Source organism: Syzygium oleosum, unplaced genomic scaffold, assembly GCF_021117445.2.
Source record: "Syzygium oleosum isolate NSW1041296 unplaced genomic scaffold, Sole_v2.1 Sole_v2.04, whole genome shotgun sequence".
NCBI classification, from domain to species: Eukaryota; Viridiplantae; Streptophyta; class Magnoliopsida; order Myrtales; family Myrtaceae; genus Syzygium; species Syzygium oleosum.
Window position 1 is genome coordinate 8,892,079 of NW_026607488.1, and position 63,018 is coordinate 8,955,096.

Here is a 63,018-nt window from a genome sequence, read left to right on the forward strand (position 1 = left end):
GCCCGGTTATGCCGGAAGACCGCCAACCTGATACGAATATCGCGGGTTGTGTCGTGCCCTGAGTGGCCATAGTAATCGGAATACGCATGATAGAGTGTGGTAGCATTGCGCTTGATTATGGGATGAAACCGTGAGGCACGGTATGGGACGGGCCAAAGCTGTTTCACCTTATAATCGGGATTTGTGTGGATGCATTGTGCATAGGAAAGCTGCTGCATATTCTGATTGCATTATATGCTTATTATTTGATGATTATATATGGGGATTGATAATGTGCAGGGCGTGTGCCATGGCAATGTAAGATTACCTACGATTGTGTGATGGCATGTTGTGTACGTCGGGCTAAATTGTATGTTTTAGGTGCATTCGAGATGAGTTGACCTCCTAATCGAGGCTTAGGATGTTAACTCGCTAAGTTTATCTCATCGTTGTTTGTTAACTGTTTTTCAGACCCTCGACTATGAACCACCCTCCGATGCGTTTTGGTGTGCCCATGGATATGAGTACGATATTTGTAGAGTTTCCGGTGAGACCGGGTAGGGTTTATGAGAAGCATATGTCAACCGTCTGGGTTGACGAGGGGCTTGATCTGTGGCAGTCGCATGAATTCGTAGCATGGTTCATTAGGGAAGGGGGTAGGTGATTTGGCCCGATAAGGGGCTTTGATGGACCCCTAGATGGTGGCACTGGAGATGAGATTTGGGATCCCTTGGATCTCGATCCTCCTGACGGAACTGTTACCGATTCGGATACTGGTCTGGATGACATGAAGTCCGAAGTGGACAAAGTGGAGTCCGACCCGGGGCCTCCTCCCGGATATCACCGGGTTTGATGATGGGTTTGGATATTCCATCGTTTTGATCGCCCCCTTTTGATAGCGAAGCTAGGTTAACCCGACCATCTACATCCCTTTTTGCATGTTTGGTCTTGGAGGAAAACGTCTTTGTAATAGGCCTGTATATTGTATCTTCTTTGGGTTAACATTGTATTTATAAAATGGCTTCACTGTTTTCTTAATCAAAGTATTTTCCTTACTATCCCGTTTTATTGATTGTTGTTGGGGTTTTCAAGTTCGCTTCCGCATGCGTTTAATCGTAAGTTAGATCGATTGGGTCGGCGACGCATCCTAGGACGTTGCCATTTCATGACCTTTGGCGGGATGTTAGCGCACCTGTGGGTTCGGGGCGTGACAACGTCCGGGTCATGAACGAGTCTCGCTTGGCTCGGATTGGTATCGAGGCATGTCGGAACGAACCTTACTTAAAGGGTCGGTATTAAGGTGTACCGATCCAAGCCTTACTTGGTGTAGATCGGTGCCATGACCGGTTGGTTCGAACCATGAACTTGGTTTCGAGCCTAGCATGACATAAGATTTTAGAGGTTATATTGCATAGCACATACTTCATGTGAAGTACTCATGTTGGTATGATGCTTGTTGGCATGGTCACACGAGGAAATATAGCCATCGCCCTTGATTGGGGACGTTGCCCGATTAAGTTCGGATGAATAGCCGTCGCCCTTGATTAAGGGACGTTGCCTGGAGAATTTCCGTAAAAACCGTACCAATGGTTGAGATAATGAATCTCTTATGTGCATACTCTTGGTTAAAGTGTTGTTGCTTGAATCGAAAGGCAAATTGAGATCGTCTTATGTACAAGAACAAGTGTGTTTGAAGCATCTTTGCTATTGATCTGCCATCAATTGATGTGGCTATGCCATGTGCTTTATTTGATGGCGAGGTGTCCTCTTATCCAGAGTTTAGTGAGTTTTACTTACTAAGTTGTGACTTACTTCTTAATTTTCATAGATTTGTAGGTATGGTGATGCCGTCTCCCGTTCGACATGGACTTTCCGTAGAGATGCATGTGTCTATCATAGATATAGTAGATGTAGAAGATGATACCCCCTACCGTAAGTTTACCACCCCCATTTAGGTGCAAGAGGATGTTGAGAACATGGTTCCCCACCGTTACGAAGCCTGGTTTATATGGCTCGATGGGGACTTGGTCAGTCCTCTCCAAGGGTTCGACGGATTGCCGGGATTCTCGTCCGATGGAACTGTGGTGAATCCTTAGAGTACTAGCTTGACTAATAAGGGAACTATTTTTGATAGTATAGCTCACTAGAGGAGCTAAGGTTACCCCAACTTTTGATAAATATAAGAAAAAGCAGCCCGTAGAAAAAAGGGCATGTAAAATATGAAGTAGTGACGTATGAAAATAGTAGTGCGTTTGTGAATTGATTGTTCTTCCTGGCTGCTCATTGTTGTTATTGTTTGGTTGTTGTTTGAATGTACGCTTTCGCATGCTATTAAAGAAAAATTAAAAGATTAGGATGTCGCGAAAATAATAACCCCCGAGGGCCGGAGTCAGGCCCTAACAACATTGTTAGAGGAACCCTAGATGCTATTGGATTAAAGGATCGTCAACAAAGGTTAATGGAAGGCCAGTACCTAGAATTGGTTAATGGAAGCCCATTAAAGGGATAATAAAAGCCCACCCCTTTCGGGCCTCTCTCTTTTCTTGTCCGTGTACGGCCTTTTTGCCTCTTCACTCGCCACCTAAGAAGTCTTGGTAAGTGAGCATAGAGTGCGCACGTTAGACTGAGGATCCGCCAAGGGATAATAAAACCTAAACTTATTGTACGGCAGTCAATTCAGTCCTAAATATTTTAATTTGGTCAATTTATTCCTAAATCTTTTGACGATCCTTCAATATAGTCTTCCCGTTCAATTTTGGCTGGAAATTACTGACGTAGATGCTGGCCGTCATAAGTGGCACGGCCGGCACTGACGTGGATAATTTTTGCAAATTTTTTATTAATTTTTTGAAATTTTTATAGATTTTTTCATTTGTTTTCTTTTCCTTTTTTTTTGTACCGTGGGTTGGCGAGCGTTGCCGCCATGTTCTAATTGAGTTGTCGAATCTTAGCATTGTCATGCACCTACCTCTGCATCTTACAGCTAATAGACCTCTCTTAACTGGCAACTTCAAATAAACTTCAAGTTAGTTAGGTACATGAAATCCATCCATGATGCATTAGATTCTTTTTAAATGAACTTCATTCCTGAAAAAGACTTCACAATATCTGCTGGCAACCAAAATTCACATTCGATGTAGTAAATTTAATGAGTTAAAGGGGAAGAAGGATATTAAAAGTGTCAAAAGTTGTGTACGGCGCTCACCTTAGTGTCAAAAGTTTTCGCCGGATCACTTAAGTGCCATTTAAAAAAAAAACAATTACTTAAGTGCCAACTTTGATTTGGATCGCAGAAAATCCAAAGTAGCCATATTTTATTCAATTCTCAGTCCTACGTGGCTAGTCAGCATACAACACCTAAATAACGTCATCTAAAAGTTGTAAATAATGATCATTTGAGTGCCAAATTTTCTTTAAAGTGATCACTTTAGTACTAGTCGTTGTTAAAAAGAGATCATTTTAGTGCCGATCATTGTTAAAAAGTGATTATTTCAGTGTCAAGAACACTACATGGAAATGCCACGCGGACTGGATTTTTTAAATAATATACCATAAAAGCCACTTATTAGTTTTGGTCGGAATTTCTGTCCGTTGGCACTTAAATGATTGTTTTTTCTCTGATTTGGCATTTAAGTGAATTGGCGAAAACTTTTGATACTAAAGTGAGTGCCGTACACAACTTTTGGCACTTCTAGTGTTCTTCTGCCGAGTTGAAAGTATTCTTATCGATATTAATAGCATAACTACTTACCACATTTCAAGAAAATGTATGATCTCCTTTGCTCTTAGTGAGCCTACGGTAAAGCTTTATTCCACCATGCTATTACAATATGTCCGACCTTTACAGAAGTAAGGGTCTATTCCTTTTCTTAAACTGAAAAAGGAGTTCATTTGCATTTTATAGCAAGCTGTGGTGGCTATATGAATGAAATAATCATGCTAAATTGACCGTTCATTATAATTTATGTGATCAGATTATGTTTTAATGATGCCCCCAAGAAGGCTAACGCCATTCATGGTAGTCAAATATGCAAAATCTGGCATTTAATGCTATAGTGTAATGACCATTTAATGTTTAGATTGGATATGCATTAGAGATAAGGATTATAATGCATGAAGAAAACTTATCCTAAAACCTTCTCCAGACAAGATACATCCATAAAATAAGTAATCTCTTGACTGTTGGACTGCTTATAGTATTTCTAATTACACATTGACCTATTTGACCTGTAAGATAATTGTTAAACAAATGATATTTACATTAGTTAAATTTGATTGGAATTCTCTATTTTTTGTTGTTGTAAAAGTAGAATTTTCTATTACTTTCAAATAATTATATATTGCGTAAATCAATTAACAGTCACAAAAGTGCATTTATATGCTTTTCCAATTTTCACTCGCCCCAATTCATTTGAAAACTCCTTTATGACAAATAATATACTATATTCTAGCAGTGTTAGATTCTATTTAGTTTTCATGCGAATATGACAGACTAAAATCAATTGTTGTACCGAAGTGTTTAGTGTGTTTAGCTCGCAGAACTACATGCATGAGCTAAATTGTACCAAAGTGTTCCGGTTTGAGGATGCGATTCACCATACTGTTCCTAGAAACAATCTTTAGAAGTTAGACTAGTCTGGTGTTCTCGGCTCATCAGACGCCGCACAGGCTATTCCGCCGTCCTGTGACAATAGTCTTTGTCTCTCTCTCATCTTCACTTTCACTCAAACAATTAACATACATACAACAGGGCCACCAACGAACTTTTATACTGCACATTTATAGCTCATACATGTCGCCCCACACACCCACAGGTCGCCTATACAACTTGCTCACCGCCAGCATAAGCTCACAACATACTTGACACAAACAAGAAGCACGCACACTCAATCGCAATACTCAGCCCACATTGAAATCTTTCAGCAAGCCTATTTAGCTTATATACACTTTATACGCATGCCTTGCTCGTTTACGCACATGGCAACTAGTATCAACCTGCTAGTACCCACACTTATAGCTCTCTCACCAAACTCTCACAGCAAGATTCACAAGTTGAACCAGCGAACATGCAGCAACTCGCAAGATTCTCGTCTCGTTTTGTTGTTGTTGTTGTTGTCAAATTCCCATGGAAACTCAACTGGATTGCTTACCTTGCCCTTTAATTGCCGAGCTCGTGGGTCTTGGTCAAGGAAACCAAGAAATTACTCTTTTAATGACAGTGGAAGAAGGTCCCTTTCGCCGGAAACAAACCAACCTGCAAAGGATTTGTTAGGGTGCGTTTGGTAACTATTTAATTTGTTCCCAGAAATAATTTATACTCAGAAATGATTTTAATTATTTTGTTCCCGGAAACGATTTCTGAACATTTAAAGGCGTTTGGTAACGACCTAAAATTCTTATTCCTGGAATATGAAAAGAACATAAATGCATTTGATAACTGTACAAAATTTCTTTTTATTAATAATATTTTAAATATTTTAATATTTTTTTATTCTTTTCTTTTTTTCTCTTTCTCCTTCCTTGGCCCATGGCCGAGTCGGCTGGCGATCGGCCACAAACCAGGGCTTGCGAGGGCGTCATGGCCCTCTCCCAAGCCACGAGGGTCCAGCTCTCGCCCTCGCCTGTGGCTGGCGACCGGCCACAGGCCACAGGCTAGGAAAGAAGAAGAACCGGCCACGGGCCAGGAATGAAAGAAGAAAAAGAAAAAAAAATTTCTCTTCTATTTCTGATTCTTATTTTTAAAATCAAGAATCAACTTTTTTTTTAATTTTTGATTCTATTCCAAAATTGATTCTCGGAATAAATTTGTGCCCGGGAATAAAAAATTTACCAAACGGATTTCTGTTCTTTTTTTGTTTCTAGGAACAAAAGAATAGAATCATGCACTGTTTGGCCGGTTACCAAACGGGCCCTTAGCCTTCTCCCAAAACCCACTTTCTTGCGATCTTTCTCATCTTGAGGTATTTTAGTTTACTACCCAACTCATGGTTTGTCTCAACCTTTCCCCATTTTTCCTAAAATCTCTCCCTTTCCTTTACCCACCACCAGCTGCACCCAACCCTCAGCTTTTCTTTTTACCTAGTTCATGCCCCTGTTTTTTATGTCAATTATGGGCCACATTTGACTGCCTTGTCGACCTTTGTTTGGGACATATGATCTATGGTTGGATAGCTCTTTTCTACTTTCCCTTTTAAGTTAATGGTTTTGGCTAACTTTGGCTCTAGGTTTACAAACTCCATTTTTAGATGTGGATAATTGTGGTCACTAATCTCATGTATGCCCATGCCAAGACCAAATTCTTTGATGTGGGAACGGAACCATATTTGCAAAAGTGTAACCAGTGCACGTGAGCTTCATTTCTTATCTGGCTTAAAACGTGTGAGAGAGAAAAAAGTCTCGACCAAAATCATGTTGATAAAGTTCATACCACAACACACTTGTCTAAATTGATATGCAACTATTGGGTTGATTGCATTCCTAGTATGAGGAAAGATATGAATACTATGATAAAAACTCTAGAGGATTGAGTGGACAAGTATTCCAATTGGATTTCGGAACCTTTCTCATCTTGTTGATTTCAATTTTAAAAAATTCTGATATTACAATTGTAGGTTCTAAACCGACGGAAGGCTTAACAAATATAGGGATTTTCGATGCGGCGATAACTTTTTAGTGTCCAAATCGATATTTAATGTGTCCAAATTGACATATGATGTGTCCAATGGGCTGGTCCAGATGCTTTCATCTTCTCCATTGAAAGGGCCCACAAGAAGTACATCGCCAAATATTTTCCTTTTTTCTTTCTTACTGTTTTTTTTCTTTTTTTCCTCTCTTTTTCTTTTTTCCCTTTTTCCCCACATGACTCCACCATCGCTATCTGCACACGCACACATCCTTAACTACACAATGTCCCACCCTGGAAGCTCGTGGTCTCTCTCTCTCTCTCTCTCTCTCTCTCTCTCTCTCTCTCTCTCTCTCTCTCTCTCTAACTCAAACTTGAGGCGGCTCTCTCTCTCCGCAACTTAAACTTGAGGCGGCACAGGCTCGATTTGAGGTGTGGAGTCTCAGACTTGAGTTGGCTATCTCAGATTTGATACCACGACAACCTCAGATGTGTAGCCGCGGTGGTAGTGTCCTCAAATCTAAGGCTGCGCTGTCTCAGCGGCCTAAGTCCCGGGGCCTATGGACACATAATTAGAGGGGTGTGATGTGTTAGATATATTGTATATATTAGGTTATATTATATATCTTAGGGTTGTATGTATTTACGCTTATACCATTCCTTGTATCTATATATTGGCCTTGTGCCTAATGAGAAATGCATCCATTTCAATTCTCTAAACCTAACATGGTATCAGGGCTAAGGTTTTTCTTCATTGTGGCCGTCCGACGCAATCTTCATCGCACCTACTTCGCGATCCGTCCAACGTCTTCATTGTGATCCGATCCCCTTCGACTTTGTCTTGATCGATCTGGTCTGCTTTGTCTTTCGCCTCGTTCTTGCAATCGACCTCGGGTTTTGTCATATTCACTCATATATCTTCTTGCTTCCGCTTTGATTTATCAATCTTAGAATCATGGCTGATAGTAGTGATCGCATTGATGTTAAGTTGGATGGTTCCAATTATATTATTTGGAAACCTTCTGTGATGGCTGCTCTTGTTTATCGTGATTTCTATGAGCATGTTGATGGTACTCATCCTTGTCCTACATCTTTGTCCGATACTGCTGAGCCTAGACCTAGTGCTAATCAAATTGCTCAATGTCAATCTGAAATTAAGTCTTGGCATGTTGCTGATCGGAAAGCATGGGCAATTTTATTTGGTTCTATTAGCTGTGATCTTCATCCCCAATTTTCTCAAATTGTTTGTGCAAAACATTTGTGGGATCAGATTGCGAGATGTATACATAAACATGTTTTGTCCATATTTATCAGCTTATGCAGGAATTTCGTCGTGCCACCCAGGGTACACGATCTTTTCGTGATTTTTATAATTATATGACGTCTCTTTGGTCTCAACTTGATGTGTTGGCTCATCCAGCATGTCCTACGTATGCTGGTTGCACTGCTTGTGCTGCATCTAAGCTTAAGATAAGAACAAGTATCGTCTCTACGAATTCTTGATGCAACTGTCACCGGATTTTGAGGGAGTTCGCAGTCAGATTCTCTATCGTTATCCTGCTCCGTTTCTTTCTGATGCAGTCAAGGGACTTCAGACTAAGGAAACTAGACGATGAATTCTTGGTGCTCCTCCATCTTTAGATCCCTCTGCAGTACTTGCCACCGCACAACATTTTTTCCAGTCTAGTTCCTCTCAGCGTGGTTCCCAATGTTGCTCATCTCAGCGTACCTCTTCCCAGTGAGGCTTACGTTTTTTTTTGTAACTACTGTAAACAAAATGGACATTCTAAGGATCGATGTTTTCAGAAGTTGCGTGATCTTTCTGATGGATCCTCGTGCTCAATTGCACCTGTCCTTTCTCCATCTGTGGGCCGTGCCACTTCATCCTCATCTTCGGATGATTGTCTTGCTGCTATTGAGGCTCAGCTTTCTAGTTTAGATCAGCTTTATCTTGGTTCTTCTGGTGCATCTTCCTCTATTGCTATTACAGCTGCTGCGCAATCCTCAAGTGATAATTCCTCTTAGATTCTTGACTCTGGTGCTGCTCATCACATGATTGCCTTTGCTCAGCATCTCACCTAACATGCTGCACTTAAAAATCCAGAAGGGTTCTTTACAGCTGACGGATCCTCTCTTACAGCCACAAAGCATGGCCACCTTACTATCCCTGGCAATTTTTATGTGCTTAATCTGTTGCATATACTGAATTTAGCTCTTAATCTTTTATCTGTTGGGCAACTTGCTGATATGGGTTATATTGTGACATTTATCGCTGATTCTTGTGTTGTGTAGGATCGTATGAGTGGCCGGACAATTGGCAGGGGTAGTAGACATAGAGGATTGTCTATGATGCGGCATCTTTAGCTTCCCTCACCTCAACTTGTTCTTGCATCCTCGACCTTGACTGTTGGCACTAGTGTTTGGGTCATATATCTGCATCTCATTTGTCTTTTCTGCGTCAGCAAGGTGTACTTGGGCTTGTTCCATCATTTGTTATGTGTCCTTGTACTAGTTGCCCTTTAGCTAAACAATCTACACCTCCGTTTATTGTTAGCTCTTCTGTTTCTAATGCCCGTTTTGATTTAGTACATTCGGATGTTTGGGGTCCTACCCCCCACATTTCTAGAAGTGGTTTTAAGTATTATGTATCGTTTATCAATGATTATTCTCGTTATACTTGGGTTTATTTCATGCATTCTCGTGATGAATTTCTCTCTATCTATAAAAATTTTACAATCATGATTTCTATTCAATTCTCTAAAACTATTAAAGTCTTTCGTTCTGATTCGGGTGGGGAGTATCTCTCTACAGCTTTTAGTTTTTTCTTAACTTCTGAGGGAACTCTACCTCAGTTGTCTTGTCTTGGTGTTCTTGCTCAAAATGGTCTTGCTGAGTGAATACACCGTTATATTCTGGATGCTACTTGTGCTCTTCTGTTGTCTAATTCTGTTCCCCCTGAATTTTGGGCTGAAGCACTCTCTACTGCACTCTATCTCATAAATCGACTTCCTTCTCTTGTCCTCTTTAAAGCCACCCCTCACCAACGTCTTTTCTCAAAACCACCCACTTATCACTATCTTCGTGTTTTTGGTTGTACGTGTTATGTGCTTCTTTCTTCCCATGAGCACACCAAACTCTCCGCCAAGTCAGTTCGGTGTGCTTTCTTAGGTTACATCATTGAACATAAAGGCTTCAGGTGTTATGATCCCTCTTCATGGCGTATTCTTATCTCTCGTAGTGTTCAGTTCTTTGAGTACCTACTGTTCTTTTTCGCCTTTTCTAATTCTTCACAGTCATCTTTGTCTGTTTTTATTGATTTTCCTCTTGATTCACCTCGTGATCCTTCTTTTATGTCTTCTCTGTCTGATCCATTGTCACCACATTCTCCTGTTATGCCTCCTCCTTCGTCTACTTCACCTGCCACTTCGACGCCTCTTGACGATTCTCGCCCACCGTCTCCTCAACGGATTCCTCTGCAGGATCATTGTCCTTCGGCTAAGTATGTGGCGGCTACGAGTTATTCTGACAAGTTTGGTTCTTTTATGGCTGCTGTCTTCACTTTGCAAGAACCGTCACATTATCGTATGGTAGTACGTCATGCCGAGTGGCGTGATGCTATTTCTGAGGAGTTGTCTGCTCTTGAGTGCACTGGAACATAGGACCTTGTGCCTCTTTTACCAGGGAAGTCCTTGATATCTTATTGCTGGATCTACAAAATAAAGACTTGCTCTGATGGTAATATTGACCGATATAAAGTGCGTCTCGTCGCACGTGATTTTGATCAGGAGTATGGGATTGATAATGAGGAGACCTTTGCTCCTATTGCCAAAATGACTTCCGTTTGCACTCTTCTTGCAGTAGCCTCTGTTCGTAATTGGTCTCTATTTCAGCTTGATGTGAAGAATGCTTTTCTTCATGGGGCCATTCAGGAGGAACTTTATATGCAGCCACCTCCTGGTCTTACTCATTCTCTTGGTCAAGTTTGCCGTCTTCGTCGGGCCCTTTATGGTCTCAAACAGGCTCCTCGAGCTTAGTTTGGGCATTTTGCAAATGTTGTTCGGTCAGCTGGTTTTATTCAGAGTGAAAATGATCATGCTATGTTTGCTCACACTTCTCCTGCTGGTTGTACTATTCTGCTTATCGATGTTGATGATATGATTATTACTGGAGATGACTCTACTTATATTGCTTATACTAAGCAACATCTTCACCATCAGTTCGCTATAAAGGATCTAGGTTTCTTACACTATTTCCTCGGTATTGAGGTTGCTCGTAGTCGACATGATATTCTTCTCTCCTAGCAGAAGTATATCGCTGACATTCTCGCTTGTGCTGAGTTATCTGATAATCGTACCGCGACTACTCCTGTTGAACTTCATTTACAGCTTCGTCCGGATGATGGTGAGCCTCTGTCTGATGTCACTTGCTACCGGGCTCTTGTTGGCAATCTTGTCTATCTTACGACCACTTGTCCTGATATCGCCTATGCTATTCATCTTATTAGTAAGTTTGTAGCGACTCCTCGCACAGTTCATTATGCTACTGTACTTCGGATTCTCCGATATCTTCGTGGTACTATGACATGTTCTGTTTTTCTCCCATCGACTTCCTCACTTGCTCTTCGTGCTTACTCAGATGCTGACTAGGTGGTGGATGTTACTGATCGCAAGTCCATCACTGGATTTTGTGTTTTTCTGGGTGATTCTCTGATTTCTTGGCGTGCCAAGAAGCAGCCTATCGTGTCTCGCTCCTCTACTGAGTCTGAGTATCGTGCTATGGCCAACACTACCGTTGAGATTATTTGGTTTTGTCGTCTCCTTGCTGATCTAGGTGTTGCCTCCTCTGCTCCCATTCCTCTTCACTACGACAACAAGGGTGCTATTCACATTGCTACAAATCCGGTCTTTCATGAGCGTACCAAGCACATTGACATTGATTATCACATCACGCGTCATCAGCTTCAGACAAGTGTCATTTCTCTCCCTTTTGTAGCCTCTGCAGCTCAGCTTGCCAATTTCTTCAACAAATCTCTTACATCACAACGTTTTGCTCTTCTTCTTTCCAAACTCTCTTTGGTTGACCCACCTTGAGTTTGATGGGGCGTATTAGATATATTGTATATATTAGGTTATATTGTATATCTTAGGGTTGTATGTGTCTATGCTTATACCCTTCATTGTATCTATATATTGGCCTTGTGCCTAATGAGAAATGCATCCAATGGGAATGGATCTACGCGGGTTTGTGGAAATTCCTTAAAAAGGCATGTTTCCAAAGTTAAAACTCAGCACATAAATTGGTCAAAGGTGCGGCAAATCTAAACATGCATGAGCCATTGTAAAATTTGGGTCGAGATAATTATGGATGACTATGCCACCAAAAAACAAACTCAACTTGACCCGTTTTTAAGTTCGGATTTTGTGCAAGTGGGTTCTTGAATTAAATCACAAGAAATTATATACCTTCATCTTCTACACGGGTTGGGTATAAGTGGGAACCCAATCGAACAGGCTCGTCAACACCCTTAGACTAATTAAAGCAATGTGATAAGTGCATTGACACACTAGATATTGGATTTTACAAGTATCTAACTAGATGAATAAGATTGTTGTAGAAGATTACTTATTCAATCCCCAAAGAGAGGCTAAATTGTTAATCTCTTGATTTAGATATGACAATCGCGCATTTAAATCATAACGCCACCTATTTAAAGTAACTTCGGGGCTACACATGTCATCCAATTGATGGATCTTACCTGATATAAATGGATGGGCGATTGACACGCATTCATAGTGATTTATTTGACTAAACGGTTTACATATAACATGCTATATGTTCCTCCTAGGTAGATAATTAACAGCATGCCTACTTATTAGCATTTCAAGAAACGTATATGTCTGCCCTTGCAGAAGTAAGCGTCTGGTCCTTTTCTTGCACTGAAAAAGGAGTTATTTGCATTTTATAATAAGACGTCTTGGCTAAGTGAATGATATAATTATGCTCAATGGATAGTTCAATATGGTTAATGTAGTCAGATTGTATTTAATAATGCAAAACCCATATATGGAAGTTAAATACCCAAAATCTGGCATTTAATGATATAGTGTAATGAGAAATTAATTTATGGATTGAATTTACATAAGAGATAAGGATCAATTCATGTCCTAAAACCTCCTTACATGTGAATGGATACATCCATAGAATTCTTAGTCTATTGATTGTTATCTTGCATGTATTATTCTAATCACACATCATCCTATTTGACAAATAAGTTAAGGGATCGCGCTTTTTCCACTCCTCATTTGACTTAGACACTCTAATTTCTTGTATTTCGATCATACTATCCCTTGCGGGGTTCAACACTTTTGATATAACTGTACAAAAGTGATCCATTTTTTTTAATTATTTAGTCAATTCTCTTTATTTTGTTTCTTTTTATTTTTACTTGCGGGTCTCACTTTCCTTCTTCTTTCTTTTTTTCCACGCCTTTGATGTCACAGTTCTCCACTCTTAGAAATTGTCTTTCTATTTTCTCTCTTGCAGGCCATTCTCTTCTTTGTAAATCTCCCTCTCCTCCTCCTCCTCCTTCTTCCTCCTTAAACCCGTCATCTCTATTTTGTATCTATGATCCCAACCTCGTTGTCCTCCACACTTTCACTGGCATGGGCATTAGACTCACCGGTGATCTCCCGAGCGAGCCATTTTTCTTTGCCACTTGCAGGCGATTGAACAGTAGACCATTTTATTGTCGATTCCGATACAGCAGACCGCATTTGTTCTTAAAGCAAAATACATGCACCATGGGAGGTACAATCAAGTCCACCTCATGATTGTAGCCTAATTTCAGACTCAAGAGGCGTCCTTTAGCCTCCACTCTAGATTTAAACTCAACACCTACACCTCTAATCTTGATCAAGCGAAAGAATTTGGCCTCCATTGTCGTCAAAGAAAATAGTTCACTCATTTCCCATTGAGATCAACAACCATATTCTCTATCTCTCTCCAACTCAAACTTGAGGCGGTACAGGCTCAATATGAGGCGTGGGGCCTCGGACTTGAGTTGGCTACCTCGGATTTATTACAACGGCAAGCTCAGGTATGAAGCTGCGACGGATGCGACCTAAAATCTAGGGTTGCATTGTCATAGTGGCCTAGGACCTGGGGCCTATGGACACATATTTTGAGGGGTGTGATGGACAACGCGGCATAGTGGGAATGGATTTATGCGGGTTCGTGGAATTTCCGTAAAAAAGTCATATTTCCAAAGTTAAAACTCAGCACATAAATTGGTCCAATGTGCAGCGAAGCTAAACATGAATTAACCATACTAAAAATTTGGGTCGAGATAATTAAGGACGATTATGCCACCAAAAACCAAACTCAACTCGACCCATTTTTAAGTTCGGATTTTATGCGAGTGGGGTCTCAAATCAAATCACAAAAAATTGTGCACCTTCATGTCCTGCACGGGTTGGGTATAAGTGGGAACCCAACCGAGCACACCCGTTAACACCATTAGACTAATTAAGGCAATGTGATACATGGACCAGCACACTAGATATTGGATTTTACAAGTATCTAACTAGAAGAATAAGATTCTTGTGTAACATGTTGAAGATTATTTATTCAATCCCAAAGAGCGGCTGGATTGTTAAGCTCTTGATTTAGATATGACAAATAGCGCATTTAAATCATAACGTCACCTACTTAAAGTAACTTCCGGAGCTACATGTGTCATCCAATTGATGGAGCCTCACCTGATATACATGGACATGCGATTGGGATGCATTTGTAGTGATTTATTTGACTAAAGGGTTTACATATAACATGCTATATGTTCCTCCTAGGTAGATATTAAAAGCATGGCTACTTATTAGCATTTCAAGAAATGTATATGTCTGCCCTTGCAAAAGTAAGCATTTGGTCCTTTTTCTTGCACCGAATAAATGAATTATTTGCATTTTATAATAAGATGTCTTGGCTAAGTGAATGAAATAATCAGGCTAACCAGATAGTTCAATACGGTTAATGTAATCATATTGTATTTAATGATGCCCCAAAAGAAGCAAAATCCATTCATGGAAGTAAAACACTAAAAATCTGGAATTTAATGCTATAGTGTAATTAGTGTAATGAGCATTAAATTTTTGGATTGAATTTACATAAGAGATAATGATCAATTCATGTCCTAAAACCTGCTTACATTTGAACTGATACATCCATAAGTTTGTTAGTCTCTTGATTGTTATCCTGCTTATAATATTTCCAATCAAACATCATCCTATTTGACATATGAGTTAATTATCCACCAAAATGCTATTGGAGCTAGCTTACATTCCTTAAATTCGATTGGAATTCATTATTTTCCTTTTTTGCTATAAAAGCGGTATTCTCTACTAGTCATAGATAATTTTATAGTACGTAAATCGATTAAAAGTTTTAGTGCATCATTGCTGCATCGCAACTTGATCGCTCAATATCGTGACAATATTGAGCAAATGTACATTTATTTATTCTAGCTTTGTGACAATGGATAATGATAAGCTAAAGCATTACGTATTCAAGTTACATTTACATTAATTTTCTCTCTTTTTTTTTTTCGATTAATAGATTGTGGATACGTATTACTTTCAAACACATCTGAATTGAATTTGATTGACTTCATTATCAATAGAAAAAAGGCCCAAAAGTGCATTTATTTGTTTTCCAAATTTCACTTGCCCCAACTCATTTCCACTTTCCTTTGTAATAATCAATATGCCTAAGGTTCTTGTACTCAATGATTTTATGGGTTTTTTTTCCATTAATGGAAAAACTATATTCTAATAGTGTTAGATTCTTTTTAGCTTTTACAGATATATGGCAGGCTAATTAGCTCTTTTGGTTACCAACTTAGGTTCTTAAAATACACGAGACTTGCAATGATGCATATGTATCGGCCCAAGATAATAAATGGGCCAAATTGTTTGGCTTTATTTCACCGTGTTGTTTCAAATATCCACCATCTGTCATCTCTTTGGATACCATCTTCTCTCTTTCAATTGGTGAACCACACATCTTTTGGCTTGTAATAAGATTCAGCTCTCAAGGTGACCTTTGAAATGGCAAACCCTAAGATGCAAACTCTTCCTCCCTCTCCGAAAGAGAAAATACAGGACGGATCTTCTCAACCTGTGCTATCATCTCCTTCAACAGGTGCTGGTTCATCAAAAATGAGTGAGGTAAGTCTCGATCAACCTTCGAGCTAGGTTATTGGCCATGGATTTCATGATTCAACAACAAAGAAATGGATTTTCACTAGCATCTTTTTACAATAAAAAAAATCAAAAGTGATGAATGGTGAAAGATGAGAATTCCGATGCTCTCTAGGGTTCTTGTTTGGTTTACATTAAGGTTAAGATTTGATTTGCTACAAAAGATCCATCATTTAGATCTGTGCATTGATTCAACAAAGTTTATATAGATCCGAACATCTATCATGTTAAAATCTATTTTTCTTGTCTAAGGCGTACAGATCTAATTGTTTATACACTTAGTGAAACTAACGAATAATTGTTGGTTGAATTTTACAATGTCTGAAATATTCTCAAATCTTATGTTGACAAAAAACGAATTACAATATAGTTGTATGAATATATGTGTTTATATCTTTTTGTTTTGTCCAGATCTATTCTATGAGTATGGATATTATATATGTTTGTGTACAAAAATATGTTTTTTAAGGATGACAAAATTAAAATTGCCAATAGGTTTTTCTAATATACATTGAAAGAATAGATGATACTGTTCTAGGGTTGAAGGTTTCGATGTACTACTTTTTTCATAGATCGATGCATGAACCGTTATTCGTTGGACAATAAAACTAACGGCAGTTGTTTGAAATGGCAAAACCGCTATTAGCTTTTGTAAGTACTCAGACCGTTAATGCTATTATGGTAAACAATATCAATATATATTGAACTCATTTCCTTTAATTTGTTTTTTACTATGCAGAGTTCACTGTTATATTGTATGTTGATACGCAATAAATGTCATAGTGGAGAGCAAAGAACCGATTGAAAACTTGCACGTTCTTTAAGATCAATGATAAGAAAGTCGACCATCATTCGACGATAGAGAATAATGAGTAGCTAAAGTATAACTATTCCGAGAATGAACAACTTATGTTAATCAATCAAAAGAAGAAGGCGGTGGCCCTTTACATATAAAGTGAAATGAGTTCCCACCGTTATTTTCGATATTACATAAGCTACCAATTCATTCGCTAGGGTTTGATATTTTGAAACCGTGGCTCTCTTCAAATACTTTCCCCTTTTTTGCGTCTGTTATTCCGGAGAAGTTGTTTCTCTTCATTTTATACTATTGTTGTTATTTCATGAATGAGTTCTCTCTCTGAACTATTTTGCTTAATATTATGTCAAGATGTTATATATACTTTCTTTTGCTAATAAGTCAATGTTCTTCCTCACAAACCCTAGAGGTTTCATGGAATCATTTTGGACGAAATCTAGCTCTCCACATCATATGATTTGTTATTCTTTTTCTTTCAGAATATTGCACTATGTTTTTCTACTCATCTAGTCCTTTATCATTTTTATAGCATCTCATGAGTTTGATATCTTGAGAGGAGGAGCGGGTTCTTAAACTTTCTCGAATGCGGTTGGTTTAGTTGTTTTAATTTTACTATTGATCTTCTCAAGCATGAGTCGCTTAACATCTTGATAATAGTTTCTCAAATGTTTCATTTCTTTGATGTAATAAATATTGTTGAAGATCCCGTTTCACGGTATATATGTTTCCCCATTTTGGACCGGTAGGCAGCATCTAATGATGGATAAAATTGTATATGCTTATTTATTTTCTTTACTCATGTCTTTTCCTTCTCGATCTCTCTCATCCTTGTAGGTCAATAGGTCACTCTCTAGTCCAGACAACTCTCCTCTCTCGATGGAATTGAATAAACCATGTGGTTCGAAGAAGCTAGACATTCCCAATCAAGTAGGAGGACATGATCAATTGTATATGTCACTTAAGGCACTAGTCACTGTAAGTTAACTTTCTGTTCTATTTTTTTTAAGATATAGATAGTCAATGTGAGTTTTTTAGATTGTCCTTTGAAACTTTGTGAGGTAGTCCATGACATAAACTCTATTTTACCATTATATAGTATGGTTTACATCACTAACAATGATGGTCAATATAATGTAAATTAACTTCTTCTTAAGTGTATTTGGATACAAGTAATTGATGTAATTGTTCTGTTATAGACCATTACGTAAATGCAATTATACAAATATAGAGTCTGGTTTTTTCCAATTCACTTTTATAAGGTTCAACACTTATTTCAAATGCAGATATCTTCGTGAAAAGATTGATAGAACACATTAGATGAATGATCCACAAAATACATTGCAAGGCACTAAATATTTCTTCATCTTGATTCTTGAAACATATTCGATAAGCTTGATGTAGTTATGAAGTACATACTTAAACTTCATTTGTAAGAAGTTACAGCTACAATAGCTATGTATAAACAGAATACACATATTCCCAATCCTTTGACTTTGACAATAATTTGAAACAGTCGATGCTTTAACGATATGATATACTAGCATTGATAATTTGTGATTGCAGAAAGTTGTTTCTCAATTGAGAAAAAGTATTGCAGATCATGTGATTGACCCGGATCCAATATCATATCGATTACCTCAAAATGATGGGGGGATAAATGTCTCGACCATTAAGGTAATATTATTTTAATGTATTCTGGAAGATCTGAACAAACATTTCCTCTATTAAAGTGCATGGTGATCGATAGTCAACATTTCATCTTTTATTCATATTAATGCACAATTTATATTAGTGAGAATTTGTAACCAATGCTCACAACAAATGAGAAATGATGGAATCCTAAACACAGACAAACCCATCTTCATCAGTGGAAGTCAAAACCAGGACCAAGACCACTCTAGTAGGGGAAGAGACAGTATCCTTCTTGCTCCCCCCGGATTGTCTAATTGGCATACCTTTGGACAAGGTGGCTTCTAGATTTTTTTCTTTATGTTCTTCCGTTGAATGCATATAAATATCTCAATCTGTTTATCTAATTGTTATTATTTTTATGATGTAATTTATTGATTGCAGACCATCCAACACGAATCTTCTTTTGAAGAGAGGCTTCAAGGGTGGCATATTGCATGCAGACGACGATCAAATGGAAAATTAGATATGGTAACTGTATATTAAAAAAACTTGATTACTGCTTTCCTTAATGAATCGATGATTAAAAAGAAGTAACGTAGATTCGACTAATTTGGTTTATGTAAACATTGCAAGGAGATGAAATGGATTATCTGGTGATGTATGTTAGCCAAAAGGATTAATAAAATGTTAGTTTTACGTTATCGCCTGTTTTTTTATTTTATTATTGAGTGTACTAAAATTTTTTCACAACCTTTAATGAGTAACAGCTTTGCAAATGACTATCTTGAAATTTTCCGATGGTAATTAAGATAAGCAAAATCTATTATCTTTGCAGAGTTATCGTCATGGACACTCAAGAAGGATGTTTCGCTCAACTGTCGAGGTTGTCCAGTTTATAATGGAGGCTGTGGAGACACCAGAGAGTGATTCTCTGCAGGTGAGTTATAAAAACCCTAAATAAGTAAAATGCGAATCAAAGTTATTTTCACTTAACGCTTAGGGTGTGACTTCATTTGGGTGAGAATTCAGGAGCAAGGTCCCGCTACTGCAATGAAAGGTTCATCGAAGAAAAAGAGATCTTCCAATAAGAAAGAAAAAATTCCTCAATCCAAGTCATTGAAGATCTCTAATGCAGAGAAAGCTGCTGTTGAATGTTTTTTGAAAGAATCACGCAACAACCTCCAGAACATCTGCGGTAGCAGATGGGTGGAACCGGGTATTTCCTTTTGAAGCAAATCTTACAGCTTAAAGAGAAAACATGAGCTCCTTATTTCTACTCATTTATTTGATTGTCTTTATAGGAAGCGAAGAATGGGAGAAATATATGAATCCAAGCAGTGAGGAAGAGGATAATGCATCTAGTGATGAAGAGACTCAGTGACTGAATTGGACAATGAGCTCAAGAATCCATAGTTGAAGAGAAGAGCCAAAAATGACATCAACGGATTCTGAAATTTCTTCTCGAAGATCTGATTCGATTCTGTGTGGGAAACTGGTGAAAGCAAACTGAGTTTATTTTCAGTCATTTCGTCAAACTTTTTGGGCCATATCTGTTATTGAAACTTTTGTTGTTCGAACTATGAAACATCAAGCCCTAGTTGCGAGCCGGCACAGGAGAAAGTGGAATTGTACTCCATCCTTTATTTTCTTTCCCTTTGTTATTGGTGACGTTTAATAATTATTGAGAATAATTTATTAGGCATGGTCATCAACGCAGGATGAGGTGAGTCTAACTAAAGAGGAATTTATATGATTTAATTATAGTTTTATAGATGGATGAACAGTTGTGATTTGAGAAGACAACAGCAGAATCAAGAATGTGACAGGGCATTTATCTCCTTCTATTTGTGCTCCTTTTTTTTTTGGCAAAGTTGGATGTAAAATTATTATTTCCCCCAGTCATGGTGAATTTCTACCATGTCTATAATTATAAAAAACATTTAATTTCAAGTTATATCCAGATGTGGTGTGAACGTTATTTACCATGTAGATCATTATTCCTATACCTTTTGGTTTGTTCTAGTTATCTTATTTCAACAAACCAAATTGAGCTTGAGTAATTTTGCATGGCTTTTGACAGTTAGACAAAACGATGCTAACCTTAAACTCAAATTACAGTAAAATCCATTTTAAGAAGTGATTAAACTAGTATAGTCGATTATAGGATCCTTTGTCTTTTCACTGTTAAGTAAGTAATAATTTTTTTTGGATAAACGAGTACTTAATCATTTATAGTTCAAGACTGGTAGCCTGTGGATGAACCATTTCCGCTACGAGTTCCATCCTACCACCATTACACTAAAAAATCAGCACGTAGTCGATCAACTCAAGCAAGTCAATGCATCAACTAACTATAATGGATACAAACAACACTGAAAAGATGACATAACCGACCTTAGCCATAGCTGTAAATAATGAGAATTCATGCTTTTACAAGCTTACACCCCAAATTGAGCATAAAGTTCCAGGAACAGTTTTAACAGCCATGTTCTTCAGGATATAAGAAGCAATAAGCTTTAGTCTTTAGAGCAAACTTGATCCATTTAAAGCCAGAGGTGAGGGAGGAGCCACCATGTAATATCATGTTGTTGGCTCTTCAAGTATACTACATACACATGTTCCAAACAAGTTTCAAAAGGAACTTCCCAAGTTTAGGCACAACCTACCAAAGGTGGGCAGCCTGTAAGAATAGCTAGCCAAGTAATGATCTGGATCTAGGAATGTTTAAATTAAGCAAAATGGTTAGTGCCATATGTCAGTCAAGTTTAGGGTTGTTATGTCTGCTAATGTTCTAAGCATATGTAGCAATCATACTATTGACACCTAAATTTGGCGGCCTATTTAATCATTTATTACATAGAAAATTAGTGATTGACCCTAACCCTTAAATGAAAATATTACTAATTTGCATTTGCATATTATGAGCATTATCGTTTAGTGGTAATTTTAGTGGTAATAAGCACACATAAACTTTATTCTAATTGGACTAGAGCTGATGGGCTTAAGCAGGGAGGTTCTGAGTTTCATTTAGTTATATGGACTAAGCCTGCGGGATTTCAAAATTTGGACAAGCCCGTTAAAGACTACAGGGGCCGAAGATCGCATGTGCATTGCGCATGAGTAATTATAAAATTGGAATGATTGCATTATCTAATACATTCAGAGGAGATAAAAAAAAATATTATTTTTGGAATTTTAATAATAAGGAGAATTAAAAAGGGATATCTTAAGGTGAAGGGGTTATTGTATCTTTTTTATCCAAGTTAGGAAACTGATGATTAATCGAAACTTGAAAATTTTAAATCCCTTCCCTGTAAAAGAAACCTGTTCCCGGCCACAAGGGAGATTATCTGGGCACAAATACATGGTCAAGAGCAGAATTTAATGGAGTAAAAAAACATTCATGGTTGAATGGAAGAAAGAAAGAAACCAAAAGACACCAAGTATTTGATCACCCATAGAAGGAAAGTGAAAGTAGAGAATTCGATTCTTGTCTTGGAGTCCAATTTTCTGAACTATAAAAGGGAGACCAACGCACACAATGGGGAGGGGGCTGACCCGTCCACGAGGGAGGAACGCACGTACTATACAATTGAAAGGAAGTATCAAGAATACGAAGAGAACGAAGCTCTTTTCCTGCGGCTTTTGGCACGCTCATCAGCCACCTTGCACGGCTCGATCTTCAAGCCTCCACTCGCTGCAGCACACTGTGATCTTCAACAGCACCTGCATCGCCTTTTTTTTTTTTTGTTTGGTGTAAAATGTAAGTACCATTTGTAAGATGACGAATAGAAACTTAGGAGCATTCCTGAACATTACGAATATAACTGAGAATGTGAAAAAATGGAGTGATGGAGTATTCGGGAAAATTACCAAAAAAGTCATAAACCTTTTGCAATTGTGCCAATTCAGTCCTAAACTTTTTTTTTTGCCAATTCAGTCCTAAACCTTTTACATTTATGCCAATTCAGTCTATCCGGTCACTTTTGACCGGCCAGCACTAACGTGGACGCCGGCCGGCTGACGTGGCAATATTTCAATAAATTTTTTATTATTTTTCAATTTTTTTTATTTGTTTCTCTTTTTGTTTTTTTTGCCCTGTCTTCTTCCTCGGTCGCCGGTCCGGCGAGTTCGACCTCATCGGCCTTGGGCAAGGCTGGCCCTCGCCGGCACTGGCGAGGGCGAGCTTCGCCGTCGCCGGGGGAGGTCGACCTCACCCAACAACGGCGAGGTCTCGCCAAATCTGGGCGAGGCCTCACCGTCGCTGGGTGAGCTCGACCTCGCCTGGCCATGGCGAGGTCGACCTTGCTCGGCGACGGCGAGGCCGTCCAGATCTGGCGAGACCTTGTCGTCGCCGGGCGAGGTTGAGCCTCGCCCTGGCCATGGCGATACCTCGCCATCGCTGGGTGAGCTCGACCTTGCCCAGCCATGGCGAGGCTCGACCTCGCCAAGCGACGGCGAGGTCTCGCCAGATCTTGGCGGCCTTGTCGTCGCCGGGCGAGGCCTTGCCCAGATCTGGTGAGACCTCGCTGTCGTCGGGCAAGGTCAACTTCGCCATGGCCAGGGCGAGGTTCGACCTCGCTCGGCGACGGCGGGGTCGACCTTGCCATGGCCGGGCGAGGTCGAGCTCGCCCGGCGACAGCGAAGCTCGCCCTCGCCAGTGCCAGTGAGGGCCAGCCTCGCCCATGGCCGGCGAGGTCAAACTGACCTCGCTGGCCGCAGCCTCTTTCCGGTCACCGGTCATGATGGAGGAAGAAGATAGGAGAAAAAAAAATAGAAAGAGAAAAAATAAAAAAATTTGAAAAATAATAAAAAATTATTAAAATATTGCCATGTCAGGCGGCCGATGCCGGCCGCTGTCCACGTCAGGCGGCCGATGCCGGCCGCTGTCCACGTCAGTGCCGGCCGGCCAAAAGTGGCCGGATGGACTGAATTAGCATAAATGCAAAAGGTTTAGGACCGAATTGGCAAAAAAAATTGGTTTAGGACTGAATTGGCACAATTGCAAAAGGTTTATGACTTTTTTGGTAATGTTCCCGGGAGTATTCAAGCCAATATTACATTTTTCTGGGAAGGTCTAAAATGTTTGATGTACGAAGTTTGCTCTCTGACAAGTTTGCAAAATTTAGCCAACATTATGGGGACATCATTTGACTTATTTTGGAAACTGTCAACGGCTACGCTCCTTCCAAATGCAATATATGGTTACTATGAAAGATACCTTGAGAAGCCTTGTTACCAAGTCTTTGCCTTTGATAGCCTTGATTATCCATTGGAGTTCATAATAACCTCTTAAAGAACGTTGAATTCGGTATTATGCGAGGATATTACGCCATATGCTTCTAGTCCAAAAGCACCGAAAGAATTGATGTTCCAGGTGGACAGAAAGAATAGATGTCCTCTGCGTGCAGGTTTTGAACGAGTCTTCCCTTTTCTTTCAAGTACGAGCAAGGTCATCACGAGTAGGAGTGATGCTCATGTTAAACTTGTACTATTGGATAACAGCATCCGACAGTTCATCCTACATCTCGATTTTGTCTGTTCCGCCATCATGAACTACTATAGAGATGGTCATGTTAAACTTTTTTAGAAGGATTGGATCATGAGTGGCACGATGTCAGCACAAGGTGCCATCTTCATAAGATGGTACCTAAGATGGATCTTATGGCACCGAGAGCGGTCATACTCCTTGAGTCTGGCAACTTATATTTATCAGTTATTTTCAGTTTGGAGAAGATCCTCTCTCTCTCTCCAACTCAAACTTGAGGCGGTACGGGCTCGATCTGAGGTGTGGGGCCTCGGACTTGAGTTGGTTGTCTCAGATTTGATACGATGGCAACCCCAGACGTGAAGCCGCGGTGGTCGCGACCTCAAATCTAGGACTTTGCTGTCTTGGCGTCCTAAGACCTGGGCTCTGTGGACACATATTTAGAGGGGCGTGATGGACAACGCGGCATAATGGGAATGGATCTATGCGGGTTTGTGGAATGTCCTTAAAAAAGCCTATTTCCGAAGTTAAAGGTCGGCACATAAATTGGTTCAAGGTGCGGTGAAGCTAAACATGCATTAACCATGCTAAATTTTGGGTTGAGAAAATTAAGGACGACTATGCCACCAAAAAACAAACTCAACTCAACCCATTTTTAAGTTCGGATTTTATGCGAGTGGGGTCTCGAATCGAATCACAAAAAATTATGTCCCTTCATGTCCTGCACAGTTCGGGTATAAGTGGGAACCCAACCGATCAGATACATTAACACCCTTAGACTAATTAAGGCAATGTGATACATAGACTAGCACACTAGATATTGGATTTTACAAGTATCTAACTAGAAGAATAAGATTCTTATGTAACATGTTGAAGATTATTTTTTTCAATCTCCAAAGAGTGGCTAAAATGGTTAACCTCTTGATTTAGATATGACAAATCGCGCATTTAAATCATAACGTCACCTATTTAAAGTAACTTCGGGGCTACACATGTCATCCAATTGATGGAGCCTTACCCGATATACATGGACATGCGATTGGGATGTATTCGTAGTGATTTATTTGACTAAAGGGTTTACATATAACGTGCTATATGTTCCTCCTAGGTAGATATTAACACCATGCCTACTTCTTAGCATTTCAAGAAATGTATATGTCTGCCCTGGCAGAAGTAAGCATCTGGTCCTTTTCTTGCACCGAATAAAGCAATTATTTGCATTTTATAATAAGATATCTTGGCTAAGTGAATGAAATAATCAAGCTATAACTAGATAGTTCAATATGGTTAATTTAATCAGATTGTATTTAATGATGCCTCGAAAGAAGCAAAACCCATTCATGGAAGTAAATACTCAAAATCTGGAATTTAATGCTACAGTTTAATGAGCATTTGATTTTTGGATTGAATTTACATAAGAGATAAGGATCAATTCATGCCCTAAAACCTGCTTACATGTGAACTGATACATCCATAAAATTGTTAGTCTCTTGATTGTTTTCCTGCTTATAGTATTAATTCTAATCCCACATCATCCTTTTTGACATAAAAGTTAATTGTCCACCTAAATGCTATTGGTGCTAGCTTACGTTCCTTAAATTTGATTGGAATTCATTATTTTCCTTTTTTGCTATAAAAGCCGAATTATCAACTAGTCATAGATAATTTTATAGAGCGCAAATCAATTAAAAGTTTCAGTGCATCATTGCTGCATCGCAACTTGATCGCTCAATATCGTGACGATATTGATCAAATGTCCATTATTTATTCTGGCTTTGTTACAATGGATAATGATTAGCTAAGGCATTACGTATTCAAGTTCCATTTACATTAAATTTTCTTTTCGATTAGTAGATTGTGGATACGTATTGCTTCAAACACACCAGAATTGAATTTGATTGACTTCATTATCAATAGAAAAAAAGGCCCAAAAGTGCATTTATTTGTTTTCCAAATTTCACTTGCCCAACTCATTTCCACTTTCCTTGTAATAATCAATATACCTAAGGTTCAAGTACTCAATGATTCTATGGGTTTTTTTTTCCATTTATGGAAAAGACTATATTCTAATAGTGTTAGATTCTTTTTAGCTTTTACAAATATATGGAAGGCTAATTAGCTCTTTTGGTTGCCAACTTAGGTTCTTAAAATACACGAGACTTGCAATGATGAACATGTATTGGCCCAAGATAATAAATGGGCCAAATTGTTTGGCTTTATTTCACCGTGTTGTTTCAAATATCCACCATCTGTCATCTCTTTGGATACCATCTTCTCTCTTTCAATTGGTGAACCACACATCTTTTGACTTGTAATAAGCATCAGCTCTCAAGGTGACCTTTGAAATGGCAAACCCTAAGATGCAAACTCTTCCTCCCTCTCCGAAAGAGAAATTCCAGGATGGATCTTCTCAACCAGTTGCGTCATCTCCTTCAACAGGTGCTGGTCCATCGAAAATGAGTGAGGTAAGTCTTGATCAACCTTCGTGCTAGGTTATTTGGCCATGTTTTTTGTGATTCAACAACAAAGAAATGCATTTTCGATAGCATCTTTTTACAAAAAAAAGAAAAAATCAAAAGCGATGAAGGGCGAAAGATGAGAATTCCAACGCTCTCTAGGGTTCTTGTTTGATTTATTTTAAGGTTAAGATTTGAGTTGCTACAAAAGATCCATCATCTAGATCTGTACGTTGATTTGACAAAGTTTATATAGATTGGAACATCTATAATGTTAAAATCTATTTTTCTTATCTAAGGCGTACAGATCTAGTTGTTTATACATTTAGTGAAACTAGCAAATAATTGATGGTTGAATTTAAAATGTCGAAATATTCTTAAATCTTTTGTTGACAAAGAATGAATTACAGTATAGTTATATGAATATATATGTTTATATCTTTTTTTTTGTCCAGATCTGTTTTATGAGTATACATATTGTTTATGTATGTGTACAAGAATATGATTTTTGAGGATAACAAAATTGAAATTGCCAATAGGTTTTTCTAATATACATTGGAAGAATAGAATACCGTTCTAGGGTTGAAGGTTTGGATGTATTGCTTTTTTCATAGATTGATGCATGAATCGTTATTCGTTGGACAATAAAACTAACATAAGTTGTTTGAAATGGCAAAACCGCTATTAGCTTTTGCAAGTAATGAGACCGTTAATGCTATTATGGTAAACATTATCAACATATATTGAACTCATTTCCTTTAATTGGTATTCTTACTATGCAAAGTTCACTGTTATATTGTATGTTGATACGCAATGAATGTCATTTCCACAATTCTTTTCAATATTACGTAAGCTGCCTATTCGTTCGTGAAAATTCAATGTTTTGAAACTGTGGCTCTCTTCAAATATTTTCCCTTTTTTTGTGTCTGTTACTCTAGAGAAGTTTCTCTTCATTTTATACTACTATTGTTATTTCAGGAATGAGTTCTCTCTCTGAACTATTTTACTTAATATTATGTCTAGATGTTATATATACTTTGTTTTGCTAATAAGTCAATGTTCTTCCTCTCGAACCGTAGAGGTTCCATGGAATCATTTTGGACGAAATCATGCTCTCTACATAATATGATTTGCTATTCTTTTTCTTTCAGAATATGGCACTATGCTTTTCTACTCATCTAGTCCTTTATCATTTTTATGGCATCTCATGAGTTTGATTTCTTGAGAGGAGGAGCGGGTTCTTAAATTTTCTCGAATGTGGTTGGTTTAATTTTACTATTGATCTTCTCAAGCACGAGTTGCTTAACATCTTGATAATAGTTTCCCAAATGTTTCATTTCTTTGAGATAATGAATATTGTTGAAGATCCTGTTTCACGGCATATATGTTTCCCCGTTTTGAACCGGTTGGCAGCATATAATGATGAATATGATTGTATACGCTTATTTATTTTCTTTACTCATGTCTTGTCCTTCTCGATCGCTCTCATCCTTGTAGGTCAATAGGTCACTCTCTAGTCCAGACAACTCTCGTGTTTCGATGGAATTGGATAAATCATGTAATTCGAAGAAGCTAGACATTCCTAATCAAGTAGGAGGGCAAGATCACTTGTATACATCACTTAAGGCACTAGTCACTGTAAGTTAACTTTTTGTTATGTTTTTTTAAGATATAGATTGTTAATGTGAGTTTTTTTATATTGTCCTTTGAAACTTTGTGAGGTAGTCCATGATACAAATTCTATTTTACCATTACATAGTATGGTTTACATCAATAACAATGATGATCGATATAATGTAAATTAACTTTTTCTTGAGTGTATTTGGATACAAATAATAGATGTAATTGTTCTGTTATAGAACATGACGTAAATGCAATTTTACATTTGTAGAGTATAGTTTTTTCCAATTCACTTTTATGAGGATCAACACTTATTTGAAATGCTGATATCTTCATGAAAAGATTGATAGGACACAAGATGAATGATCCACAAAATACATTGCAAGGCAATCAAAATTTCTTCATCTTGATTCTTGAAGCATATTTGATAAGCTTGATGTAGTTATGAAGTGCAAACTTTATTTGTAAGAAGTTACAGCTACAACACCTATGTATAAACAGAATACACATATTCCCAATTTTTTGACTTTGAAAATAATTTTGAAACGTCCATGCTTTAACGATAAGATATACTAGCATTGATAATTTGTGATTGCAGAAAGTTGTCTCTCAATTGAGAAAAAGTATTGCAGATCATGTGATTGACCCGGATCCAATATCGTATCGATTACCTCAAAATAATGCGGGGATAAATGTCTCGACCATTAAGGTAATATTATTTCAATGCGTTCTGGAAGATCCGAAGAAACATTTCCTCAGTTAAAGTGCATGGTGATTGATTGTCAACATTTAATCTTTTATTCATATTAATGCACACTTTTTAATAGTTGAATTTGTAACCAATGAAAAATGCTGAAATCCTAAACACAGACAAATCCATCTTCGTCAGTGGAAGTCAAAACTAGGGCCAAGACCACACTAGTAGGGGAAGAGACAGTGTCCTTCTTACTCCCCCCAGATTGTCTGACTGGCACACATTTAGACAAGGTGCTTCTTGAATTTTTTCTTGACGTTTTTCCGTCGAATGCATATGAATATCTCAATTAGTTTACCTAATTTTCTAATGGTTTTTTTAAAGATGTGGTTATTATTTATTGATTGCAGAGCATCCAACATCAATCTTCTTTTGAAGAGAGGCTTCAAGGGTGGCATATTGCAGGCAGACGACGAGCAAATGGAAAATTAGATATGGTAATTGTATATTAAAAAAAACTTCTTTACTGCTTTCCTTAATGAATCAACGATTTCAAAGAAATAATATAGATTCGACTGATTTGGTTTATGTAAACATTGCAAGGAGATGAAATGGATTATCTAGTGATGTACGTTAGCCAAAATGATTAATAAAATGTTAGTTTTACATTATCGCCAGTTTTATTTTATTATTGAGTGTACTGAAATTTTTTCACAACCTTTGATGAGTAATAGCTTTGCAAATGACTATCTTAAAGTTTTCCGATGGTAATTAAAATAAACGAAATCTATTATCTTTGCAGAGCTATCGTCATGGACACTCAACAAGGATGTTTCGCTCAACTGTCGAGGTTGTCCAATTTATAATGGAGGCTATGGAGACACCGGAGAGTAATTCTCTACTGGTGAGTTATAAAAACCCTAAATAAGTAAAATGCGAATCAAAGTTATTTTCACTTAATGCTTTGGGTGTGGCTTCATTTGGGTGAGAATTCAGGAGCAAGGACCTGCTACTGCAATGAAGGGTTCATTGAAGAAAAAGAGATCTTCTGGTAAGAAAGAAAAAATTTCTACATCCAAGTCATTGAAGATCTCTAGTGCAGAGAAAACCGATGTTGAACGGTTTTTGGAGGAATCACACAACAACCTCCAGAATATCTGCGGTTGCAGATGGGTGGCACCAGGTATTTCCTTTTGAAGCAAATCTTACGGCTTAAAGAAAAACATAAGCTCCTTATGTCTACTTATTTATTTGATTGTCTTTATAGGAAGCGAAGAATGGGAGAAATATATGAATCCAAGCAGTGAGGAAGAGGATAATGCATCTAGTGATGAAGAGACTCAGTGAAAGAATTGGATGATCAGCTCAAGAATCCATAGTTGAACCTAAAATGACATCGACAAGTTCAGATGTTTCTTCTCGAAGATCTGATTCGATTCCGAGTGGGAAAGAGGTGAAAGCAAACTGAGTTTATTTTACGGTCATTTCGTCAAATTTGTTGGGCCATATCCGTTATCGAAACTTTTATTGTTTGAACTATGAAACATCAAGCCTTGTTTGTGAGCCGGCAAAGGAGAAAGTGGAATGGTACTCCAGCCTTTATTTTTCTTTCCCTTTTTATATTGGATGTTTATTAAGAATAATTTATCAGGCATGGTCATCAATGCAGGAGGAGGTGAGTCTAACTAAACAGGAATTTATATGATTTAATTATAGTTTTATAGATGGATGAACAATTGTGATTTGAGAAGACAACAGCAGAATCAAGAATGTGATGGGCATTTATCTCCTATTTGTGCTTCTTTTTTGGTAAGTTTTGGAGTAAAATTGCTATTTTCCCCTGTTAAGGTGAATTGTTAACGTGTCTATAATTATAAAAACATTTAATTTCAAGTTATTTCCAGATGTGTTATGAACGTTATTTACCATTTAGACCATTATTCCTATACCTTTTTGTTTTGTTCTAGTTATCTTATTTCAACAAACCAAATTGAGCCCGAGTAATTTTGCATGGCTTTCGAAAGTTAGACAGAAAGGGGATTACAGTAAAATCCATTTATGAAGTGATCAAACTAATATAGTCGATTATACGATCCTCTGTCTTTTCACCGATAAGTAAGCAATATATATATATATTTTTTTCGGATGAATGAGTACTTAATCATTTATAGTTCAAGACTGGTAGTATGTGGATGAGCCATTCCCGCTACTAGTTCCATCCGACCACCATTACACTAAAAAATCAGCACGTAGTCGATCATATCAAGCAAGTCAATGCATGAACTATCTATAATGGATACAAACATCACTGAAAAGATGACATAACAGACCTTAGCCATAGCTGTAATTAATGAGAATTCATGCTATTGCAAGCTTATACCCCAAATTGAGCATAAAGTTCCAGGAACACTTTTAACAGCCATGTTCTTCAGTAGATAAGAAGCACTCAGTTTTAGTCTATACAGTAAACTTGATCCATTTAAAGCCAGAGGTGAGGGAGGAGCCACCATGTAACACCATGTTGTTGGCTCTCCAAGTATACTACATACACATGTTCCCTGCTTGTTTCAAAAGGATCTTCCCAAGCTTAGGCACAACCTACCAAAGGTGGGCAGCCTGTAAGAATAGCTAGCCAAGTAATGATCTGGATCTAGGAATGTTTAAATTAAGCAAAATGGTTTGTGCCAGGTGCCAATCAAGTTTAGGGTTGTCATGTCTCCTAATGTTCCAAGCATTTGTAGCGGTCAACCTACTGACACTTAAATTTTGACGGCATATTTTGTCATTTATTACATAGAAAATTAACGATCAACCCTAACACCTCAAATGAAAATATTATTAATTTGCATTTGCATATCATGAGCATTATCATTTAGTAGCAATAAGCACACATAAACTACATTCTAATTGGACTGTCCTGCGCTAGCGTCACCCCGGGTTTACCTCTCCGGCTGTCGGCCGTGCGGGGGGTTCCCGGGTTACCAAAAAAAAAAAAACTACATTCTAATTGGACTGGAGCTGATGGACTTAAGCAGGGAGGTTTTAAGTTTAATTAAGTAATCTAGATTAAGCCTGCGGAATTTGAAATTTTGGACAAGTCCGTTAAAGACTATAGGGGCCAAAGATCGCATGTGCATTGCACATGAGGAATTATAAAATTGGAAAGATTGCATTATCCTATACATTCTGAGGAGATAAAAATTTTATTTTTGGAATTTTAATTATATGGAGATTATTGAAAAGTGATATCTTAAGGAGAAGGGGTTATTGTATCTTTTTTTATCCAAGATAGGAAGCTGATGATTAATCGAAACTTGAAAATATTAAATCCATTCCCTGTAAAAGAAACCTGTTCACGGCCACAAGGGAGATTATCTGGGCACCAATATATGGTCAAGAACGGAAGATAATGGATTAAAAAAACATTCATGGTTGAATGGAAGAAAGAAAGAAACGAAAGGCACCAAGTATTTGATCACCCGCAGAAGGAAAGTGAAAGTAGAGAATTCGATTCTTTTCTGGGAGTCTAATTTTCTGAACTATAAAGGGGAGACCAACGCACACAACGGGGAGGGGGCTGACCCGTCCACGAGGGAGGAACGCGCGTGATATACATGTGAATGAAGTATAAAGAGTACGAGGAGAACAAAGCACTTTTCCTGCGGTTTTTCGCTCGCACATCAGTCACCTTGCACGGCGCGTTCTTCAAGCCTCCACTGGCTGCAGCACAGTCTGATCTTTAACAGTACCGGCGTCGCCCTTTTTTTGGGTATAAAATGTAAGTATCATTTATAAGATGACATACTGAAGCTTAGAGGCATTCTCCAACTTTACAAATATCACTAAGAACGTAGAAAAAATGGAGTGAGGGAGTATCGATGTAGTAGCCAATATTATCATTGTCTAGGAAGGTCTAAAATTTTTTATGTACGAAGCTTGCTCTCTGACAAGTTCATGAACTTTACCCAATATGACGGGGACAATATTTGACTTGTTTTTTAAACGTTTATGGATACGCTCCATCCAAATGCAATATATGTTCGATAGGAAAGATACCTTGAGAAGCCTCGCCGCCAAGTCCTTGCCTTTGGTAGCCCTTATCATCCATTAGAATTTGCCATTCCATCCTCCTAAAGAACATTGAATTTTTTATTGTGCGAGGATTTTATGCCATATGCTTCTCGTCCAGGTGAATTGAAAGAATTGATGGTTCTCAGTTTTCCAGACCTGACATACAAAAACTAAAATGGATTTATACTTCCAACCTGATACGATCTCTGCTGTTGGTAGTTTGTCTCTATAAACCAGCCAGCAGATAAAATTGTGTTTGCTGACACTGCCTCTCCAAATAAGTTGATACCATTCCATAATCGGTAATACACCCCTGAGTTCATTGTATATCTCTTTGCAACAATATCTCTACCTAGATATGGTTGAAGCTAAACCCGATCTCAATTTAAGAATACACGCCAACTCCACGCCATAATACCCTTAGTTTCGAGAAGCATAATCGGGTTGCCTCTACATATGGTACTTTGAACCCAATTACTCCATACGGAAGACAATGAATAATTTATGAGGTTCCGAAGCATGCTGCCTAGCAAAACTTTGTTCCATAATTTTAAATTGAGCAACCCTAGTCCTCCCTCTCTTTTTGGAGAGCAAACAACTTCCCAAGCAACTTTATATGATTTGTGGCCTTATGTACTTCCATCCCATAAGAATTGTCTAATCTTCTTCTCCACTTCCTATATAATTTTCTTTGGGAGGAATAACATTTGCAACCATTATGTACATATGGAAATAAGTACCAATATGGCCAATTGAAGACGACTAGTATAGCTAATATGTTGCCCAAGCTTTATATTTTTTTTTATGAGATATTATCAGTCAGACTCTTGCAATCTACGTGCCTGAGTTGTCTTGTGACAAGGAGAATACCAAGGTATCTAATAGGGAGGGTAGTTATGGGGAAAGGCGTGTGATCCAATATAATGACTTTTTCTTCCTCGGTCAACCTAGAGAAAATGATTTGGCATTTATCTGGGCTAAAGTGTAATCTTGTGAGATCTGCAAATTCTTCTAGTGCATCGACAAGGCAAATGACAGAATCTACATCCCCGTGAGCAAAAAGAAATAAATCATCTTCAAAGCATAAGTGAGTGACTTTTTCTTTTTTGCAGCACCAATGATACTTGAATGAAGATGTGACAACTTTCTCAGTGATGATTATATTAAGAATTTCCATAACCAAGACAAGATAATGTGAGAGTGGGTCACCTTACCTTAATCCATTGGTACTAGCAAAGTAGTCAACCTGTACACCGTTGAGGTTAATCGAAAACCCTGGTGTAGTAATGCATTGAGCTATCAGATGAATCAAGTGCCAGAGTGTATTAACAACTCTAAGAACCTCGAGTACAGCTTTCCATTTTACCATGTCACAAGCTCTCATGAGGTCATTTTTTATTGCCACACATTTACTTTTGTCGCCCTTATGGTAATTGTGAAGGAGTTCCTGGCAAAGCAAAATATTCTCCTAAATCTGTCAAAGATGAAAGCAGTTTGGTTGAGGCCAACAACTAAAGGAAGGACGTAGCCAATTCTTTCAGCAAGTATTGCCTTGATCTTATATAAAATATTGCGGCATGAGATGAGTTTGAAATCCGTGAGGCAAAATGGATTCAGAACCTGCGGCACAATGGATATCATAGTAGAATTTATAGCGTTCAGCATCCCTCTTGAGTAGAAGTATTCCATGATAGCATCATATATATCACGCCTTATGATGGGCCAGACTTTTTTGAACAATAAATTGTTATATCGATATGGACCTGGAGCTTGAGCTTTGAAATCGTTGATGCCTTTGAGGGATCTCAGTTCATTGAAAGCCTGGTGAAGCGACGAGGGCACTGACATATTTAAGGAATAGGAGGCATACCTCTCATAAGGGATACAAATGTGTCCAGAATTGCCAAGTAAGAAAGATTTGTATCCCTAAGAGCTCCCTCATCTATGATAATAGTTCCATCATCAAGTGAGAGTTGATTTATTCTGTTATGAGCACTTCTACGCATCATGGAGGCAAAGAAAATACTACTGTTGTTGTCCCAAGCAATAAAATTCTAGATTTTTACTTTAGATGGACTTCTTCATGTTTGCTAATGGCTAGTAGTTGTTCCAATTGTGCCGTTACTTCCTCCTGAGTGCTCACGTTGTAAGGGTCTAATGCAAGATCCCACTGTAATCACTGTAAGTTCTCTCTGGCTTTCTTGACCTTCATACGCAAGTCACCAAATTGAGATTTATTTAGGTGATTGAGTTGTTGTTTCAATACTTTGAGCTTCTTCACCGGAATAAACATTTTGGTTCCTCTAATATCCTGTTGCCAGCAAGCCCGGACTAATGACAGAAAATTGCGGCTTTCGGTCAAGAAATTCCTTCTCCTGGCAATAGTGTTGAGAAGCACCAAGCACGGAGAATGAACTGAAACACGCAGCAGCAACTAGTCAAACGAATAGTGAGTGTCCCTGTTTGCCCTTTCAATGCCGCAACGCCTCTCCAGACTTGCTACGCCGCGAGCTCCTACACCCACCTCATGTCGGTGACTCTAGGTTTCCCGATCTCATACAGCAGCACCAATTCCCTCTAGCGGCCATCCCATCAATGTCTCAGCACATTCCAGCAGCGTGGGCAAGCTTCAGTCGCACTAAACCAGCCTCAATCCAGTCATCTATTGTACCTAGATTAGTTCATATTCAATTGATTACTTAGATCATGCTAGAATAATTCGTGTAGGAATTAGTGCATATTCATAGCATTTTTTTAGTAATATAATAGGAATACTTCATATTGTTTGCCCGTCATTAAGACTAGTTCACATATAGATTGCATTTAAATAATCCATGTCACATCTCATTAGTTTAATAAGTCATGCTTGTTAAGTTAAAATTCACGTAGTCATAAAATTCAGGTTGAATTGCATTCACGCGTTAGGAAATTTTAATTAATATCATGTTTAAAAGAAAATTACAAAAAAAAATTGTTAGTCTAGGTTAGTTCATGCATCACGTCACATTCATAATTTTTTAACGATTTAAAGGAATCTTATTACGATGAGTCTTTACTTTAGGCTTCGAGGTTTGATATTTTTCTTGCACTTTATAGTTTTGAATATTGAGTGTTAAATAGTTAATTGCGCACCTGCATGATCACTTCTTGGCAAAAGTACACTAGAAGTGCCATAACTTGTGTACGGCGATCACTTTGGTGCCATAACTTTTTTTCGGATCACTTTGGTGCCAACTTTTTTGAAAAACGATCATTTTAGTGCCAATGCTGACGTGGCTCGCCGGAAATCCGATGTGGCGCTGACATGGCTCGCCGGAGAGGTCCAGTCAGCATTAAAAACCTAAAACGACGCTGTTTAGCCCGCTGACGTGTATTTTTTTTAAAAAAATTAAATTAAATTAAATTAAAAAAAAAAAACACATGCAGCAGCGACGAGGGAGCCCTCGCCGCTGCTGCCGCCAACCCACCACCGCTGGGAAGGGCCGGCGGTGGTGGGCGCAGTGGTCGGCGAGGGTCGCCGGCCCCGGCCGGGGCCCGGCGACCCTCGCCGAGCCCAGCGACCCTTGCCGAGCCCAGCGAGGGCTGGATCCGGCGAGGCGAGACCTCGCCGTCGCGACCCAGGCGACGGCGAGGTCGGCCTCGCCTTCGCTGGGTGAGGCCAGACTTCGCTGTCGCGACCCAGGCGACGGTGAGGTCTCGCCTCGCCAGATCCGGCCCTCGCCGACCACTGCGCCCACCACCGCCAGCCCTTCCCGACGGTGGTGGGTTGGCGGCAGCAGCGGCGAGGGCTCCCTCGCCGTTGCTGCAACTTTTTTTTTTTAATAAAACATTAAAAAATTCGAAAAAAAGCCACATAATTTTCACGTGTACAAGTCAGACCATTTTTTTTTAATATAAATGCCAGGTCAGCATTTCGGCAGGAATTTTGACTGGAGTCACTAAAGTGATCGATTTTCTTCTGACTTGGCACCAAAGTGATCCGAAAAAAAGTTATGGCACCAAAGTGATCGCCGTACACAAGTTATGGCACTTCTAGTGTACTTTTGCCATCACTTCTTGCATATTAGTGGTTTATGATAAAAATTGACCAAGATTGTTTGCAAAATATTTTTGAAATAAAGAGAAAAGGTACCGAAAAGGCGTTAGATTTATCTTATGTAACCAAGTCCGTATCCATAAAATCTCTAGTTTACAAAATTAAAATGTTCTCCCATATTTTACTTGGGTTTTTGACCTATAATAGATTTGTGGCGATTTTAAAATAAATCGAATTGCATGTTTACATGGTTAAATTAAAATCCGAAATTTGCGATTAGTATAAGATTGGGAGAGTCCGCGCTAAGTGTTTGCTCAGTAATTCATTAGCTTTCTTTTGGTGGTTCATCTCGTTGGAAGGTCGCAACACATACTATCCTGAGAAGTGTTGGTACACATTGTCTCATCTAAAATTAAGGAATTAGGTCGAATACCGCAAATAACAGCTTAATTATCTATCAAATGGTCTCATCTAGTTCGAGGCCCTACCCAGTTAGAGTAACAAATACGCGTATGATGCACAAAAGAAGTTTTCATGTTATGCAGTTCTCCACGGTCTCCCTAATTTCTAATGTGATGAAATTATGGTTGAATTTAAGATAGCCGAAAAATAATTTGCGCCACAAGATAGCGTTTTCTTCAACTATTGATAATGGGTTTAACTAACAAACAATTGTCTCATGAAAAAGAGAAATTCAGATTCTTTTCCTTTTCTTGAGCGAAAAGAGAAGCTTCTTCACCTACTATCTTATGGATAATATTTGTATGCAAATTATAACTTTTATTTAACTCAAAGAAGTCGAACCTTTCAAAATACTTAAGTATTCATATTCAGAATCATATATAATTATTCGCAAAATTCCCAAACTAAAATAATATGTTTTTATTTTTATTTTCTAACTTCCAAAGAAAAGTAATAAGGAGAAGTGAAATTCAACTTTTCAAGACATATGATTCACCGAGTGAACTGCACCAAAATGCATGTGATCCTCACATGAGGTCTGCCAAATACATCGACTGCGGATGCATTCGGTATGCTCCTCCCAACATCTGACTCTGCTCATCAATTTGTAAGACGTGGACGATAACAGCATTTTGAAATGGATTGTGTTTTCGTCCCTTCTTGATAGTAGGAATTTCCCAAATAGTTTATAACAAACATGGACATGTTATCTACGATCGCGTTGGGGTGTGGTTCATACTCCATATCGACAGGAAAACATAGGATTCTCACTCCCCAGTGAGCGGGCAGGGATTTAGGAGGGTCGCCCTAGCGGGGTCGTAGACGGCAGTACCCCCGCGACATCATAGGGCTTTTATATTTTTGGCCCGTATTTTATTGATAGTATGGGCTTAAATAACTATTGTGTTGTCTATATATAATATCTTTTTCTGGTAATTGAGTATTGTAATAGAGAGGTTAAATGTGCTAATTATAATGGAATCCTTTATTTGATGTAATCCTAGTTTAAAGATGAATTAGGATAAAATCTTGTATCTCAATTTTTCTCTATTTCGTTGTGTTTGTGCCTCTAATCCTAACAGATTGTGGATGGAGGAAAACATATTGTCGTACAAAATTGGGGTCTCTCTCAAGCGTAATCAACTTTAAAACTTTATAGATTCCCAAGGAAACATTTCTAGGATACGAGCTGAATCAAACATTACAACCCATACGTGCTGAACAAAAGCACATTGGGATCTGTCCATTCACAAATGCACGATACATATTCTTTGAGTTGCTAGGTCAAACTCTTTGTGCACGACCAAAAGCATAATCTACAGTGAGTAAGTTACGGTTTGGAATCTCGAAAAGGTAGAGTTAAATAAGCAAAGAGCAATCATCAAAGTAGCAATTTACTAATATCTAAGCCCATCTTGGTTTGATACAAGGTGATATCTTCAATACCTCGTAGCGTACCCGAAGTTGCGCAGGAGAAGAAGATTGTGTTACCATATCATCCACTATGAATTTCCTAGGAAGCCTTCGAAGATAGCCGTCCCAAATTTTTTTATCGGCGTTTGACCAAATTTTGATTGAAAATAAATGTCATTGATATTATAACCAAAGGGTATATTATAACCTAGTTTTTTTTTATCAGATTATCGGATGTCAGATGAAAACGTTATATTCGAAAAGTTAGTATTATTGTTCATTAATTAAAGGAGAACACTACAGTAGTACCCTATGGCAGCACTCAACAAGGAAGATATCGCAACTTTTCCCAACAACCGTACGTTGGCCCCAATTTGACGATATCGGCGGTCCCAACACTTTTTCGAAAATCGGAGTGCAAATTAATAAAGTTTTAGTTCTGAACATCAGCATTGATTTAAGGTCATTTTTCAATTTACTGTCCCTTCTTAAGTTAGTAACCTTCACAGCAGCTTCATCAATGTTACCTACCAAATAAAAGGCTCATTCAGGAAGTTTATGTAAGTTTCTGGAAATGATCAATTTAAACCATCTAATTGTTTATGCTAGACCAACATATGGGAACCGGTAGATAAAAAAGGTTGTGATAAGAAATGCTCATTTTTCGTTCTCCTGCTACTTTAAGCAATGCTCTTGGGATAATTCGTGCAAAAATCAGATTAATCGGATGTCAGATGAAAACGTTATATTTGAAAAGTTGGTTGGAATGTTGTTTTACTAAGAGAGCGACAACAAAAGGAACATAATAAATCTAGAAGTTACCTCCTTTCTTGGCGGAATGACGTCGTTACGAATTGATAGAACTGAGAGGATGCTTGCCATTGAAGATGCGGCCAATTTACTTCTACAATCACTAATCATTATTATTACTGCCAAAATTTAACATATTATCCAAATTTCAAAGAACTATGAAAAAATTATATGCGAATCTACACGTCAATCTTTATATATAGTGGAAGTTTCGTGTGTATTAAGTTACAAAAAAATCAAAGTATGTGCCCCTCAAGTTCAAATTAAGCAATTACAACATAAAAGTCAACCTAGACAAGCTCTGTGTATTATGCTCAAATCACAGCATCGCCTACATAAAGTAATATTAGGAGCCACACATAGAACCCAATAGGCGGAGCCTTGCCAAATGCACATTGACGAAGCGGTTTGCATGTATACGCCGGGATTAAGCGGGCCGAATTGTTTAATACCCCGTGTCCAAACAAAAACAAAGGTTAATTCCTCCAAGGTAGATATATACAAAGTACCTACTCATTTGTATTTCAAACGAAAATCTGCTCTCCTCTTCTCTTACGAGCCTACCTTGAAGTCATGTGTATAGTTAATCACTTTACCGTACCTTACTAAAAGCTGTTTGACCTTTCCGAAGTAACAGCTCGTTCCTTTGTTTGCATTGCAATGGAGCTATTTCATTTTATAGATGTTGTGGCCAAATGAATAACAAATCAAAGCTAGTTAGATCTTCTACTATGTCGATGTGCTCGGATTATGTTCTAATGGTGCCTCAGAAAAAGCAAAACCCATTCATGGAAGCCAAATATGAAAGATCTGGCACTTAATTCTACATTATAAGGTGCATTTAATGTTTGGATTGGATAGGTACAAATTAACTACTTTCTCAAATGATATTGGTGCTACTTTACATACTTAAAATTTAGCAGAGAAATTCTCAATTAATTCTAAATAACTGTAAATTTTGTAAATCAATTGAAAATTATATTGTTTCATTCCTTCATCACAACTCGATTGATGAACAGAGAGAAGATAATATAGCAAATGTCCATCTTCTTCATTTTAGCATCGTTACATCTGATTACAACAAAAATGGTAGCTTGAAAACAACGTTTGGCATTAAGCACATAAACTCCATTTACAATTGTTTTCTTTATTTTGTTTGATAAATACATTTTGGATACACAGTACACGATCAAAACTGAAGAATTGAATTGGATAGACTTCATCAAAATTATAATGCACCGATGATGTCATAGGATAACCTTCCTTCATGCATTAATTTTTCTCTCTTCTATATGCATATCCAATCCATAACAATAAATGCTCATTATAATGTTGCATTAAATGGAAATGGTTTTGTATTTTGGCTTCCATGAATGGCTTTTGCTTTTTCTGAGACATCATTGAAACATAATCTGATCACATTGACGATAATAAAAGCAGACTGATTAGTTCCTTCATATAGCCAAAACATCAAACATGGAAATAAACTCTTTTTGCAGCGCAAGCAAAGGAATAATTCTTACTTCAGCAAGGTCGGACAGATTCATACATTAGTCGAGTAGGATAAAGTGAGTAGAGAACATATGACTTTATGGGAGGCTTACCAAGAGTGGAGGAGATCAGATTTTTATTTGAAGTATCCACTAATAGGCACCATGTGCTTGATTCAGGGACGACTCGTTGGACTGGAGCTGGCGTTTGACAAGATTTTTGTGAGCGTATCTGCATCCCAAGCAATCATATCTGAAGGTGGATCATCATCGTTAATGCCCAGAATCACATGGGTATGCCCTGAACTGGGGCGGATCGATCCGCTGAAATTGAGACAATGGCTGGGCTCATACTCGAGCTGAATTTGAGAAGGGTCTGTTGAAGTCAGGGTGAGATCTTGGCGCGAAAGAGTTTGAGGTGAAGGAGTGAGCGGTCTGAGAGACGAGGTGGGTGAAGCAGGAGCGAAGAAGAAGCGGGCCTGTGTTGACGAACGCCTGAGAAAACGTCGACGGTCTATGTGGGGAGAGAGAGAGAGGAAACAAATGGCGATGGCTTGAGAGAGAGAGAGTATAGATTTTGGGGATTTTTGGGGCTGACCAAGATAACGACGCCCTTTATATCTAAGCGAAAACAGCGTCGTGTCGTTCAATATTAGTCAAGTCACGCCATCATTGTTACACGTAGAACTGCCAACGATGATTGAATTGTCACGTTAAATAAATTACTGATCCTTGGCCAAGAATACTTGATTGCACTTTCCCTCAAAGGTTTATGAGTACATTCTTTCAATTAAAAGTTTAAGATTTGATTGACTTCCGTATAATAGGTTTAGAATTGATTGTGCAGTTTTCCGGAGAAATTTGCAATACAAACACAAACAAGTAATAAAGTACGACACTCATCCAAGAAAGAAATCATTCAAGAAAGAAAGAAAAGAAGTACAATATCAGCGGCCACTCTTTTCATCCTTGAAAATGAAAGATATTGACAAAGGATTAGTTGGGTGCACGTCCAAATCTTTGCGATGGCGATCATGGGAGTCCATTCACTGAAAAGAGAAAAAAAAAAGAAAAAAGAAATGAGCTTCGACTATCTATAACATAGTATTATGACATTTATTGTGGTGTCATGTGAATTTATCATTCTTAGATATTCTTTTTCCGAGATGTTTTTCATTCATTAGCTAGTTTAATTTTTATATGGATGTAAGATTTCTTTCAATAAAAAGTTGTGATTATAAGTTTTTGTGTTGTATTAAAATGTGTGGAAATTGTGGTTCTTATTAGTTCTTCTCATTTTCTTTTTCAAAATATAGTATCGTGACTCCAAAGAGGCATGTATCCGAAATAACACATGGAAACCGTCCTTTTTTTGTGTGTACACACTAGCCGTGGAGAAGCTTGTTGCTCAAATGATAGATTGAAATGTTATATAATACTCAAGTGATAAAAAAAATAAAGTGGTAACACTCAGGTGAGATATATACATGAGTTATATCGCTCAAGTGATTGAAAAAGAAAAAAGTTATGACACTCAAGTGAGCGTCGTACGAAAGTTATAACACTTATGATGTCATTTTTCCCGCTGACCATAGGGAAAAGTGTCAGAAAAGTCATAAACCTATTGCATTGGTGCCAATTCAGTCCTAAACCTTTTTTTGATGCCAATTCAGTCCTAAACCTTTTTTTAGAGCCAATTCAGTCATTCCGGCTAATTTTGACTGGATTTTGCTGATGTGGACACCGGCTGGCTTACGTGGCACTGTCTGCGATGACGTAGACAACTTTTAATGAAATTTAATATTTTTGAATTTTTTAAAATATATAGTTTTTTTTTCTTTTTTTTTTCTTTTTCTTTCTTCTTCCTCCAACCGGTCGCCGGATCGACTGGAGGCCAGGGCTGGCGAGCCCCTTCGGCCGCTAGCGAGGCTCGCCCTTGCCAGTGATGGCGACGGCGAGGCTCGCCTTGCCCTTGCCAGTGGCTGCAAGGTTGCGACCTTCAGCCTCGCGGCCTCTGCCAGCGGATGGACGAGGCCGCCCTCGCGGCCATCCGACAAGGTCGAATGGTCGCGAGGGCGGCCTCTCGCTGGGCGACGAGGCTCGCCCTTGCCGGATCTGGTGAGGGTCGAGCCCCGCTAGCCATAGGCTAGCAAGGTTGGGCCTCGCCCACCCGCTAGTGAGGGTGAGTCCCTCGCCGGCCCTGGCTCTAGCCGATCGCTGGACTAGTGACCGACTGGAGGAAGAAGAAAAAAAATTAAAAAATCAAAAAATATTAAAAATTATTAAAATTGTCCACGTCATCGCCGGCAGTGCCGCGTAAGCTGACCGGCATCCACGTTAGCAAAATCTGGTCAAAATTAGCTGGAATGACTGAATTGATATAAAGACAAAATGTTTAGGATTGAATTGGTACCAAAAAAAGGTTTTAAGACTAAATTGACACCAATGCAAAATATTTATGACGTTTTCAACACTTTTTCCGCTGGCCATATATTAACATTCCCAACATTGAGGGCGAAGAACCAACCATATGCGCTCTCCTATACAACTTAGATTTCCACTTGTATTTTTTAAATTCTACATGTTTTCTACACATCTTTTTAATGGCATGTCAATATGCGATTTTGGTTGGTAAGTGGTTTGTCAATGAAGCTGGAGATTATGTCGATCGGATTCGTGAATTTGCAAACTCCAAGTAATTGTACAAGTGATAAGCTTGTTTGTCATCGTTGGTTGTTTTTCCTCGACACCCGAGTTCGAGTTACAACACTCTGTATATTCTATTCAGGCTACATGAGAGTCACGAATCGGCATGCTCCGATGATTCCTTGCTTTGTATTCCCAATCTTGTCGACTTATGATGCCCAATGAACTTAGATTTCGGCTTATGTTATGGTGGTCCGCACGAGGTATTGAGCTTTGTAATTCCCATCCAAACTATTGACCCTAACAGATTAAATTAGTCTTGTTTGTTATTCGCTCACACGGCATTTTTTATGATCGCTTTATAGGATTTGGTTTTTACTTTGAGGCTCCGTTTTTTTGCGAAAAATGAATAATTTTGAAATTATTTTCCTTAGAAAGATCGCTTTGACCCATTGAAATAGTTAATCAATGAAAAAAGTTTTCATTATCAACAATAATTCATGTCTAAATATTTTCGTGAATAATAAAAATATTTTTCATTCATTTATTTTTTGTAAGTCATTCGAGATATCATTTTTTGAAAAATGTTCTCCAAATCGTTCATATTTTATAAAACAAACGCACCCTTAGAATTTGCTAAAAGTCCTTATTTACACATGTACTTATGGTAAAAGGCAACTGTGACATTGAGCCTAATGGGTCCTGAGTCTGGTTTACGATTAAGGATCTGACTTGCGTGTGAATTGTGTACGTGATACTGGTATTACCTCCACGACGTCAAATGCAATCAACTCCACATTTTGTTCTACTTGTTCGGGGCTTCCGTTCGCATCTTACATGGTCCATTGGGTGAGTGGGGATAATTCTAACATCATGAAAGAACACAGCGCTATGAACTCATGTAATTACCTACCTAAGGTGAGTTTTCTAGTTATCTAAAAAATAAAAATAATCGATCTGTTTGTATTGCGATTATTGAATAATTTGAAAAAGATTTTCGAAAAAAGCCAATCATATCGCTTAGAAAAATTAGTAAAATGGAAAATATTTTTATTATCAACAAAAAAAAATCCGTTTCTAAACATTTTGGTTGATGATGAAAAATATATATCGTTAATCTGTTTTCATCACCAATACAAAATATCATACTTATAAATTTTTTATTTTTAAATTGTTTACTTTTCTTGAAACAGGCCTACCCTTTCGTCTTAATGCTAGAAAAGCCAAATACTCCTTGGACCATTGGGGATTCTTAGGCATTTAAAAGGCATAAAAGTAGCCGAAAAAGACGAGAATAAAAGCCATGAAACTGGCCAATAAAACCAAAAAAATAAAAAATAAAAAATAAAAAATTAGAAAAACAATAAATAAATAAATAAAAACAAAGGTGATGAAACTAATATTAGTCAGTCCATGGACCCCCGCATCCATTAAGAGAGAGGCCTAATCTTTGGTCCTTGATGGACATGGCTCGGTTGTCCTGCAATTTATAACGAGATACACGGCATAATAGTACTATGTACCATGACATGATTTGAAAATGACCACTTCATTTTTTATTTTCTCCATCCACTTTCTATGGGTGAGCGATGATATCGTATGCTTCATGGGTTTATTCAATAGATTTCTATGGTGGAAGATCATTTTCCACGCTCGGTTCTCCAATCACCTTGTATCTTTCATCTGATCCTAACATGTGGACTCCTGTCCTCTGCCATAGAAAGTCAAATCCGGCGAGGTGAGGGTATTTTACCCATGCCCATATTCTGTGGCTACTTAACGGACCATTGGATTCACACCGCACGTCGAGCAAATATTCAAGTGAGTAGTTACAACAATTTGAGACGGCCGTCACGATCGGCTCCGTCGCTCTCATGTATGGGTACTAACCCATGCTTGGTTTACAAAACTAACAATTCTTTTGCGGGATAATTCAAGTTAAGTCTGATAGATGTAGGATCAATTTGATAATATTAGATGCAAGATGCTCTTATAAGATAAATATTGGAATAAGCAAAGAGATAGAAGATGATGCACGTAAATCTTATAATGGTTTAGCTTAGATCAAGCATATATGAACTCTCCTAGACTATCGGTCATCATTAAGGCTCGAATCCACTACTATTCCACTGAGTAGTTACAACAAAGCAAGTGTTGTTTATACTAGAAGTTAATAGATTTCACTATTAGTAAACAAACACTGCTTTATATAGTTCTCAAACCACATATTACAGTATGTAACAAAAACTCTTAATATAGTGAAATACAAATGAGTAGAATCACGGTTGCACTAAACAGAGAGAATGTGACAATATCGGTGTTTGTGACTTTCTTGATTTTCTGTATGTACTCGAGCTTGTATTGAGTCTCTTATATAATCTTCAATCTCCAATTTAACCATTAGAGAATCTTCAAGAGGATCAAAAAGTCATTGGACATTATAGACAAGATCACCGGATTTTGGTTGCCCATACAATCAGATTTTCCTAGCATTAATGAGGTTTTCCAAAATAGAGACAGCTATTTTTTTCCATTGTCTGTTCCTAGTGAGTGAAGTAGGCAAGAACTTATGACCAAAAAAAAAGTAGGCAAGAACTGATTCGATTTAGTTCAGGTTCTTCTTTCTAAAATTCTAGGCCCTGAAGCTAGTTGTTAATCCTTTTGATCTACAAATTTATTCAAAGGAATATATGGTCTTCTTATCTAGGTAGCGCAGAACACATGATAAACATTTTCTTCATTGTTGATATAGAGAGCTGCTTTTATCATCAATCCAATGAGTTTATCCAAACTATTTGTTGATAAACGAACTACTATCCATTGATCTTCCTGAGTACATTAGTGGTCAAGACTTCACTTAAATGTTCACTTTATCACGATCTCTCTAAGTCTTCACAAACTCTCTATTTTTCTAGACTTGTTCACCCTCTATCAAAGTCCATAAAACTTTTAGGCTTCTTTCCAATTTGTACTTGGATGCCGTCAATATCACACGATCACCGGAGATGAAGTGGATAGCCATGTGAATATCACCCGATCTTGGCATGTGATTATGAGTCATGTGCAAGACATATGTGGCAGTGATTTAAATAAATGTAATTGTTGATTTCAAGTCTTGTGAACATGAATTTGAGGGCCTGTGGACACCCATGATCGTGTCAAATGGTTTCGTGCAATACTGCCTTATTTACCATGTTAGTTACCCATAATCTTGTAATTGCCATTTGATTTACTGTATGAAAACCCGGGATTCCCACAATCTTGAAAAGCATGTTCCCGAGCTCATTGAACTGGTTTGTGATTCTATAACGTTGGAAATTTGATTCCGGGCTCGCCTTGCTTTCTCGAGTTCGGATTTGAGCTCCAAGAATGTTGGGATTTTTTTTTTGGTCAAATAATGTTGGGATTTCAAATCCTGACATTTCTCTCCTTTTTGCTCGTGAATTCTTCTCTGGGTTACTCATTGAGTTCACCTCTGGTTCCTGTAACTGGGTTAATCCTAAAATGCAATGAAATGTATCCTAGAAAGTAGATGTAATGCATATATGGATAATAGAAATGATATTTTTTTAGGGGTTGGGTCAATCTCTAATTTCCTAATGCAATATATGGGGAAGCTAAAATTTAGGTGTTAACTATGTTGGCTCATAATGTCTTGAGTGACTAATAAAAACTAGGTATAATCAGGCATATTATTCGTCTCACAATGTCTTCAGTTATGGACTAATAAAAATCAGGTCTAATCAAGTATATTATCACACCCCAATTTGGCTCCCTCTCAGCGATATCCCCTTTACGAGACATGAGACTTCTAGTTGCGCTTCCCAACTGGCCCGATGAAGTAGTTATTACGCAAATACCATCGTAAACAAAAGTAAGATCATCAAATGAACTTTGTTAAGATGGGGACGACCCAAGGATATGGAGGAATTGCACTCAAATGAAAACAAGAGAGAAGAGGCCAGGACAAGCCGTTTAGACGGCAACATAAAAAAAAGAAATCAATAAAAAAAAACTCGCCCGTTTGCCGGCCTCTCTTCTTAATTTGCCAGCCCACAACCTTCGATGGCCCCCTCCTTTATAACCCTCCCTTCATTGGAGGACCCAGTCGTTCCCTCCTATTCCTTAATTATTATTTTTGTTTCACTTTCTTCATCTTCTTCTCCTTCGTTTATGTTCTTGCTTTGTTATTAGTCCCATGGTGAAGTTATCGCAGCAAAGCCGCAGAGACAACGTCGCTGCTGCGAGCGAAACCAACAAGAGTGGTAACAACGTCAGTGCCGTGACTAGTGCTGTCAATGGTGGCGTGGCCAAGGTGAAGCGGACTCGGAGGACTGTGCCGAGAGACACTCCTCCTCAGCGTAGCTCAATATACCGAGGAGTCACTAGGTCATTGTCAGCTACTGCCTTTGATCTTGCTTCTTGTGCTCGAATTCGATTTTAGCTTCGGTGAATGAGCTGGTCTGGCTTGTTCTTGGTATTGACTTATTCAGGCACAGGTGGACCGGCCGATATGAGGCGCACCTGTGGGACAAGAACTGCTGGAACGAATCGCAGAACAAGAAGGGTCGGCAAGGTTCGCGAACTGATTTAATGTATATCGATGTTGAGATATAAAAATTGTGTTCTTGGTTATATATCATTTAGCTGATGATGGTTTCTTCTTCTCTTTCACCATCTGGGTATCTGCAAATGTTGGTGATTTGCATGGGATCTTGCTCAATCACTTCAGTGTATCTTGGTAAGTATCTTGCTTGATTGATCTCACCCTAATGTTTGATACCCATGGATGATGACATTTTATCATTTAGTCCTCAATTATTTTTTTTCCTTTTTCTTGTTCTCTCTTCTTAACATCCTCCTTCGTTACTTTTGGCTCTCTAATGAAAACCATTCATTCTAACTTCTCTCGGGATTTTCTAGGCGCTTACGACGACGAAGAAGCGGCCGCGCACGCTTACGACTTGGCAGCGCTCAAATACTGGGGGAAAGACACCATTCTCAATTTTCCGGTAACTACACTGTCGTCATTTTTTTCTTTTGCGGGCCACCAAAGAGATTATACTCAACATGGTTATGGAAAATACAACAATTAAGAAATATTATTCCTTATCTTCCGATGTAGGTATCGACGTACGATAAGGAGCTAGGAGAAATGGAACGACAGTCAAGAGAAGAGTACATCGGATCATTAAGAAGGTGAGAGCATCACCTAACGTAGCATAGCATGGCTCACTTGATTCATTAGATCCAACCTTGATCTAGAGAAATTAATTGGAGACGACGGAAATGACGTCATTATATGAATAAGTTGGTGTTGATATGTTGTGCAGGAAAAGCAGCGGGTTTTCTCGGGGAGTTTCGAAATATAGAGGTGTTGCAAGGTGCTTATGTTTTTTCCATAAATCATATGTTTTTATTTATTTAAAGTATTGATTACATTATCATAGTATAGAGTTTATATAAAGTATGGTAGATTTGGAGCCAACCCTGATTTAATTATTGTTTCGTCTTTATTTAACATAGGCATCACCACAATGGAAGATGGGAAGCTCGCATTGGGAGAGTCTTCGGAAACAAATATCTTTATCTTGGGACATATGGTAAATTCCTTCTTCTTCATTATCATCATTTTGAATAAAATACGTCCAATATCGACAAGAGTCATTATCAAGAAAAGTAATTTACTTATAGATCGGAAGTGAAATATCTCGAAAAATCTTTGCTAATCATCGTGTGGTTTGATTAATGAGAATGATACGTGGGTCATCTAATTTGTGAATAGCATGCCGTTAAATCAAATGTCATTTTCCTTCAAGACAACGTTGCTTGCCAAACTCTCAACTTCAATGGATAATATCGAGCGACTTCGCGACCTATTCTTTTCAGAATCTACAATTGAGATACTGCTTAAAAAAATTAAAGAAAAATCGCACGTAAATGGTCAACTTATGCTCTTCATCCATACTTTCTTTCACACTTGTCTAAGATTTGGACGGTGATTTGGCTTTGGTTATGTCCAAGACACAAATGCCAAACATATAGATTCTTTCTTTTGTGTGGAGATAACAGAATAATTATTCCAAGCTAAATGCATGTGATTCCTGGATAGAATCTGCGGTTCCAGCCTAGGAATCGGTTACCGAACCGATTCTAGGTCGGTTTTAGGTTTGCGGAACCGGGAAGCGACCTGTTCCCTCTAGAACCGGCCTTGAACTGGTCGGGCCAGGCCGATTCAGTCCCCTTCTCAGATTAAATTAAACCCGGTGCTGACCCCTAGTGAATGGTATAGAAATATGGAATAATATCTTGGTGATTTTAGAAAATCAAGCCAAGCTAGCAATGTCTCATCTTTTATGTTGGAAGTCCCGCGACCATAGGCAGGACAACGTTTCTCAGGTGGGATGGTACCTCTATTAGGTGCACTATGGTTAAAGAAATAATTTTGAAATGCACAACAACACTTCCTCTTGCCTAAAGGACTAGTATTTAGCCCAACAAAAAAAATCTCAAAACTAACAAAAAGAAGAGTGAGAAAGTAAATTAATTGATCTTAATTAATAAGAGAAATAGTGAAAAGTAAGATCGAATATTTGAATCGAGACGATACCTTGTCAATGATAACCTAAGTATTTTGATCATCTTTTCTTGTTGGCTATATTTTTTTCTTTCCTTATCGCAACTCTTTCTCAAGAGCGTATGTTAAGCCATGTCTTGTTGATTTTGTAGCCACACAAGAAGAAGCTGCCGTTGCATATGATATGGCGGCGATAGAGTATCGAGGACTTAACGCCGTCACGAACTTCGACCTCAGTCGTTACATTAAGTGGCTAAAACCTAACACCGCCGCTGCCGCTGCCGCCGCCACCAGCGGCATTACTCAACCCAATACCAACAATGATAACACCGATGTCTTAACCACAAACCCTAGTGATGAGCTCGGCCTTAGCTATTTCCAGAAACCCCTAACATCAGATAGTAACCAAGAAACCATCCAAGCTCAGCCTCGGAGCGCCACATCAGCCCTAGGGCTTTTGCTTCAGTCATCGAAATTCAGGGAGATGATGGAGATGGCGTCCCGGGCCGATGACGCAACATCGGCGACACCGCAAGAGGAGTCCAGTGAGTCCCTGAAACGCAGCTTTCCAGCTGATGTTCAGACCTACTTCGAGTGTCATCAAGATTCCAACAACTTTGGGGGTGACGGAGATGACATGATCTTCCGTGAGCTCAACACGTATGTTCCGCCGAGTTTTCAATGTGAGTTCGACGCATAAAGGGAGAGAGATTGCTCTCAGCTCGCGAAGAGGCACACTCTAATCATGATACTAGGTCAATTTTTTTCTGTGCATACGAGGAAACCGAGCCCCCGCCGGAGAAGAGTGCCGGAAAAGAAACTGAGTCACTTAAATTTTTATCAGGTCGATCATCGGTGAAAACAAATATCTCCACAAGCACCGGAGGTGACCAAAGAGTAGTACCTAGGTCGAATCAGCATGCACCTCTGCATAATTACGACGGTGCTAGTGGAAATATTTCATTCCACCTTAGTGGTCTTTAATAAGGTTCTAGGGTTTTTTCAATTTAAGGAGGGAAAGGAAGGAGATTAGTGATGATCATTCGGTTTATTTGTTGTAGATGTAAAGAAGGATCATAGACGGATTGTGTATGCCCCAATTGATTTTTGAGACATGATAAAAGATTGGATTCTTTCGTCGACATGTGGAATGAATCCGTTGGTCCATCTATCTCATGACTCGCGAGCCAATCAAACTAAAGCCATCTATTCATTTATGCCGTCTCTTCTTGATGCACATCAACAATAATACTTTTTATGTTATGCAATACTAATACAATAAAGCTCTCATGTAGTCGTGCCACACGACTCAATTCCATGAGAGCATTACGAAGATAAATGGTGCTTTGATAAAGACCTTATGGAACATATCATGATTAAGACTATTTATTTCGTAAAAAATAAATGATTTAAAAACTATTTTCTTAAAAATGATCGCTTAAAATAATTAGCCAATGAAAAATATTTTCATTATCGACAATAATTTGTATCTACATACTTTCGTGGACGATGAAAATATTTGTCACTCGTTCATTTTTATAAGCGATACAAGACGTCATTTTTAGGAAAATAAATCATTCATTTTCTGCGAAACAAATGAAGCCTAAGTTTTACATTTTTCTCTATTCTATATCTATAGTTCGTAACATTGGAGCACTGCTTTACTTTATATATTAGTATATGTGTATGAAATGCAGAATCACGGGAGAAATTATATGTACTAAAAACATAAAATACATGTGTGTGTGGTAGTCCAATCATCGCCGATCGGCAACCATCTTACGTGGCACACCACCTCATTGGTGATTTCCGGCAAAAGTTTACTGGATGGTCTACATTGGAATTTCGAGCAAACATTAAAACTAAATTGGCAAAATTGAAAAGTCTATAATTAAATTGATATTCGTACAATAAGTTTAGAACTGATTGGATAATTTCTCCATAGCATTATTACTATAAAAGACATGATAATAAAGTTAGATAAAGTACAGTGCCATGCGTTGGTCTTGACAATCACAATGTGTGTTGGCCAGGCGACATCAACATAAGGTGAGATCATATAAATTAGGTACCGGGTCAAAATCTTGTTTTTTTTTTTTTTTTGGTAACCGAGGATTCGCCACCATTCCCCGGGGATGAGCCCGCACAGGTAATCGGGGCGCCTATACCTCAGGAGAGACTAGCCCAGAAACCCACCGTCAGGGCCCCCCACTTAAATTACGGAACCGAGCGGGGATTCGAAATCTTGTTTGTAGTACATTGTATTCATAAACATGAAGTAGACATCATTTTTAGTAAATCTTTATATTTAAAAAGGAAGAAAAAAATACTTATGTAGTAAAATATAGTCATTATCAGTAACTTCATCTATTTTGTGGTACATACTTACATTAAGAGTAAAAGGAACCGATTTGCCAGTTAAAATTATTTGTTCATAGTGAACTTTACTTGATCATGGTAATTTTTCTCATTTTTTTAGTAAATAATTTCAAATAATAAAGAACCATCAGTAGTAAACCTTTTCATGCATAGTAAACCATATTTATTCTCGGTAAACTTCTTCATTTCAATTAAGCATACTTAGATAATCCTTTAATTAGATAATATGTTTATTATCAATACTAAATTATATTAATAGAAAAAAAGGTGGATAGAGGGAGAGATGTCTTGCCACTGCTCACCACCGAGAGAATTACCAAAAAAATCCTAAACTTATTGCAATTGTGTCAATTAAATTGAGTCTTAAGTTTTTGCATTTGTGACAATTCAATCCATTCGGTTAGTTTTGATCAAACATCACTGACATAGACACCAGCTTTCTTATGTGGCGCGATCGGCGTTGATGTAGATAATTTTTTATGATATTTTAATATTTTTTTGAATTATTTATTTATTTATTTATTTTTGTCTTCCCTTCCTTCTTCTTCCAGCTAGTTGCCAAGAGGCAAGGGCTAGCGAGGTCGACCTCCTCGGCCTTTGGCAAAGCTCGCCCCTATCGGTCAATGGCAAGGGCGAGCCTCGCCCACCCTTAGCGAGGACAAGTAGGGTTTCTATGTGTATAGCATATCTGACCCTTACCGAGCAAGCAAATCCATCCATCAACCTCCCCAAGGAGTCGTGACATACGCAGGATGATTTCAGTGGGATGCAAATGACAGGTAGTAACGAGGATAACGCGGTAATTTTAACATGGTAATACTGAGTCTCTTCACATAGTACATGTTGGGAAAATTACCAAAAAAAAATCCTAAACATATTGCAATTGTGTAAATTCAGTCCTTAATATTTTGCATTTGTACCAATTCAGTCAATCCTGCCAATTTTGGTCGGCCGATGCTAATGTGGACATTGGCTGTCCAGCAGAAGTTGATGTGGCAATTTTAATTTTTTTCTTTTTTCTTCCTTCTTTTTCCTTTTCTTCCCCATAGTGGCCGGCGAGGCCAGCCTTGTAACGCTCCCACCTCAGGGTCATTAACGTGACGTCTCGTTCATTATTATCTTTCTTTACATACAAGCGGAAGCATAATTTCGGGACAATCACATTTAGAACAACAGTGGAATTTAGACAAACAGCATCATGAGCAAACCTTATGTTTACAGTGCATGCAAACATGTTTTAACAAGCCCTTCGGGCCATGGCAAACAATACATATTTCACACGCACTATGAATAGCAAAACTCGGCTTGGGTGATCCTATCCCCCTCTACTTCGTCTTCTCGCTTCTAACTCCATCCACATCTCCTCCCCGCTTCCAGTCCGCATGGCCGATCTACACCCCACCCGTGGCATGCCCCGGAGCTGGCCTGCCTACACCGCCAAAAGGTCCATTGAACCCACGTAAGGGTCCAACCCATTCTTCGTCCGTGTAGCCATGCCATGCTACATACGGGTCAGGCACCAAGTGTCACGCCCCGAACCCCTACGAGCTCGCGACATCCCCTGCTCTGGTCGAAATGATGCAACGTCCCAGGAACGTCGCCGACCCAATCCAAACATCAGAGCCACATGCGGAAGCGGATATAAAAACCCCGGACAAAAAGATGACGACAATGGGGTAGAATACCACAACAATCAAACAACAACATCTTCATACAGCACCAAACCTACAAACATCATATTACAGACATAAATACAGACGAACATACTCCGCCACCGTTTTAACAAAAGATCAAGGTCTGGTTAACTTAGCTTCCCTATGGGTCAACCCGATTTACACAACCCCTAAAATATCCTAGGGAAAGCCTACTGGTCGCCCTTCTGCTCTGCTTCTGATTCTTCGGGTTTGAGCCTCCGGACACTCACCTGCAATTCCACCAGGCACCAAAGGCGGTTCCTCGAACTTCCAAAAAGAGGAGGCAAACTTCCCGGGTCTAAGGCTGGGGGTCTGAAAGTGGCGGTTATACAATCGTGAGACGAATCTCAATAAGTGTACAACCCCAAACCCCACGTAGGCACTCACGTACCTCCAGACGAAAACACACATAACACACAATGATCAGCCAAACTAACAATCATATGCGACCCTACCTGGAATTTCTCACGCACGTCCCTGCACGTTAGTCAACCACACAGCCAGTATGCCACAGAAATACATCACCGCCGCGCGCGTGCCCCGATTATAGAGCAAAACCCACTTGGGCACGTCCCATACCATGCATAGCAGTTTTTACCCCATAATCGAGCATCACACCACGCGATACAAACACACTCGCGCACCAACTCACACCACACGCCACTTTCTTAATTTCACTCGTCCCGCCAATTCTTGCTCATTCTCAGCCTTTCCACCACTACCGTGCCCGCGTAAAACGCATCAGGCTAACGGTCTTCTGACCTCGTCAGGCATCGTCACCCCGTCGGGCCGGGCATCGTCACCTCGTCAGGGACGGCATCGTCCCGTGTAAACGTACACGCCTCAGGACGGAATCCTACACACACTTTCCTTCTACCGCGCCCGTGTAAAACGCATCAAGCCAACGGTCTTCTGACCACGTTAGGCATCGACACCTCGTCAGGCCGGGCATCGTCACCTCGTCAGGGACGGCATCGTCCCGCGTAAACGTACACGCCTCAGGACGGACCTTTTTCCAATCAATCGTACACATCCGAACCTTCGTTCCACACTCTCTACACGTACCACGCCACCACACAAACACACTACCAAACATACACACTTCACACACATTTCACATTTACACAACCTCGTCACGCGAACACCACACAAACACCCAAGCTTGGCACGCGAACTCAATGCGCAATCATGCCACCACACCTCACAGCCACACAATCACACATACGAGCTCATTCAAGCATCAAACTACCCGTCAAAATGCCATGATAACACCGAATAATTCTCGAGAGAGAGAAAAACTGAGAATATATAAAATCGGGTCAAAACTGGGCAGTTTACACAGTGACCGAAATCCCAATAAAATAAATAGTAAACGAACTCCAAAAATTCTAAATTTTGGATATGTCATAAAAAAACATCTTGATCAACATTTCTTATGAAGAACACGAAATCCGGTTCAATTTGTAACCATTCCTTTTTGTCCCTCGAAGTCAGACCAAAATCAGTTCGCTCAAACAGACCGTTTTGTCCTCAAAATACATTTATTTCAACATCCAGATCACCTTGAAAAGCTTTGAAATTTTTATATGTTATAGCCACAAATGTCCCCAACAACGTTTGTGAAGGAAGTATTTTGAAAATAGTCCTGGAAAAATTTATAAAAATTCGAACAGACCGAAGGTCGGGTGAACAGTAAATCGGGCAGTTTTATTTGGGTCCAAAGATGGGCTTCCGAATGGCCTCAAATGATTTCCAAAAATTCCCAAATTAAAATATGTTATACTTCAAGATGTTAGGAACAACTTTCACGAAGAATACTTCCTCAAATTCGGGCCACATAAGTCACATTAAAAATAACAAAAACCAGCGACGCAGCAGCAACCTAACTGGAAATCAGCCAACACACACCACCGAGCAAACCAGCCACTAAATTCACCCTAAACCGAGCCCTAAACAAGCCTAACAATACCCGAGGTCCTAGGCGACATTTGGGGAGGTCACTTACCTAAGAAAGGCGAGACGAACGGGCTGGATTGGAGGCTGAAACGGGCGGAACAGCAGCAGCAACACCGGCGGTGATGGGAGGAAATGAAGATGAAGAGAGTGAGAGAGAGAGAGAGAGAGAGAGAGTGAGAGAGAGAAAAAAAAGCTGATCGTGGGGGGGTTCTGGCTAGATGAGGGAGGAGAGAGAGAGAGAAGGTCAGACCGGTCAAAAATGGGGGACTAGAGGGCGCCACGTGTCGCGATCGTACGCGATTTGACCAAAATACCCCTAATCTAACGGTTCTAAAGATATAGGATCAAATAATTGAGGGGTAATATCGTCTTTGGCCCCTAATAATGCAGCTGATAATTATCCATAATTATCCCAAATTATTTCCGAAAATTCGGAACTGAAACGGGCCTAGGGGCAAAACCGTCATTTTTCCGGTCCTAGGGCGAAATTCCAATTTTTGACCAAAACCACTCTAAATGTCCGTGGCCACCCCAAAATGGCATCGGCCTCGAAAAATAACCTCAAACGACCTCAGAATCGACATCGGGGTCCAGAGGGGCAAAATCGTAATTTTCCCGGTCCCGAACCGAAATCCATTTTTTTTGCAGAAATGGGTGGCCCCAAGGTTGGCCAAGCCAAAAACGTCATCGGCCGCTCAAAATTGTCACTTTCAAAATTCTCGATTCCCGGGGCCCGAATTCCAAGAAATGACTAGAATTGAGTAATCACGACTTTAGCTTATCTCTGGCTAACGGGTGGCTCATTGAGATTACGCGCTCTCGACCCATGACCGACACCAAGTCAAATCACGTTTAAGTTTACTCTACCCGGGACGACCTCGGTTGTCATATAATTGCGAGGGTCTGTCACTAGTGCCCTTCGGACAAGATCAATCAAATAGACCGGTATCGGTTGGCTCAAAACATTCCCTCGTCAATCCATATGGTCGAAGATCGAACCCAGGTCGAGTTCTTTGGTCGTGCGAACTCAATCACGTAATAGCCCTACTTCTAAGGTTAGCATCCCGTGAATGCGCATTTCCGGGTGAGATTTCACTACAAGTGCATTGGCCAAAATATTCATTTCATAGATCCCGGGAAAAGGAACGAAAATTCAGACAGTTACACCAAGTCCATTAGGCCCTCATCGATCGTCACATACGACGTGATCCGGCGGTAGGCTCGGCCTTCTCGGGCATCTATCACGGTAAGCACTTCGGCTCTCATTTCCACGGGGTTGCCGAAACGGGTCGGGAGAGACGCCATTCTTCGGACCTGAAAAGGAAACAACGGGGGATGAGTTGGGGAGACTCAGCAAGTAAACCTACTAATATCAAGCGAGGACGAGGGGATCGCCGTTAGCACAAGTCGGCCCTTACCGCACCCGCATCGATGGCAAATCAATAACAAAGTTCATACAAGAGAACATCAAGCATGGCTATAACATGTACACCTTGCCATTCAAGTCTCGGTTCTATCTCCAAAACAAACGTCAAACACGAAACATGATTAAATCGAGAAATGAACCAACTACGACTAACCAAACGACCGAGAAACGATCCAAGCAAACCGTGTCACAACGTATCACAACTTCCTTTCCCGATATTAGGAAGTTTACTTACACAACGGTTAACAAAACTAGAGAACGAGTTAGAGACGGGCGAGCTCGGGTGATCTTCATGATTTCTCCTTACTTGGCCGACTAATACGAGGCACACAAAGGCCAAACCGTGGGCTCTTGGGTGGAAACGAGGAGAAACATGGGCCGGTTCGGGACTTCTAGGGCGTGAGGCTTCTCGGGCCAAAACGTGAGAAAATCAAGAAACAAAAGGGAGAGGAAGATGGTGGATGGTGTTGGCGTGAGAATGGCGTGAGAATGAAGAGAGAGAGAGATGGTCGTGTGTGTGAAAAAAGGGGGGGCCTTCTCCTATTTACAAGACTCCAAACTTGCTCCTCACTCAAGACCATTAATAGTAGTCATGATGATGGTGCCTCAAAGTCCTAGCTAATTAATGATATTCATGATGATGGGGGCCTCAAAGTCCAATTTGCATTAAGGCTTGTCATGATGAGAGTGACCTAGAAAAATCTAACCACAATTGGCTTCTAGATCTCTCTCTCTCGGCTAATCTCTTGAGCAGGCTCTCTCTCTCGGCTACCATTTTCCTTGGCCGACTCTCCTCTTGGTTCTAGCAATAATTGGTGTCCGAGGCATTAAATGCAAAGGACAACTCAACTTATCTTCATTAATGGCATGTCATCATGATAGGGCCTCCAAAGTCTAAGGTCATTAATGCATGTCATGATGAAAGGGGTCCCTAAAGTCTTATGGCCAATAATGGAGGCTTCTTAAGGAAGATTTGACTAGGTCAAACCTTATTTTCTAGTTTTTTCCCAATTAAACAAACGTGGAGCCTATTTTGGCCTTCTAGAAATGTCGGTTCGGCCCACAATAACTCAGCACCATCGGGTTGCACAATAACAACTAATCGACATTTAAGTCGCAAACCCGCATCATAATCAATTCCATGATTTCCGAGGGTTTTCCACGACAAAATATGTATAATAATCTTGTTCAACCCGAGGTTCGTCACGGGAATGTCCTCAAATATCACCAAAAGACATCAAGTCGAGATTCCAACGTTCTCATATAGAAATTGATAAATCTTTGAAATCTGACAAAACCGGACAGCTTTGCACTGTTCACGAAATCGGACTTGAAAACATAGTAAATGGACTCCGAAAATTCTCAAATTTGAATATGTCATAAACAAGGCCTTAACAAACATTTCTCATGAAGAACACAAAATCGGAATCTTTCTGTAAACACCATTTTTAGTAGCTCAAAGACAGACAAAAAACAGTTTACTGGAACGGAATTCTTGTTTCTCAAAGTAAGCTCTGTCCAGAATCCAAATCATCTCAAAAAATTCCCAAATTTATATAAATTATAGAAAAGGAAGTTCTCAACAACTTTTGTGAAGGAAACTTTTCCAAAATCGGCCCAGAAAAGCTTGTAGAAAATAAAGAAAAGGGTGAACATCACCGAAATACCCATTCTGGACAGTTTTACACTGTCCGGAAATTGGGCTATCGTACTACTCATATCAAGTCCAAAAATTCTGAAATTAAAATATGTAAAACGTCAAGATGTTTGGAGAAACTTTCAAGAAGGAAGTGTTTAGAAATTCGGATCAGAAAAGTTTCCACAAAAATAACAAAATGAAGGGGTACAAAGGATCCGAAATTGGGTTTTCCAAAACAAGAGTAAAAATTGGTTCCAATTGAAAAACTACCAAACTTAAACGATAGCCATTTCCCAGGGACTGAAATTGAGTATGTTACAATTCTCCCCCTCTAAAAAAATTTCATCCCCGAAATTTAAAACGTACTTGGGATTTAACTTACCTTTCCTTCCGAAGTGTGACGCACCCCTCATTAGTGACACCTTCAGAAAGACATGGTCGCCTACTTGAAACTTAAGCGGTTTCTGGCGCCTGTTAGCCTAATTCTTTTACCGACTTGTGCCATCCTAAGTCTTTCTCTACTTATCTGGACAGCATCTATGGTGAGTTGGACTAGCTCTGGACCCGTGACCTTCTTTTCTCGACCTCGTTCCAACAGACTGGAGTTCTGCAAGCTCGACCGTATAATGCTTCGAATGGTGCCATCTTGATGCTTTGCTGATAACTGTTATTACAGTTGGATTCTACCTTCCTTTCTGAAGGTAGCCCTGTTTAGCTTTTTCGGAAAACGTCGAAAAATTTCTTTATGGAAAAGTCTTCTAACTGTGACTTCCTCACACTTCCGCTGTGCCACTCTGATTTATCTATTACCATCCTTAAATATTTCTTAGGCTTGCTTGCTTGGATCTTTCAGGTACATTGAAATCTCATACATAAATACTATGATAAAATAGCACAAGTACAGTTCCAGTCACCCGATTTATCAAGTCTCCGTAATAACATTCTTGGAGTTTTCCGTTTTCTCTTGAGTAATTGCATAAATCCTTTCTTGAGCTGGAGGACGATTATCATGCGGTGGAACTCCGTTTTGTTGTATCACCTGTGGTTGTTGTGACTATTTCACTTGCTGTCGTTGCGGGCAGTCCTTTATGCGGTGGCCCTGTTGACCACAGCCGAAACATGTTCCCATTTGTTTTGGACACGGAGCATTTCCATGAAACCTTTCGCAAGTATGGCATGCATCGCCTGTAGTGGAAATTGGCTTCTGATTTTTGATCTTCTTGTTGGGAGTGGAGAAACGGTTTTCTCCCGACATCGGTCTCTTGTCATGATGTTGGTTGGATTGAGAAGCCGGATGATAGGGCTTTCCTTGGTTAGTCGCAGTGGCAGCTCGTTCCAGGGACTCTTTCTCCACCAGCTGGGCTCGTTCATACAGCTCGTTGTAATCCTTGAGGTTCAGCGGCACCAACTGACTCCGGATGTCTGAGTTCAAACCATCTCGGAATCTTTTTGCCCTTTTCACTGGATCTTCAATAAATTTAAGGACGTACCTCAACAATTGAACGAACCTTGCTTCGTACTGGTCCGCCGTCATGTTGTTCTGCAAAGTTGCAAGAATTCCTTCATCTTTCGGTCACGAGCACATTCGGAAAAATACTTTCCGTTGAATGCTTCAACGAAAACATTCCAATTGACAGCAGCATTTTCTAGGAACACGATTTCCTTGGTCGCTTTCCACCAATAGCTGGCATTACCTTGCAGTTGATAGGCTGCTAAGGTAACTTTCTCTTCCTCAGAACATCTCAAAAGCTCAAATGCCTTCTGGAGTTCATCGATCCAGGATTCCGCTTCTTCGGGATCTCCAATTTCGATAAACTTCGGGGGTCGGAGCTTCAGGAATTGCTCGACCAATCCGTGCATCGTACGGCCACCATTTCCATTTCCATTTGCCGCTGCATTCTCAGCATTAGGCATTCGTTGTTGGGCCTGCTGTCCCAACAGTTCTCCCACCGTCGCTAGAGCCTGCAGAATTTCGTCTATTCGGGGGTCTTGACTTGATTTCCCCTTCGAGGTCGAGGTCGCAGCCGGGTCCCGAGCACTCATATTGGTATTCTAAGGGATCTTTCTACAACACAAGAATAGGTCAGTGGTCACAAACAAATATTAGCACACAACCTATTCAACCACAATCAATCATTCACATGTGCAGGGGTGTTTCCTAGCTAACTGCTCCAACTTCAGCGCACCTTATCACTCCAGGTCTTTACTTCCGCTTGGATTTCAGAATCGTTCTCCCCCATTCAGTGCATAGTTCGGTTTGTTCCTCTCTTACTTATCATCCTAGAAGCCTGCCAGGAGCCGCACCTTGTTCAGGTCTTCAACCCCGGCGACCACTCTTGCTAGAAGCCGCACCTTGTTCAAGCCTCATGCCTCGGCGTCCACTTCATAGCCAAGAGCCGCTCCTTGATCAGGTTCTACCTTGGCGACCACTCCCCGCCCTCGTCGAATCGGGTCCTTTTAGGATTCCACAGCCTCTTCTTGGCTCAACATTGAACTTGCACCTACTGGAGGGGAACCTGCTCTGATACCAAATTAGACTGTAACGCCCCTACCTCAGGGTCATTAACGTGACGTCCCGTTCATTGTTATCTTTCTTTACACACAAGCGGAAGCATAATTTCGGGACAATCACATTCAGAACAACAACGGAATTTAGACAAGCAGCATCATGAGCAAACCTTATGTTTACAGTGCATGCAAACATGTTTTAACAAGCCCTTCGAGCCATGTCAAACAACACATATTTCACACGCACTATGAATAGCAAAACTCGGCTTGGGTGATGCTATCCCCCTCTACTTCGTCTTCTCTCTTCTAACTCCATCCACATCTCCTCCCCGCTTCCCGTCCGCATGGCCGATCTACACCCCACCCGTGGCATGCCCCGAAGCTGGCCTGCCTACACCGCCAAAAGGTCCATTGAACCCACGTAGGGGTCCAACCCATTCTCCGTCCGTGTAGCCATGCCATGCTACATACAGGTGAGGCACCAAGTCCGTTAGGCCCTTATCGATCGTCACATACGACGTGATCCAGCGGTAAGCTTGGCCTTCTCGGGCATCTATCACGATGAGCACTTCGGCTCTCATTTCCACGGGGTTGCCGAACCGGGTCGGGGGAGACGCCATTCTTCGGACCTAAAAAGGAAACAACGGGGGATGAGTCGGGGAAACTCAGCAAGTAAACCTACTAATATCAAGCGAGGACGAGAGGATCGCCGTTAGCACAAGTCAACCATTACTGCACCCGCATCGATGGCAGATCAATAGCAAAATTCATACAAGAGAACATCAAGCATGGCTATAACATGTGCACCTTGCCATTCAAGTCTCGGTTCTATCTCCAAAACAAACGTCAAACACGAAACATGATTAAATCGAGAAATGAACCAACTACGACTAACCAAACGACCGAGAAACGATCCAAGCAAACCGTGTCACAACGTATCACAACTTCCTTTCCCGATATTAGGAAGTTTACTTACACAACGACTAACAAAACTAGAGAACGAGTTAGAGACGGGCGAGCTCGGGTGATCTTCGGGATTTCTCCTTACTTGGCCGACTAATACGAGGCACACAAAGGCCAAACCGTGGGCTCTTGGGTGGAAACGAGGAGAAACACGGGCCGGTTCGGGACTTCTAGGGCGTGAGGCTTCTCGGGCCAAAACGTGAGAAAATCAAGAAACAAAAGGGAGAGGAAGATGGTGGATGGTGTTGGCGTGAGAATGAAGAGAGAGAGAGATGGTCGTGTGTGTGTAAAAGGGGGGGGGGGGGGGGGCTTATCCTATTTACAAGACTCCAAACTTGCTCCTCACTCAAGACCATTAATAGTAGTCATGATGATGGTGCCTCAAA

General features: G+C 39.5%; 1 protein-coding gene across 1 annotated transcript; it reads left to right on the plus strand.

Annotated features, from left to right (window-relative positions):
* The first annotated feature begins 26,137 nt into the window (after positions 1–26,137).
* On the plus strand, positions 26,138–50,767 carry LOC115679461 (AP2-like ethylene-responsive transcription factor At1g16060). Its single transcript, XM_056310374.1, has 16 exons — positions 26,138–26,257; positions 27,746–27,886; positions 28,467–28,577; positions 28,973–29,059; positions 29,365–29,466; positions 29,559–29,745; positions 29,830–29,905; positions 47,685–47,879; positions 47,984–48,066; positions 48,223–48,231; positions 48,414–48,502; positions 48,616–48,689; positions 48,824–48,874; positions 49,017–49,093; positions 50,220–50,420; positions 50,478–50,767. The coding sequence occupies exons 1-16, from the start codon at positions 26,138–26,140 to the stop codon at positions 50,765–50,767; spliced, it is 1,893 nt and encodes a 630-aa protein (XP_056166349.1).
* The last annotated feature ends 12,251 nt before the right edge of the window (positions 50,768–63,018 follow it).

Bases quoted from the DNA above. Each gene is read 5' to 3' on its own strand.
- LOC115679461 (XM_056310374.1), top strand. From the start codon at position 26,138: ATGGCAAACCCTAAGATGCAAACTCTTCCTCCCTCTCCGAAAGAGAAA. The intron at 26,258-27,745 runs GTAAGTCTTGAT...TCATCCTTGTAG, and splicing joins GTCCATCGAAAATGAGTGAG to GTCAATAGGTCACTCTCTAG. The intron at 48,690-48,823 runs GTGAGAGCATCA...TATGTTGTGCAG, and splicing joins TACATCGGATCATTAAGAAG to GAAAAGCAGCGGGTTTTCTC.